At 40.3% G+C, this 64,889-nt stretch overlaps 5 protein-coding genes across 11 annotated transcripts; 2 read left to right on the forward strand and 3 right to left on the reverse strand.

The window, feature by feature from the left end:
• Window positions 1-1,709: 1,709 nt before the first annotated feature.
• On the forward strand, window positions 1,710-7,171 carry LOC144713127 (uncharacterized). Of its 4 annotated transcripts, none has more exons than XM_078587621.1 (15): window positions 1,710-1,914; window positions 2,006-2,273; window positions 2,350-2,439; window positions 2,528-2,618; window positions 2,786-2,858; window positions 3,495-3,537; window positions 3,715-3,886; window positions 3,990-4,088; window positions 5,257-5,325; window positions 5,410-5,478; window positions 5,661-5,796; window positions 5,968-6,175; window positions 6,349-6,428; window positions 6,494-6,533; window positions 6,897-7,171. In XM_078587621.1, the coding sequence occupies exons 1-15, from the start codon at window positions 1,780-1,782 to the stop codon at window positions 7,046-7,048; spliced, it is 1,725 nt and encodes a 574-aa protein (XP_078443747.1). In that variant the 5' UTR covers window positions 1,710-1,779; the 3' UTR covers window positions 7,049-7,171. The 4 variants fall into 4 exon arrangements, with proteins under 4 accessions (XP_078443747.1, XP_078443748.1, XP_078443749.1 ...); XM_078587622.1 differs by having other exon boundaries at window positions 6,494-6,521; window positions 6,891-7,171; XM_078587623.1 differs by having other exon boundaries at window positions 3,787-3,886.
• Window positions 7,172-14,328: 7,157 nt separating this feature from the next.
• On the reverse strand, window positions 14,329-21,815 carry LOC144713074 (plasma membrane ATPase). Of its 2 annotated transcripts, XM_078587557.1 has the most exons (15): window positions 21,658-21,815; window positions 20,471-20,590; window positions 20,146-20,382; window positions 19,216-19,977; window positions 19,016-19,138; window positions 18,694-18,943; window positions 18,450-18,614; window positions 18,142-18,380; window positions 18,016-18,048; window positions 17,846-17,927; window positions 17,082-17,242; window positions 16,830-17,003; window positions 16,520-16,702; window positions 15,996-16,177; window positions 14,329-14,590 (listed from the first exon to the last, which is right to left on the reverse strand). In XM_078587557.1, the coding sequence occupies exons 1-15, from the start codon at window positions 21,712-21,714 to the stop codon at window positions 14,494-14,496; spliced, it is 2,865 nt and encodes a 954-aa protein (XP_078443683.1). In that variant the 5' UTR covers window positions 21,715-21,815; the 3' UTR covers window positions 14,329-14,493. The 2 variants fall into 2 exon arrangements, with proteins under 2 accessions (XP_078443683.1, XP_078443682.1); XM_078587556.1 differs by having other exon boundaries at window positions 16,830-17,242.
• An 8,454-nt stretch (window positions 21,816-30,269) lies between these two features.
• On the reverse strand, window positions 30,270-34,040 carry HPT1 (homogentisate phytyltransferase 1). The gene is made up of 12 exons (XM_078587738.1): window positions 33,809-34,040; window positions 33,045-33,325; window positions 32,890-32,973; window positions 32,736-32,810; window positions 32,394-32,477; window positions 32,197-32,286; window positions 31,854-31,955; window positions 31,684-31,779; window positions 31,524-31,595; window positions 30,758-30,853; window positions 30,551-30,655; window positions 30,270-30,442 (listed from the first exon to the last, which is right to left on the reverse strand). Exons 1-12 carry the CDS (start codon window positions 33,858-33,860, stop codon window positions 30,401-30,403), a joined length of 1,179 nt encoding a protein of 392 aa, XP_078443864.1. The 5' UTR covers window positions 33,861-34,040; the 3' UTR covers window positions 30,270-30,400.
• A 2,168-nt stretch (window positions 34,041-36,208) lies between these two features.
• On the forward strand, window positions 36,209-38,606 carry LOC144712975 (ethylene-responsive transcription factor ERF003-like). Its single transcript, XM_078587418.1, has 2 exons — window positions 36,209-36,412; window positions 38,156-38,606. The coding sequence occupies exons 1-2, from the start codon at window positions 36,333-36,335 to the stop codon at window positions 38,526-38,528; spliced, it is 453 nt and encodes a 150-aa protein (XP_078443544.1). The 5' UTR covers window positions 36,209-36,332; the 3' UTR covers window positions 38,529-38,606.
• A 1,808-nt stretch (window positions 38,607-40,414) lies between these two features.
• Window positions 40,415-46,230, reverse strand: LOC144713163 (uncharacterized). Of its 3 annotated transcripts, none has more exons than XM_078587668.1 (9): window positions 45,774-46,230; window positions 45,624-45,688; window positions 45,465-45,529; window positions 45,004-45,090; window positions 44,796-44,926; window positions 43,414-43,519; window positions 42,958-43,211; window positions 41,941-42,411; window positions 40,415-40,690 (listed from the first exon to the last, which is right to left on the reverse strand). In XM_078587668.1, the coding sequence occupies exons 1-8, from the start codon at window positions 46,206-46,208 to the stop codon at window positions 41,968-41,970; spliced, it is 1,587 nt and encodes a 528-aa protein (XP_078443794.1). In that variant the 5' UTR covers window positions 46,209-46,230; the 3' UTR covers window positions 40,415-40,690; window positions 41,941-41,967. The 3 variants fall into 3 exon arrangements, with proteins under 3 accessions (XP_078443794.1, XP_078443795.1, XP_078443793.1); XM_078587669.1 differs by having other exon boundaries at window positions 40,415-40,718; XM_078587667.1 differs by having other exon boundaries at window positions 40,415-40,755.
• Window positions 46,231-64,889: the final 18,659 nt, after the last annotated feature.

Below are 64,889 nucleotides of genomic sequence, written 5' to 3' on the forward strand. Positions count from 1 at the left end.
GAAATTTTGTAAATATCGTAAAGGCAGATGTAGTAGGCATGTTTTTATGATTGATATTCCATAAATTATGATATTAAAACCTAAACATAAATTGTACCTAAATTTTTTAATACTTTTATGTGATAGCCATGTTTGAATTTTCTGAATTTATAGCATATTTGAGGTTCAAGTATATTCTCTTGCTCCACTTGTTCCGCTATAGAACTAGTATTTGTGTTATATATTATTAATATAAAATTAATCGAAGATATAATTTTTTTGTCTTAAGATGATGAGTGTCTTGGGTGCCAAAAGGAGGCCAACCTTGATCAATGGGGTCACCTGGGTGCCCACACATTAGCTCTGAAGTTATCACCTTAAAATGCTTAAGATGAGTTATAAGAACTTATAAATGGGAAATTAAATGAGAAATCATTCAAATATTTGGATAATTAAAGCTCAAGACTTAGAAAATCATGGGCCTTGACCCCTAAAGCATGGAATATGAAGAGTCACTATTGGGTGGAATACGAAGATTAAAGGCCATAGGTAAGCTCATGGTATCAAGATGAGTAGTATTACTAGCATTTATCGTCCTAATGGACATTAAGTGGATGTCAATCCAATCACAGTTCGTATCATGTTTAAGTTTATTATTCTCTTGTGATATTTAGAGTGAAGTGTTTGCATATATAGAATGATTTATTAAATTATGAGGAAACCATAATCCATGATCAATGGTCTCCAATCCAAAATGCACAGTTGAAAGATAATTGAGATGAATATCGCACTATCTAAAAAGAATAGCACTCTACTATCCTAATTATATGATAAGTATGGTTGATCTCCTGTACAGACAAAAAGGATAAATGATGGGTGCTTAGGGAAAGAAATCACTAAATTGATCTGTATGAATCCCTGAATGGTATTTTAACTAAATGTCAATCATGTTGATTTATATTACACTTGTGCAAGTGGTCCTTAGGTATTAGACACCAAGTACATCTTGTGCATGGATGGCTATGTTATGAATATGGCTTACGAGTCTTAATCATAGGATTCAACTTAGTCTTATGTTGGATATAGCAAGAAGTACATGAATGTGATTGAGAGATCAGTAGGAGATTGTCCCACCTCTGTATAAAAGGAGACTGACTTGATGAAGAAGATGCATAAATGATGATACTACATGGCTGACTAGCCAATCACACTTCAATGTTATTTTAAGTTCATTAAAATAGATTTTTTTTCATTATTATTCTCTTGTAATGAATAATGATGATATTATAATATAGTGATCACTAGTGGTAAACATATACAAAACATTTATTTTCAATGGATAGTAGATACGGACATTAAACTATTTAGAAAGAATATCACTATCTGATCTGACTTATACAATTAGTACAATTGATCATGTGGTCATTAGTTTATTGACATGTGCTAATTGATTCGTATGAATCCCCGAAATGTATTATACCGACAATGTTGATCAGGTTGATTTCGTATAGAAGCGCATAGAAACATTGTTCAAATGATGGCATTCAGTTCGTGCTCTCCAAAAAGGGTGTTTTTGCCTAATACACAACTCAATTTCATCGCATGCCTGCAATTAACAGGGAAAGTTGAACTCTCAATATTGGGAATGAAAAACATTTTCACAAGATAATGCATCATATATTTTGGCTATAAAAGGCAACAAGTCATTCTTTTTGCAACAAGTTGACATAAACTGGGTTTAAAAGTAGCGTAAAAGAACAATTTTTCGCATTCAAGCATTCCATCTTCAGAGGGAAGGCGATGGCGTTGATCGAGAATGGGTCGGTTTCCGGCGTCGTGCCAGAGACAGAGTGCTTCGTTGTTCATTATCCGGGCTACCCATCTTCTATTTCTCGCGCCGTGGAGACTCTCGGCGGGCTCGAAGAGATCAACAAGGTAACATTTTTCCTCTGAATTTTGTTAGCAGTGATCTTGGGCAATCACCAGATTTGATAAAAACCGATAAATGTAACGTTTTTTTTCTCAGAAGCGTAGTTTTTCCGCCCGTCGCATTGAAATCAAGTCTGAAAATCGGAATGATGTAAGGCTTGAACTACGATTCAGGCCGGAGGACCCGTACTGTCACCCCGCCTTTGGTGATCTTAGACCTTGCAATGGTTTAATCCTCAAGATATCGAGAAAGAAGAGGAAGAAAGGTGGACAGAAGGAGGCAAAGGAATGCGAGTTATCTGTGGAACCGGCGGAATTAAGTTGTTGTATTGTTGCCCGGGTGAACAGTTCTTATCATTTCGACGGTACTGATTTAAAATTTGAAAACTATTGCATGATCTAGTTTTAATTGGAGTGTTGTTTTCATGGAGAGTGGTGTAGGCTTGGCGGATTATCAATTTGTAGTGCCAGTTCACGCAGCCAGATCAAGAGCTGAAAAAAGACGGAGGGAAGATGTGGAACCAACCGTCGGTATGCTAATTCTTCTTGAGTTATCATGATTAAAAAATTTCGGAGAAATTTTGAGCTTATTATTTGTTTTCAAAGTGAATTTACGCAGATAATGAGGACCCGATTGATATGGAGCACGACGAACTGTTCATGCTTGTGCCGAAGCTCTTTTCAACAAAGGACAAGCCTGATGAGATTTTGTGAGCTAATATTTCCTCGTCTTTTCTACAAAGTATTTTGCATCTTGAGATTTTGCATCTTTTAGCGAGAGATGTACAAAATTCAACGATGGTCCTGATTCTCTTAGAATTTTTTAATATTCTCTTCGGCTTCTTTTAAATTTTCTTCGACACTTTGTTTGGTGTAGGCTTAAAGCATCTGTGGGGTCAACAACAAAGCATAATCAGCAGCTACTGGCAGCCGAAGAATATAATTGGGAGGTGAGTGTCGAAAAGCTTACCTGGGAAATTCACCGATCACAGGCTCAATCTAATTCTTCTCGGTTGAATTAAAAACTGGGAGGTGAGGGACGAGGGATTCGATTTAAAATCAAGCTTTTTTTTTATTCAAATCTGTACCAAAACTTACTAGTATTGATTCCTTCCGGGTTCAATGTTCTACATATGTTGGAGATTGAATAAAAAACACAGTTCTTATTACTTTTGATGGTTTCCCTATCACTCCTGCTACAATGGTCCCTCTACTTCGGTAGCTCGGGTGATGTTGTTGGTTTACCCACGAGTTGGACTATCCACGAGTTACTATCTTTCATTGCAACTTTGATTATGGTCATTTTATCGTTTTTGATGTCCTTTTTTCCGTAAGTGGAATCAAAATGTGTCCATGTTGACAATTACGCATAGGATAGTTTTAAAACTCGTGGAGTGAAGGAACCTTTTCTGAATATTATTTTATATTTAAAAAAAAATCTCTCGGTCTTCTATTCTTGTGGTACTATTTCGAATCAGAATGTAAGATGATCAGATCTTTGGTTTGGCCTCTTCTTATTTTTTAAAATAAATATAAAATTATGAAACTAGTTGTCACTTAATTCAGAATTCATCTCCCATCTGCAGATGGGCATTGCTCCGTGTCTTAAACTTCCTTTCGGGATAAAAGGTACCCTTTCGTCTGTAATTTAGTTATGTGATTCTTTGCTTTTCGGACGAACTTTTTCCTTTTTCCTTTCTTTCTTCCAAAAAGTCTTGAAAACCCATCTCGATCTTTCTTTTCTTAGTAGGATTTGGGCACTTTCTTCAATGGCATCCTTGTGTCGTCCATGTTTTATTTTCTCAGAGGTCCCTGTGAGTGTTAATTGGGAAGACAATATTCCAAAAAATTCATCTGAATGGGCGTGGCAGCTGGCAGTGTCACAGCTTTTTAATGAGCGGCCAATATGGCCAAGATGGTCACTTCTTGAACGCTTGCTGGATGATGGTGTTTCAGTCAGCTACAATCAATTAAGAAGGTCTCGCATTTCTTTTTATGCTTTCTGATATTTACTCATTTTAGTCATTAAGAGATGGATGACATCCAATTTCTGTGAGGCCAATCATTTTCTGTTGTCCTAGGTTGCTGCCAAGGAGTGGCTATTACTTCTCAACTGGGCCGTTCGGCCAGTTCTGGATAAGAAAGGGTTATGACCCTCGAACTGATCCCGAGTCTCGCTTGTAGGTATACTTATCTTGATTTTTTTGTATGCAGAATTCGAATTTAGAATGTTTCAGCGGATTTGTATATTCCTATATTTATTTCATTTCTTCATCTTAGTTGTGCTGAATTTTATTACTCGGTTGCCAGCTGGATACTGAGATGATTCTCTTGCTCTAGATGCTTAGTCTGTACAGACTTTGTATTTCTTTTCATCCTGTGAGTCTATTCATGAGTCACCACTGAAGGGGCGCTGATCTTTGGCAGAGTGTGATGACAGAAAGCATAACTCTTCCGAAAAAAATTAGGTCACAGAATCGTTTTGGCCCAGTTCCCTTACTTCCGTTTTAGGACATCAAGAGATTATCATGTCGAATGCATTTTGAGAGTAATATCATGAGGTATGTATGAAGTGTTGGATCCTGACGCATCCTTTTCTATTGATTCCTACGGATTGGATCAAAAAAAAATTATTGAATAGTTAGATGTCAGTACGTGATATTTTTTGCTTTGTTCATGATGCATGGTTTGTCCCTTGAGAAGTCTCCTTTCTGGATATATTTATCTTCTATGTTACTTGTTTCTCTTTGTCTGACGGCAAGGGGAGAAAGGTCGTTAGTGTTTTAGTAAAAACTGTAATATCTTATCTGCCCATTTAAGGCAGATATAATAGAATAAAAGTGTACGCTTTTGGTGTAGATCGCGAAGGAAAGTAATATCGATCCATAGGAAATGATATAGAAATTGTCAAATGAATCCGGATACAAGGTACCGTCTGAGAGAACAATTGTGCTGATAGAGAGGGAGAGATGCTAGGAGACACTGCGGTGAAGATAGCAACTAGATAGAACGAGAAATCTGGAAGACGAGCTCCCTCCCTGGATCGCTGGCTGGCTCCTGCTTCCCCAACCTCTAGTTGCAGTCTGCAATTGATTCTTGAGAACTAAATCTTCCATGCCTTTTCTCTAGCCACCCCTCCTTAATTTATATCTTCCAAGACTCCTTATTGGACGAGTCTTCTATTCCTTCTTTGGTAATTCTTGGAGAAGAAGCGACTCGTATCAGATTTCAAGCCCTACGTTCTCACCTATCTCCATCCCATCTCTCAAAGTTGACACTCTTCTTTATTTTGAACATAATATTTACTGGAGGACGATTCTATTTCTACTGACATTATCTGACAAACAGTTATCAAAGAGTTGAATTTCGTCTCCGTGACCTCCTCCCAAGTTTTGGCGGTCTTAATGCCTCTGCCAAGTAAGTGTGGCACATAATTACCAAATCACGGTATTTCTTCCTCTTTGACGTGGGATTTTTTTACTTTAACTATTGTTGGAACAGAAGAGAAGGTGGCGAATTTGGTGGGCAAATTCTAGAAATGAAATATTCAGGGGCATATACTTCACAGGAGTGAGTTTTTATTCTCTGTTTGGGACTTCCCCCAACTTTCTTATCATCATTTCTGTGCGCTTCAGTTAATCAAAGATTCTTATTCACTAGTTTGTAATTTTGGCCATTCTTGTTAAACTCCCCGGCGTTTTCTCTCTCATCGAGCTGGCTCAGAATTAAATCTTTTGGTTTTCCTGACATAGGACAAAGCAAAGATGGAAGGATATCTGCCATTTTCAGATATTCCCTAAGAAGAGTTGCACTTTACAACTATTTGAACTCGATGATGACTACATTCAGGGCAAGATAAGGGAAGCTCCGTGGCAAACAGTCTGCACGGTGAGTTTCTCTATGACACTCTGTCGCAAGGTCATATGCGCAGTCTGCACTTGGATCAAGAAAAAAACTCATTTTGTTAAAACTGTTGTATGCGCTTAACTAATAATTAAAGTCGGTTTCAAAGCATGTCAAGAGTTTAGAATATGAATGGTCATTCATGTCGAATTGCAGCATTCAACTGGATGGTTCTCGAGGGCCACTTTAGAGCTACTCAGTTTGCATGTTAAGATGAAGTTTCTTCGTATTTTCCCAAGGAAGGGAGCTCAGAAGCTCCTGAAGACCTTGCGTGAACGTTTTGAGAAGTTGAAACGGCTTGAAATCCTCAGCAAGGATCATGGGCGTGATATCAATCAGGATGGAGAAACAATTCTTCCGCGTGGTACATTACTTCCACTGCTGCGGATTAGTAGACATCCTTTCTAAATCAAATTAAGCATTTTTTTTACATAAGGGAAGTGAAAAACTTATTGTGCTGCATTTAAAATGCCAATTTATTCTTTTAATGATCACTTCCCTCCACATGTCTGAGTGTTGGGGATTTGTGGCATGCAGAGCGTGGTGGTGGTGCTGCCACTGAAGTGGATGACTATTCAGAGGAAGAAGAAGAAGAAGAAGAGGTGGATGAATATAGGGTAAGATTCTGATCTTAATTTGCAGTTATTTTCAATGACTGATTGCGGTATGTTCTTCCTTGCAGGATGTTGATAATGGAAGTTTTCCTCTAGGTGCATCTTCTCGTATCCTCTGTTTTTTTGTTCCTAGAAGTTTCTTAGGAATTATTTCAGAAAAAAAGTTCCTTTGGAAGAACAGTATAGTGTTCGTTAATTGCTTTGATAAATGATTTTTCATTCCATGAATGATCATGAAAATATGATGGTTTTTATGGACACAGTCATTGGAGACATTTTTCTCTCCCATTAACTATCGTTGGATGATTGCAACTCGACAGTAGGGAAGTTTAAAATGAGATCCCATAGGTTTTTCAATTTGACAATCATTTGTATGTGTATTCCTACTTTTTTTGAAGAAATATACCACATTTTTTATGGCATATGGATTGGACTCTGTTGCTGCTGATTTTTTTTCCTTAACAGAAGAAGATACTGCTGGAGAAAATATCAACACCAATTATCTGCAGGAGCTTTTGTGCAATAAGATCATCGAAAGTGAAGAAAATCCCCCAGTTGACATGTCAAGCGGTGACGAATACCAAATATATGAACAGGATAGCAATGAGGATGAAGATTGGTGAATGTTTGGTAATGGAACATTTCAACTTGAAAGTCAATTATTCTCTATCTCATGAGATCTTGCATTTTCATCAGCTAAGTGCTAAGATCATTTTGGTTTTATCAATAATTCGCGTTTTCCTGAATGGCCTTGACATCTCTAAATTTCTCACCTCCCGAATATCTTACATTTTTTTATCTCTCTCCAACGCTTGCTGATTAAGGTTCTTGAGAAGGAAACAACCTGTCGTATATGCTGCAATCGCTGCACGATGTTTGGTTTGCATGGTATTTTTGTTTCATCAAAGCAAAACCCACCTGGGCACTCCTTTTGGTTTTTCTTTCAAACCCTGTGAATCATGAGCGGAGTAAGTGTATATTTCTTGAACAGTAACATCTGCAGAATTAATGGTTTTGACCAGGCCATTAGTTGCTGTCAAAATATTTCATTCTGGAATGGGGGACTTTTGTGACTCTCTCAACCCCAATTGAGACCAATGGCAACATTGCTGGAACACCAATGAATGACGTGTAAACTAAATCTGCACCCCCTGAGATAGTGAAGAACTTGTCATCCAGATTCACAGCTTTCTACGTTTTTCCAATACTTCCATTTATAAATTTGCACAATCATATTCAGTTTGAGGAATGGTTTTCGTCTGATCAATCCTGATCATTGATTGACCATTTATCAGTTCATCAGGAACATTGATTTTAATGATACAAAAATAAAAAGAAGATTGTTCAAAAAAAAAAAAAAACAAAAAAAGATAATCTGGGAAAAAAATCAGGCGAAAGAACCAAAAAATATGTGGCCCGATGCAAAAAGTCGTGGAAAAAGGACCAAAAGTCCCCTGCATTATATCCTATTCCCAACATATTTTGTTCTACACCCCAAAGACCAATCTCCTTGAAGAGGTCCAAGTTCAAAGCAGAGGAAAATCTCATTTCAAGGTAAAACAGTTTGTAGAAATTTGCCAACTAGGAGCTGGCAGAGGTTGTTTAGGTAGAGGTTATCCAAAACCTTCTCTCCTTACATCACTGAGGTATCTTAGAACCTTCCAAGTGTATGTAAGTTACACTTATAAATTTTTAGATATTTTTTAAAAAATTGATTTTTTGACTAGCACACAAATTAATTAATTTACCAAGACATCAAAAAATACACATGGCTAGAATTTATTTCTCAAGATCATGTGTGATGCGTTAAAAGAAGTTTTGGGAACTTTCCTACGTCAAAGGCAAGATACGGTAAACTTTTCTTTGCTTATGCTGTAATTCCTACCATTTTTCTTCTGCTCTCTAAAATTTCTTATCCGTGTCTTCTCAGACCTTTCTGATTTCTTGTTCCAATATCTGTCTTTTGGGCCATCTCTCCTTAAAACTCCCAAAATGACGACTACTCCAATACCAGTGTGATAGAGACATCAGTTCTATGCCTCCGTACTAAGAAAATTGATGAACAATATTACAATCCTTGATGAAAAAATGAAATCAGGCAAGCAATTATCAATCCAATCATTCCTTCTTGCCACGTCTTTGTTAAACTGTTTGACATTTTCTGATCACAATTTTTTCGTGTCTCTATTCCTCAAAGTTTTGTGTCTCACTTTTTCCAGCCTAGTGGACTGGAGCTCACTTTTTTCTTCAGTAAGGTCAGTAGCGATTAGTTGAAAAAACCCATCAGAGGAATGATGATTTCCTGGATTTATTTATATTCATAAGGAAATAAATAATAAAAATATTTTTAAAATAACATTTAAGACAAGAGGCACTGAATATATGCCTCTTCAAGTCAAAGAGAACATCGCGTCAAAACTATGAGGTCTTGAAAAATATTTTCTGACAAATAGATAAGCCTATTTGTCAAGACCTCAAGAGATCTTCTTGCTGAAACCAGTTATAATGAAAAACAGTAAGAATGGGAATTGAATTGGAGTTTTAAAATATTACCTCTTATACTTTTCTAAGTTGAATTTTTATATTTCTGGATTAGCACTTGCCACATTTTCTAAGGTCCGGGAGTTCTACTCTGTCCGAATAGGCAATGGCTCTCTCTTTAAATTCTGGACAGACCCCTGGTCGTCGCGCGGCCCTTTGCGAGAAGCATTCCCTCGGCTATTTGCACTCGCGCAATGCCCCGAGGCTACAGTAGGTGAATGCTAGGACAGTACCTGGAATCCGAGGGTTGAAGGTGCCTTGTCAGACCAACGACTAACTGATTTCTTGGGCTTGCAACAAGCTCTAAATCAGATTTGCCCTTACATGGGGGAATTAGATGGTTGGGATTGGACAGAGCTCATTTCTCAGTGGGGAAAGCCTATGCATGGATCCGACAGGCCAACGAGGAAAACAAAAATATGATCCAAGCGTGTCAAGCCATCTGGCATCTTAAGGTTCCGCTTAAGGCCAAGATTTTTGGGTGCTGTTTCTCCGAAAGAGATTGATGACCAGCATCTTTCTCAAGAGGATGTATCTAGATGCCCCGACGGTATGCGTGTTGTGCACGAGAGATGACGAAGATTGTAATCATTTATTTCTTGGATGCCCTTTTGCACGCACAGTTTGGGCCACCCAAGCACAGTTGGCAGTGAACACGTCATCAGAAGAGGCCTTTTGGGAGTCCATGCAGAGGACCGGTCCCGGACATAGAGAAGTGGGGGGCCGAGCGCTGACAGTGCTCTGGGGAATCTGGCTACACAGAAATGAGGTGATCTTACGAGGGGGGAAGGCCTCTACAGACGGGCTCGATCTTGAGATAGAAGGTCTCATAGCATCATGGTTTTCCTCTTGACGGAGATGAAGAGGGAAGAGGAAAATGTATACATGTAATAGAGTCCTAGGGCTCGAACCATGTACTTGTCAGGTGGTTACTGATTTGTTCGGGTGACCGCCTCATATGTTTTCAAAAAAAAAATCTCTATGCGACAAAGTTCTACCCTAACTCAGAACCAACCTATTTGGTTCCGTAACCCAGCCAAAAGGAGTTGATAATAAATAAAAGATTGTCTAAGTTACAGATTCGATCTGTATTCCTTGCCTCTCGGCTCACAACATTGTCTAAAGATCTCTAGAATGGAGACATATTCAATGCTTCCCTTTGAGTCTTCTTCACAAGCACCTTTATCAGATCCGTCCTTGGATGTTAACACATCTCCAATCCTCATTCGAAATTCTTCAAGATTAGTCTTCCTGACCTCAGTGCTTCAACTAGAAATATCAGTGCAAAATCCCTTGATATTGATCTCCTATTTTTCTTTTTGACGTCTCCAAAGTTTTATTTCAAAATCTGGTTGCTCCATTTCAGCAAAAGGCAAGTTGTCATCTATATTCGACACTTTATAGACAAAAAATTTCTGACAGTACGGATAGTTAAATGATAGCAATTTCAAAAATGATTCAAAGATTTCAGATTCCAATGTAGATCTGAATCAGTACTGTAGACAATTCTGTAGAGAAAAGTTTATTTGATACTATAGGTATTTTCAGAGAGAGCGAATAATCACAACAGAATAACGTTGTGGAGAAATTTCAGATTCAAAACTGAAGTCAGTTCTAGAGAACCTCAGATACAAGAATGAAGAGAGTTCAGAGAAATTTCCGATTATAGAATGAAGCGAATTGCAGAGAAAGACTCATTCTTAAATATTTTGAATAATTTAAGAATGAGAGTTGAAGCTTCTAATGCTTTGAAAATTACAGATAAAAATATAAATTGATACTGTTGGAAATTTTACAGAAAGAGAGTGAAAGATCTCGTACTGTAAAAATTCAGATAAAGATATAAATTGATGATGTTGGCAAATTTTCATAATGAGAATTGTAGCTTTTAATGCTGCAAAATTTACATTTAATAATCCAAATTGATGGTGTGAGAATTTGATGTGACCCAACCTCGGACCTACCAAAGGAGAAAATGCCGTCGGTCAACCAAGAGTTAGTTGGTCAACGGAGCTGGCTATAAATAAGCGCACAGGGTAAAGAAAGGCATTGGATATTTTCAGTCTTGAAGTGCGAGGCCTGGAGAGCGGGAGCTGCCTGATCCAGAGGGAGGGAATCGTAGTGTCTGATTCCCTAGTTCTTCCCCTTTTCCTTCTATCATTTCTTTTGTTCTTGGATTACTGCCACGCTCTCTTCTTGAATTCTGTTACTGTATGGGACTTCTTGGATTACCAATTCTTGAATTCCTGATCTCTAGTTCGCTCAACTGACTGATTCAGAAGTGAGGGGCGTAACAGAATTCCTCAGAAACAGAGTAGAAGCTTTTAACGCTTTGAAAATTCCAGGCTATATTCGAATATCTGTATGCAATTTTTAGAATAAAATATCAACTTCAAATTCCGCGATATTTGGGTAAGCAAAATTCAGTCTCTCTATGGATAATATAGCAGATATCTCTGTAGATGATATAGCAGGTATCTCTGTAGATGTACTGCATATATGTCTGTAGATGGAAAATTCAGAGGCAAAACCAGTATTCAATATACGACTAAGTAGCAGCATTGGGTAAATTGAACGATATTTTAGAATCATATCCTTTCAGGTTTTTGTATCAAAACATATCAATATATGTCAGATTCAATTTATAAATCGTTAAGTTCCTTGTAAAGATCAGCTACAGTTTACAATAAATGATTAACTCAATCAGATTCCAAATTAAAGAGATAATAAATGAGAATGATCTCCAGAAAATGATGCACCAGAAACATTAAATGAAAAATGATATCTAGAAATGCAGCAGGGAGGAAGCGCTGAGATCGTTTTCACCTAAATCTCTTTGCAGGAAATAAGAACTGTGACCCAGATGTCATCCAACACGTTACAAGAAGCACGAAACAAGATGGAGAAACACAGATGACCAACACCACCCTCAGAGAAAGGCCATATCATTCTGAAAGAATGCCACAGAGAGAGAGAGAGAGAGAGAATAGTTGAGAGAGAGAGAGAGAAATAAAATAGTTGACAAAGAGAATGTAAAAGGGGAGAACGCCATTAGCCAGAGAGAAATAAAAGTCATATATACTCAAGTTTTTTCATATTTTGTATTTCTAAAGGGGCCTTGTCTCATGTTAAAATATTCAGCTAAAAAATGGTTTCTCTCTTCATAAATAGCCATTTCAATTTTGAATACAAATGGGTTAACAACCCTTAAAAAACACGTAACAACTTTTCTCAAAATGTATCGTATTCTTCAGGATGTCTTCTCAACTTTTCTTGAAAAATCAACTAAGATACCTTCCACGTTCTGAAAAACAGAATTCTCAAAGCAATAACATTCGCAACACCTGATTTAAAAATCAAAATTCTTATTATCTGCATCCCAAAATTCTAGTTTCCTCCAGAAAATCCAACACATCATCACTCTAATTGGGGATCATCTGTCTATAATGATATGAAAATACATCTCTAAATTTTTTGTGTGTGATGAATGCATACACGTTTACATAAAGCAATTGAGTGGTCAATAAGCGATTTTCTTCCCATATTATAATAAGATAAATCTCAAGGAAATGATGAAAGAATTACCACGGGATTGGATATACCAAAGAATTAGTTGTGCGATGATTTTTCTATGCATTCTTACAAACTAAGATGAACGAGTAGGGTTTGACCAATTAAAGTCCTTCTAGAGCATGACATGTAGCTAGGGATCCCACAGGTTGGGGCCTTGACCTATTGATTATCTCAAACAATTATTACTCTACTGGATTTATCAATTGGACATGATCCGTGAGGGTCAATAGGTCACTAGGTCTTCATTTTCATGCATAATAGATTCATTTACTTATCTTAAAGTAGTGTAAAAATACGAGTCACTAGGTTTATACATGAATAATGAGTGAAGATATAAAGTAAATTATCAAAAAATGTAGTTCACAAAATTAGATGAATTGAATGACCACAATGACTTATAAATGCATGATGAATATGCATGTTATTAGAGCACATTTGTTGAAGTCTGAGCAAGAAGGTCGGTGGAAGATAAAAAAAACATTGTAAATGTAGATATATAATTAAAAAAGGGAACTTAATAATGGAATAAATAACTATTCCGATATTCAAATATCTTAAAATTTCCACCATACGATATGCAATTAAAGACCACTGCTTCCACTATTACTATATTAATTAGTAAGACACTGATTGAGATCATCATAGAAAACTATGGCATCTCACGAGGAGTAGCCGGCCCTAGACCTCTATAGGGAAGATTTTTCCAGCCGAAGAACACATGGATATTACGAAGAATTTTATTTTCTTGATGTCCTTGTAGTTCCATATTACCTAGTGGTTTTAGCTTGGTAGCTCTCCATACATTTGTGAGGGACAGAACATTACTTTGGGTAACATATATAAAGGCATATGTCATCATTCACATCTTGCATATCATTAGTTAGGTTGGACACTTTCTACTATCTAACTAATAATAATAATACTTAATCCTGTAAATTTATTCATAATTAACTCACCCCATCTTTGGTTACTCCTAATACATAAAAAGCAAGATATGAATGAGCTCCAATGTGTCACTATTCTGATTTAATTTGATCTCCTTCACTACATTATTTCACTCATCAAACTTTACCTAACATGATTGTTCCCCTAAAGAAATCAAAGAGATATGTACATCATTTTGCTTGATGGTAAGGACTCTTCATCATTGCTTGAAGCTCTATTAAGGCAAGATATGCAATCTGTTTGTTTCATAAACATTAAATTACCTTTAATTATTTATCACTAGCCACTTGATCTTCTTCTAATCCTTCATTTGTCATAGTCACCATAGCTAGAAGAAGATATATCTTACCTTCTTCTGGACCTCTTCCTCTATACACTTGTTCTAACCTTGCATATTTAACTTGCTCTTCATCAGATGATAAATCTAGATGAATCTTGAAGGCATCTTCCATTTACTCTGGATACCTGAATACTCTCTTAAATTCAATATTATATCATAATGGGATTATTTGATAACGATTACCTCAAATATCAAATTGCAAGGGCTGGCAACTCAAACGTTGCCCACTATTTTCCTTTCAGGAGGACTTTCACCATGTCTCATTTGTTCACTATTTTTAAAAAAAAAAATCTAATACGAAAAAAAGTAATTAGCATTTACATGATCTTGTCTGTCACCTCGCTTCCACATGCTATTACTAACCATGGTGATAGAACATTACAAGAAAAACAAGATAATATTAATGCGTCATCTCTGTTTGATAATATTTCCAATGAATCTTGACAGAGAACAAGAGAAGACAGTTTATAGACAGTACGGAAAAACAAGTTTGAGAAACAGAACTGACATCAAAGTATTAAATTGACGTTGATCTGCTTAGGCACTTGGTCAAGATGCAACTCAGTGAAAGTTGATCTAAGAGAGTTTTACAGAAAGGAAAGAGGAAACAACGCATGGATTAAGCACATTATAATAAAAACGAGGGTCAAAGTTGACCTTTTGTTTCACTTAGACGGTGTAGTGCTGCTGGATGGTGTCAATGTCCAGCCCCTTCAGCTTTACCACAGATTCCACATGCCCCTTAAGCGTGTTCAGCTCACGCAACCTTAAGAAGAAAGAAAATAAGGGTTAGTCCCAATTTCATCGTAATCTGTCCCTACTTCAAGAAAATATCAGTCATCGTTATCATCATCGTCATCATCATCGTCATCGTCATCGTCATTGTCATTGTCATTGTCATTGTCATCGTCATCGTCATCGTCATTATCTTCGGCATTGTCAACTAGGCCAGATGAAATCCGGCATAGACTGAATTCCTATCCGGAATTTTACTAAGCTGAGGGTTTGGCAGAAACAACGAAACAGAGAGAGGAGGGGTAAATCACCAGCACCCGATGACGGAATGGAATGGGAGGAATGAAGGCTTCCATTTTGTTATCCAGTTCTGAGGTTAGAACAGATACTTGATGATGGTAAGATACAGAATGGATGATTAAGCTTTAATCGTCACTGTCAACTAGGGCAGTTAACGTTGACGGGATTGAGAGCTAACATTGAAGGACAGTATCAACTGCCTGATGACCTTGTCTGCGCCAGCATCAACCATTCTAGTATAGTGCCGGGACGCGGACGGGGCGATTTTTTCGTCCCGGGATGAAAAAATCGTCCCGACCGAGGATACAGACGAATTTTGGGACGAAAACTCGTCCCAGGGACCACCGGACGGGGCGGTTGTCGTCCCGTGGGATGAAAAAACCGTCTGTCCAGAGATCTCGGAGGATGGACGGATGAATCTGGACAGAAAACCGTCGGATTCAAATCCAAGGGTTGAGATGTTGCCACGTGGCCTCGCAATGACAATTTGCATCAAAGTCCCTGTATTTTTAGGTGCGTGCAAATGGACGCCACTCAGAAATAATTGTACATATGTTCCCTATGTGTTCTATCTCCTCAGTAATTCCCTAAAAAACTTGAAAAAATCTATATCAATATGCTAAAAATATAAAATGGTTTTTTCCGTCTGGGACTAGGGCCGGGACGAAAATTCATCCCGGGAGGAGTGGATGGGACGAAAAACCATACCGGTTTTGATTGGACGGAACGTTTTTTACCGTTGGACGAAAAACCGTCCAGTCCTTCGTCCCAGATGTGGACGATGGATGGGACGGGACGAATTTCGTCTCATCCGACGTCCAGAGTAAGTTCTTATAATATATAATGTTGATGCGACTGTATGACAATGATGCATGGCACATCCACCGTCCATGACAATGAGGCTTGTTGAAGTCAACTGATACTTATAATAGAATTAAGCATGCATCAATGAACGACGTAATCGTCATCCAATGTTAACCCATCAACGTTGACCGACTATGGCGATCAAGTCAACGTCATTGTCATCCAATAACGCTGACAGTGATAATCTACTCGTGTAGAACCCTATTTTGACAGGTTGATGATGATGATGATGACGAATTGACAATCAGAATGAAGTGAGTGAAGGGGCAGACCTTGCGATCTCAGCACGCCGTTTAGCCTGTTCAGCAATCTCTGAGAGCTCCCTGTAGCTGCTCTTGTCGGAGAAGAGCGCTGCCGAATGCGGGTTCGGCAGGCCGTGGAGAGTTCTCTGGGCCATGGCCCACTGGGCCTCCCTTTCCTCTATGCCAAAATCCTTCTTTGTGGTGAAGGCAACCTGATAGTCACAATGAGATTAGAAATTGACATAAATAGAGTGGCGCAGGGAAATAGAGATAGAAAGACAGGGGGAGATAGGGACATAAGTAGAAATGGAGATAAAGAGATTCACATAGAGATAGAGATGGAGCCAGAAATACGTAATGTAGAGGAAGATATACAAACAGAAAGAACGTGAGTGTGTGAGAGAGATATAGAGACGGATGCGGCTAAAAATTAGTAAGAAACAGAAACGCAGATAGTGATAGTGATGGAAAAAAACGGCATGGAGATAAAGATGGGGTGAATTAAACTAATACCCACTCTCGAAGAGAGGAAAAGAAAAGAGGGAAGGGCGTACCCGTTTATCAAGGAGACTGTACCAAGCTTTCCCGCTCAAAATGTACCGAATCAAGAACTTGAGAAGGTCGAGAGGCAAGAAGGTGACGACACTGTAGAGCCAGATGACGCCAGACCAGCCCCATCCAGTCCCCTTAATCCTCGCAAAACCCCAGTTCGCATACACGGAGATAGCAGTAGCCACCTGCGCCGAAGAATCGTCCCCGTCATCCAAAATTTATCTCATGGAGTTTGAACGATGACGAAATAAATATTCATCATGGCTTTGCACAGCATGCAAAAACCAAGCCATATTATCAATATTTACTCACCAGCTGAGCCAGAACGAAGGCAGTGACGAGGAGAAGACCAGGGCGTTCGACGAAGAACCAGCTGCGAGATCGAGTCACAAAGATGAGAGCCTGGCTAACGATACTGACTTGCAGGTACAATGCAGCCATCATTTCATCCTCACTGTTCCTCAGCGATCTCACTCCGAACTTGTCCTGTACCAAGTTAACGTCATCACAGTTAGGAAAGAAGAGTATGAGCTTGGGAAATTGGCAAGTTTGGTGGCGGCCTACAGAGAAAAAGTCGGTGTCTTTCATCGCCCAGAAGAAAATAACGGTCATCAGCGCCAGGTAGCTGCCCAAGACTATCCCCGTGGCGAAGATTTCTTTGAGCTTCCAGCTGTCGGGGAGAGGGGACGGCTTCACTCTATCCTTGGATATCGTCATAATTGTACCTAGAACCAAGAGCGTCATCAGCATTGACAGGGAAGATCGTCTAAGCAACCCCAGAGATCCATAGCTAAATTGATAGACAGATATCTAGAGAGAGGGAGAAGGAGATGGTATTGACAGCGAAGATCGTCTAAGCAATCCCAGCGATCGATAGCTAGATAGATAGACAGATATCTAGAGAGAGGGAGAAGGAGATGGTATTGACAGCAAAGATCGTCTAAGCAACCCTAGAGATCCATAGCTAGATAAATAGACAGATAACTAGAGAGAGGGAGAAGGAGATGGTATTGAGAGCGAAGATCGTCTAAGCAACCCCAGAGATCCATAGCTAGATAGATAGACAGATATCTAGAGAGAGGGAGAAAGAGATGGATAGATAGAGAGAGAGATGTATATAATTACAGAGAGGCAGAAAGAGATGAATAGATAGAGGTATAGATCGATAGACAGGGAGAGATGGATATTTAGATAGAGGGAGAAAGAGATAGACGAAATATAGAGAGAAGGATTGATAGATAAATAGGGTGAAGGGGAGCGAGAACGAGATGGAGAGAGAATGCGATAAGGATAGAGCTGTATAGATAGAAAAAGAGAGAGATTCTCACCGTCGTTGAGAATGGCAATGATCAGAACCATGAACGGTGAAAAGTCAAACTTCCAAATCAGGGCGATGAGCATAAAACCAAGCTGTCATATTCGGAAAATAAAAGGAAAATCAGCATAATAACAATTATAAAAATCACGACAGACCTTGTTCATATGTTCACATGCTTACCACAATACGAATCGTGATGGAGACCGCGTAAATCTACAAGAGGAGAGAGAACAAAGCACAAACTTAGCCAATATGGCTAGGATTAAGGGATAAACGAAAAGATATAATACGGGAAAGAAGAGATACCGTGTAATTCTTCATCCGCTGGAAGATGGCTCGGCTGGTGAGTACAGCGCTGATGATCACGCTCAATCCGGGTTCAGTCAAGACAATGTCAGAAGCACCTCTGGCCGCATCAGTAGCGTCAGCAACAGCAATTCCAATATCAGCCTTCTTCAAAGCCGGCGCGTCATTCACACCGTCTCCCGTCATCCCACAGATATGCTTCCTCTCCTGCAACTTCTTCACGATCTCGTACTTGTGCTCTGGCAGAACACAATATTTTAAGATTTTCTGGGTCATTTTTCATTATAAAAAGAAACTGAAATACCCACCTGGGAAAACTCCGGCGAAACCGTCAGCCTTCTCGATCAGTTCATCAACAGGGAGAGACGCCATTGAAGCGTCCTTGTCTTGCCCGAGAAGCGCAGAGGAAGGGTACATGTTCGTCCCCATGCCAAGCCTTCGCCCTGTCTCTTTTGCAATAGCGAGCTGATCGCCTGAAGCAAAAGTCAATGAAGTCAATGAAGTTAAACTCAACGATAAGCTGTCATTTCAAAGGGAAATGAATGGTCAAACCGGTGATCATCTTCACGTTGACTCCTAGATTGAGAGCTCGGCGAATGGTTTCTGCGCTGTCATGGCGGGGTGGGTCGAAGAGAGGAAGAAGGCCCACAAACTGCCACGGCCCACCAGCGCTCTCCTTTGATCTCTCGGGGACCTCTTGTCGGGCCACGGCCAGCGACCGAAGCCCGCGCTCGGCGTACTTATCGATCACCGAGTGGGCCTTTCTCTTGACATCCTCCTTGCAGTTGCAGAGAGTCAAGATCTGTCCAATACATTCATTAAAAAAGATTCATTTTTTTGAGAATCAAAGTTCATCGAGAGAAATTCGCATGACCTGCTCTGGGGCGCCTTTGCTAGCTCGATGCCAGTTCCCATCGGAGTCAACGTAAGTCAACGCAGTCCGTTTGTCAACCGGGTTGAATGGGAAGAAGTGAACTTCTCTAATTCCAGCCCTGGCCTGAAAATTCCAAGACAGATGATGATGTTTAGCAGAAAATTCTAAATTTAGGGTTTAAATGACATGAAAAAACAAACCTCCTTGGGATCAGCCAGCATGCCAACCATGGCGGCATCGATGGCGTCCTGGTTCTCCGTCCTCGACGCTCTGGCGGCGAGCAGAATGACATGATCCTTCTCCACTCCCTTGGCAAAAACCTCGACGAGGTTCTGGTCAACGCTCAGCTTGTTCAAAGTCAACGTCCCGGTCTTGTCGCTGCAGAGCACATCCATGCCGGCCATCTCCTCAATTGCGGTCATCCGCTTCGTGATAGCTCCCTGCTGAGACAGCCGGTGCGATCCAATGGCCATGGTGACGGAGAGCACCGTCGGCATCGCGATCGGAATCCCTCCGATGAGCAGTACCAGAAGATTATCGATCCCATCTCTGTATTTCCGCCGTTGGATCGGGTACATGACGATGATCTCGATCACCATGCCGATGGCGATGGAGCAGATGCAGAAGTTTCCAATGGAGGTGAGGACCTTCTGGAAGTGGCCCACTTGATTGGTGCTGTCGACCAAGTGCGCCGCCTTTCCGAAGAAGGTGTGGACGCCGGTGGCGATGACGACGGCTTCGATCTCTCCTTGCTTGCACGTTGACCCAGAGAAGACTTCGGCGCCTGGATGCTTGGTCACCGGAAGAGATTCCCCGGTCAACGCTGACTGGTCAATTTTCAACGGGTCGCCTTCGAGGAGACGGGCGTCAGCCGGGACAATGTCTCCCAGCTTGATGCTGATGATGTCGCCGGGGACTAGTATCGCCGCGTCCTGCTCGCTCCATCGGCCGTCTCGGAGAACCTTGACATAATTCATGATGGTTAGGCAATCTTGATAAAATCTATAATTAACCTCACTTGTAAAATGTGCTTCTTCCAATCATAGTGAAAGGGTGTGATGCAGTTTCTTCCCAGTTTATAATGTGGGTTAATGGGAGTGTTGAGAATTGGAAAAAGAGATTAGAAGAACCTTTGTTTTCGGAGCAAGACCAGCCATGAGGGCGGCGGCGGCATTTCCGGCGTTGTTTTCTTCGATGAAACTGATCGTGGAGTTGATGACAAGGAGAACGATAATTCCAACAAAGTCTTGCCAGTCCGGAGGTCTGCCATCGCCGTTGGCGAGAACGATGGCCATCAGAGCAGCCATCTCCATGACCCATGAAAGCGGATTCCACATGAACCCCAGGAATTTGAGAATTTTGCTCTCCTGCATTCAACCCACATATTTCATGTATATGTTGATGATGTCCATGTTGGGACAATTTTAAAAATAAAAAAAAAGCAAAAAACTAAACCTTCTTCTCTTCTAGCTTGTTGGGGCCGAAGATCTGAAGCCGGCTCTCCCCCTCCGCTTGTGAAAGACCCTCCTTCGAGCATTTCAGCTGCTGGAAAACTTCCTCGATGGGGATTTCTTCCTGGGAATCGATGGAGGAGACAAGCGATCAGGAACAACAGAGAATCGACCCAGAAATAGTTTAGTTACGAATCGATTTTCACTGTAAAGTGGATTGCTGATTCCTACGAGGTAAAATATTTAGAAGTAAGAGAGGTAGAAAAAAGCTTGCTTGGGATGGTAATCGAGTATATAGCATCCAAACATGTGAAGAGGATCAGCATCATTGAACCAATTTTTTTTTAAGAAAAGGCATCTGGGAACTATGTTTTGACAAAAGATATATTTAAATATAAAAGAAAGTTAAAAATGATTGGCATATGGGGACTATCTTTTGACAGAAGATAAAATATAATATAGAGTTATTTAAAAAGAATAGGTATCTTGGGACTGTGCTTTGACAAAAGAATACATTATAATATAAACTAATATTATATATAATAAGTATGTAGTACAGTAAAGAGTGTACGGATATCGTCACATGAATGAATAAAAGAAGGGTAAAATTTTACGCTATCATCGACTTGCATCAGAAACGACAAGATGTCAACATCGGGGCGCGGGAGAGAGAGGAACAGACAGACAGAGAGAGAAAGGATGGTTCTCCGAAATTCTCCGTTTCACATTGGGACATGCGATAGAGGAGAGAGAAAGTCACATGCGCTGAACATGAAAGGATTCTCGCCAACTCTTAAGGTGCGTGAAGAACAATACTATGTCATGTCGGGTTAACAGATCAGTGTCACAGCGGCGTTGGCGTCAAGAAGCAGCAAAATAATAACAAGCATTTCAGGAAACTAGCACAATTCTCGCCGATGCCGACTCCGAGAAGAAATCCGTAAAAAAAGAGAAAAATTAGTCACAAGACTCCGAGAAGAAATCCGTAAAATTAAATCCGTAAACGCCGTAAAAAGTGCATGCTCATTGCGCCGTGGAGTAGACGAAAAAAAGAGAAAAATCGTCACAAAATCCCCGATCTCACCTACCTTGAAGCAACCAAAAATAAATAAATAAACACAAGTACGATCCAGAAAAACGAAAATCCACTAGAAAAACTCTCAGAAACGAAGAACAAATCGAAGATCTTACCAGATTGACGGTCTCATTTTTGATATCTTCCAAACTCATCGATTCGTTCCCTTTCATCGCTAATCTGCCTCTGCTTTCCTCAGACGAGAGACGGAGGCGGATTTGAAATGAATAGCGAGGAAAACTCCGCCGCTTTATAGTCAAACCTTGTACGGGCCCCACCAATCATACACCCCCCCCCTTGCGGACTACGTTAAACCGGTATGTTCCCGAGGAACATCACACCTTATCTTAATTTCCATGACGTCGTCGTCCCTTTTCTCACATATGTCCAATAAAGCGGACTGTTTTTACACGTGTTTTTACATTTCTAACAGACCCTAGAAATTGGCTCTGACCAATCAGAGGCGAGAAAATTCAAAATTCATATTTTATGGGTTGAATTGTAAAAACACCTCTGGCTGCCCAGTCACATCTTTTTCTCTCTCTTCACTTCGATTTGTACAAAAATATCTCTTTCTCTCTCTTTATCTTTTTCTCTCCTACTTTCTATATTAAGAGAGAGAGATGGGTTTGATGATAGAGTGGTCCATCCCCCATTCACATGCTTCCCATAAATGGCCAAACAAGTTCGAATTATATCTTATCAAACCTAGATCATTCCAACATCAATTTGGTATAAGATAGATGTATGCAGACATCAGGAGAGGTTAGAGAGAGAGATAGAGATAAGGTGAAATATAGATATGGAAATCGAGTGGTAAATTTATGAATCGAGTTGCAGAGAGAGAGAGATAGAGGTGAAGACGGAGGGAGGTTAGAGATAGAGCTAGTGATAAAGGTTGAAATAAAGTCAACTATAGGGCTGAAGATGGAGGTAGAGAGAGATAGAGGGGAAGATGGAGGTTAGAGATATATGGATCTAGGTGGAGAGAGAGATATAAATAAAGATAGTGATAAAGGTAGGGATGAAGTGGAGGTAAAGATATATATATGGAGGTGAGATGGAGAGAGAGAGAGATAAAGATGAAGGTTAAATTGTATGGTTAAGATGAAGTAGAGATAGAGAGAGATGTAAGTGGAGGTTAGAAATAGAGATAGTGGTGAAGATGGAGGGATGAAGGAGAGGTAGAGATATACACATGGAGATGAGGTGGAGAGAGAGAGAGATGAAGATGAAGGTTTGAGATAGTGACTGAGGTAAAGATGAAGTGGAGGTAGAGAGAGAGAGAGAGAGAGAGATAGAGATAGAGATGAAATGGAGGTTAGAGATAGTGATGAAGATGGAGGGATGAAGTAGAGGCAGAGATAGATATTTGGATCTATGTGGAAAGAGAGGTAGAGATAATGACAAAGGTAGGGATAAAGTAGAGAGAGATATACACATGGAGGTGAGATGGAGAGATAGAGAGATGAAGATGAAGGTATGAGATAGTGGCCAAGGTAAAGATGAAGTGGAGGTAGAGAGAGAGAGATAGATGAAAGTGGAGGTTAGAGATAGAGATAGAGATGAAGACGGAGGGATGAAGTAGAGGTAGAGATAGATATATGGATCCATGAGGAAAGAGAGATGGAGATGGTAACAAAAGTAGAGGTGAAGATAAAGACAGGGAAGAAGTCGAAGCAGAGAGATAAATAGACAGATGCTGCCCATGTGGAGTGGGAAAGGGAGAAAGAAAGAGAAAGCAAACTTACACTTTCTAGAAGAACGATAAGAAGTAAATTCCAGACTTTGAAATTGGGTGGCGGACAAACCCATCAAGAGGGAATATAGATAGAGAAAGATAAGGATAGAGATAGAGAGAGAAAGGGGGAGAGTTAGAGAGAGAGATGGCATGTTGCATGTCTGCCAAGCATGAAAAGACAGCAGGAAGGTTGCCAGAAGGAAAGACAAAGGGGCCGTCTTCTTCATTCCAGACCCAGACAAGGCCAGTCTTTTTTTGAGTCAGCTTTGCACTGGTTCTCCGTTCAAAGGCGGATGCACCAATCGCCATCTCTCTCTCTAAAACTCTCTCTTTCTCTCTCTTTATCTCTCTTTGTCTATATGTATCTATGTGGACGAATAGTTCTAACTAACATGAGGAGATAGGGTCTCTGTGGCCACCATTCTGCCTGACGTTAAAGAGGTAGTAACATGGGGTTCGATGGTTATTTTCAATGTGTTTTATGAACTGTTTGGCCGGCAGGCGTAGTGGGTTCCTACTCATCCAGCACTGGGGAAGGAACGTCGCTTTCTTGATGACGACGTAGTGACATCTGCCTCTCTCTATCCCTTCCTATCTATCTTTCTCTCTACTTCTATCAATCTATCTATCTCTATCTCTCTATCTGTATATCTATCTATCTCTATCTCTCTATCAATCCATCCATCTATCTATCGCTATCTCTGTATCAATCTATATATCTATCCATCTATCTATCTCTATCTCTATTTATCTATCCATCTATCTCTATCTCTATTTATCTATCCATCTATCTCTATCTCTATTTATATATCCATCTATCTCTATTTATCTATCCATCTATCTCTATCTCTATTTATATATTCATCTATCTCTATTTATCTATCCATCTATCTCTATCTCTATTTATCTATCCATCTATCTATCTCTATTTCTATTTATCTATCCATCTATCTCTATCTCTATTTATATATCCATCTATCTCTATTTATCTATCCATCTATCTCTATCTCTATTTATATATTCATCTATCTCTATTTATCTATCCATCTATCTCTATCTCTATTTATCTATCCATCTATCTATCTCTATATCTACTTATCTATGTATCTATCTCTATATCGATCTCTATTTATCTATCCATCTATCTATCTCTATATCTACTTATCTATCTATCTATCTCTACTTATCTATCCATCTATCTATCTCTATCTCTATTTATCTATCCAGTTATCTATCTCTATCTCTCAGTCAATCTATCCATCTATCTATCTCTATCTCTATCTATCATTCTCTCTTTCTATCAATCTACCTCAATCTCTTTCTCTCTCTCTCCATCTATATATCTCTCTCTCTTTATCAATCCATCTATCGACATATCTATCTCTATCTCTGTCTCTATCTATCTCTCTATGAATCTATCTCTCTCTATCTAATTCTGCCCCTATCGATCTATCTTTATTTCTCTTCACCTATTTGTATCTCTACCTATATCCCTTTCTCTCTCTACATTTACCCATCTATCTCAATCTGTCTATCTATATCTCCATGAATCTATCACTCTCTTTCTACATATCTATCAGTCTCGCAAAATTGCTGTGCAGGATGGAATCGAGAGAAGCTTCTCGCGGAGTGGCTTATCAAGAGGGACAGACTTGAATATCTAACTTATCTATCATCACTCCCCATATAAGTAGCCCTGAAATCCGGGAAATTCGACAAAAAACTTTCGTCTCGGTTCAACATATCTATCATCTGTGGTGGTACAGTCGTACCATTAATGTACGGCTAGGCCCCCCTTCCCCATTAGAGATTACTGTTTTCTGGCCTTATCTTTTTCATCTCCCGAGGGAAGAAGAAAATATCTGCCATCTCTAGAGAGAGAAAGACAGAGGGTCAGAGCTCAGTAAAGAGCTGTCTTGTCTTTGGTAATTCACCTCACATTCAGATTTCAGATTTCAGAATGACAAGAGTGATAAACATGAGAGGATAAGTATATTTGCCATGATTTCCAGGTTTATTATTTTTATTAATCTTGGTATCTGGACAGATTATTTTTACTAAAATTAAGCCGACCCTTTTCTTTTTGTTTAGAAACTCTTGGGACTAGAGACTAGAGAGATAGAATGTTTTTTTCTAGCTCTAGAATTCTCTCATCTCTTTCCAAATGGAGTTCAAAATAGGATGTTGTTTTCGAGGGGAAGAGTTCTAAAAGTTCTACTTCTCTTCCCCAGACCATTAAAAACATCTTACATTCAGGTTTACCATTTCGGGCAGGTAAGAGAGATAAAACATGAGAGGATAAGTATTTGTCGTGATTTCCAGGTTTACTATTTTTACTAAGCTTAGTATCAGGACAGATTTTTTTTCCCTAAAATTAAACCGACCCTTTTTTTGTTTAGAAACTTTTTTGTTATGATTTACAGGTTTACTATTTGTATTAATCTTGGTATCAGAACAGACTGTTTTTTCCTAAAACAAAACCAACAGTTTTCTCTTTATTTAGAAACTCTTTGAACTAGAGAAAGATAGTGTATTTTTCCGGCCCTAGAATTCTCTTAGCTTTCTAAATGGAGTGAAAAATAGGAGGTTGTTTCCGAAAGGGGAGTTCTACAGTTCCACTTCTCAGAGTTAAGATTTCAGAGAGGCAAGAGAGATAAACACGAGAGTATAACTATAACAGCTCTCATTTCCCGTTTTACTATTTCTATTATTATTGGTACCAGTACAGATTTTCTTTCCCAGAACAAAACCGAGCCTTTTCTCTTTATTTAGAAACTCTTCGAACAAAAGAAAGAGAATGTTTCTTCCAGCTCTAGAAGACCAGAATTCTCCATAGGATATCGTTTTCGAGGGGCAGTTCAACAGTTCTCTTCCCCACACCGTTAAAAAACAATTATAAATGCACAGATACATGCATCATACAAAGATAAAAGATAAAGAGAGATGGGTATCCCAGGAAAGAGGAGAATAAAGCAGTAATAGCCATGGAAATGAAGACACGCCGCCTCTACGAAAGGAAAGATAGCAAAGGCCGGCCCCTACAACCGAGCTACGCCGCCCAATGCCTTAGCCTCAAAATCAACAGGGGCCGTTGGATTCAACGAGTTGAGAAGAACCGCTGTTTAATAATGGGGAAAGACGGTTTCTCTCTCCAGAATTGTCTCTATCTCTCTCTACAAATTGGAAGTCTGGGTTAGGAGAGACGGGGGGAGATGGCGAGAGGGTGCGTGGTTAGCGTTGTGGTGGTGGCGGTGTTGTTGGTGGTGGGTCTGGTCGCGGCTCATGAAGAGCTGCCGCCGATCATGCGCCGGTCCGGTTGGTCTGGTCCGAGCGGGCGGTTCGGTGTGGACGAGCCGATATACAGGTACAGGCACAAGCCGGGGGTTCCGGTGCCTGCGTCCAGGCTCATGGAGCTGGACAGTTATGAAGGGAAGCCAGAATACGACCCTTGAATCCTTGACTGAGACGTGAAAACTCTTAACCGCGGTTATGAATAACGGGTGTATCTTTTGATTCTTTATTGTGTTGAATTTGAGGAACCCGTGTGAAAAGAAGTCGTCTTTCTTCGGCTCTAGATTTCTCTCTCTCTCTCTCTCTCTAAAAAACCCTTGACAATAATGGGTATTATGTTTGTTGTGGGCTTCGTGGAACCCACAAGAAAAATCCCGTTTTTCTCTCCCTCTCTCTAGAAATCCCTTTCACAATATTGGGTATTATATATATTGTGGACTTCGTGGAACCCACAAGAAAAATTCCATTTTTCTCTCCCTCTCTATAGGAATCCCTTCACAATAATGGGTATTTTTATTGTGGACTTCGTGGAACCCACAAGAAAAATCCCGTTTTTCTCTCCCTCTCTCTCTCTAGAAATCCCTTCACAATATTGGCTATTATGGTTATTGTGGACTTCGTAGAACCCACAAGTAAAATCCCATTTCTCTCTGTCTCTCTCTAGAAATCCCTTCGAAATATTGGGTATTATGGTTGTTGTGGACTTCGTGGAACCCACAAGAAAAATCCCATTTTTCTCTCCCTCTCTCTAGGAATCCCTTCACAATAATGGGTATTTTTATTGTGGACTTCGTGGAACCCACAGGAAAAATCCCACTTTTCTCTCCCTCTCTCTCTCCCTAGAAATCCCTTCACAATATTGGGTATCATGTTTACTGTGGATTTCGTGGAACCCACAAGAATAATCCCATCTCTCTCTCTCTCTCCCTCTCCGTCTCTCTCTCTCTCTCTCTCTCCCTCTCTCTCTCTCACTCTCCGTCTCTCTCTCTCTCTCTCTCTCTCTCCGTCTCTCTCTCTCTCTCTCTCACTCTCCGTCTCTCTCTCTCTCTCAATCTCCGTCTCTCTGTCTCTCCCTCTCCGTCTCTCTCTCTCTCCCTCTCCGTCTCTCTCTCTCTCTCTCCCTCTCCCTCTCCCTCTCCCTCTCCCTCTCTCTCTCTCTCTCCCTCTCCGTCTCTCTCTCTATCTCTCTTTCTCTCTCTCTCTATCTCTTTCTAAATCCCTTCACAATAATGGGTAATATCTTCATTTTGTCGACTTTATATAACCACAAAAAAATCCCATTCTCTCTCTAGAAATCCCGTTGCAAAATTGGGTATTATCTTCATTTTGTCGACTTCTTAGAACCCACACGAAAAAGGCCCTCTCTCTCTAAAAATGGGTACACCTTTACTGTGTCGGATTTGAGGAACCCCCACAAGAAAAAACTCATTTATTTACTTCGGCTCTCTCTCTCTCGCTCTAAAAATGGCTGTACCTTCACTAAAATGGGTCTATCTTTACTGTGTCGGATTTGTGGAGCCCATGGGAAATCTTATCTTACCTCTCTCTCTCTCTCTCTCTCTCTCTCTCTCTCTCTCTCTCTCTCTCTCTCTCTAAAAACCCTTCGCTGAAATGAGTGCATGAATTTGAGGAGCTCGCAAGAAAAATCTCCGTCCCTAAAATGGGTATATCTTTATTGTGTTGAATTTGAGGAAACCCACAAGAAAAAACTCATTACTCATATTTCTTCGACAGGACATCTCTCTGTAAAATCCGCCTGTTTTTATTGTGATGAATATATGGAACCCTCAAGAAAAATCATTTTTTCTTGTTCAGCACATCTCTCTCTCTCTCTTCGCCCCTCTCTCCCTCTCTTCCCTCCTCTCTCTCTCCCGTTCTCTCCCTCTCCCTCTCCCTCTCTTCCCTCCTCTCTCTCTCCCGTTCTCTCCCTCTCCCTCTCTCTGTCTATCTCTCCCTCTTTCTGTCAATCTCTCTTTCTCTCTAAAAACCCCTTCACTAAAAAGGGTGAAACCCACGAGAAAAATCTAATCTTTCTTCGCCAACACATTTTTCTCTATATAATCCCCTTCACCAGAATGGATCAGTCTTCAATGTGTTGAATCTGAGGCATCCACAAGAAAGATCTCATATTTATTATACATCACATTTCTCTCTCCCTAAAAAATTATTCAGTGAAATAGGAATATCTTTATGGGTTAATAGCACGGTATGTCCCAACTTTTTTCGAAAATCTGAGATATAACCCAAACTTTTTTTTGGCATGGTATACCCCAAACTCTCTAAGTGGATTTCGACATATCCCGGTTATGACGTGGAATCCACCGTGGCTGCCAGGTGGATTTTCGCCACGGTGGATTCCACGTCATAAACGGGATAGAGAGAGAGAGACGTTCTATTAACCCGTCCGAATCAAATCGCCCGGGAGAGAGAGGAGGCACAGAACCGAAACATAGACAGAGAGAGAGGGGAAGGTGGCCCAGATCGCTGCAGGCTCGAACTACACCCTGGCCGTGGCCCGCGACGGATCCCTCTTCTCCTTCGGCTCCAGCACCAACTTCTGCGTCGCCCACGGCGACCCCCGCGACCAGCTCTCCCCCCGTGCCGTCCACTCCCTCCGCCAGACCGGCGTTCACGTCACCGCCGTCTCCGCCGCCGAAGAGCACGCCGTCGCCGTCGACTCCACCAGCGGCGTGAGCCCTCCAGCCAGCCCCTGCCGTCGGTCGTCCCGTCACGGGCTCATTTGACCTTCATCGTTGCTCTGTGCAGGTCCACACGTCCCGTCCCGGGGGCCGCAGGTACAGCGGCACGCTCGGGCACGGGGACGAGGCCGACAACGTCGGCCCCACCGCCGTGGCGGGCCTCGGATCCGCCCTGTCCGTGCAGGTCTGCGCGAGGAAGAGGAAGACGTTTGTGGTGACGGACACCGGTCGCGGGCCACCTTCCCCTCTCTCTCTGTCTATGTCTCGGTTCTGCGCCTCCTCTCTATCCCGGGCGATTTGATTCGGACGGGGAATCCACCTGGCAGCCACGGTGGATTCCACGTCACAAACAGGATATGTCGAAATCCACTTAGAGAGTTTGGGGTATACCGTGCCAAAAAAAAAGTTTGGGTTATATCTCAGATTTTCGAAAAAGTTAAGGACATACCGTGCTATTAACCCTATCTTTATTTACTTAATTTAGAGCCATCAAGAAACTGATCTCAACTTTCTTCTACAGCACATTTCTCTCCCTAAAAAACTCTGCACTAAAACGGGTAATATCTTTATTGCGTTGAATTTAAGAAACCCGCAAGAAAAATCTCATCTTTCTTCTACAGCACATTTCTCCCCCTAAAAAACTCTGCACTAAAACGGGTAATATCTTTATTGCGTTGAATTTAAGAAACCCGCAAGAAAAATCTCATCTTTCTTCTACAGCACATTTCTCCCCCTAAAAAACTCTGCACTAAAACGGGTAATATCTTTATTGCGTTGAATTTAAGAAACCCGCAAGAAAAATCTCATCTTTCTTCTACAGCACATTTTCTCTCCCTCCCAAAAATGCCCTTCACCGAAATGGGTATATCTTTCTTTACTAAATTCGGAGCCATCCACAATAAAATTTTCATCTTTCTTCTACACCACATTCTTCAAACTGTGAAGCCCCTCTATAAAATGGCTATATCTTTATTACGTTGAATTTGAGGCATCCACAAGAAAAACCCTATCTTCCTTCTATAGCACATTTATTTCTCTCTCTAAAAAGCTCATCCCTAAAATTAAATATTGAGAGTGATAGAGAGAGAGAAAGAGAGGCATTTTAACTAGCCACAGTTAATCGTTTCCTTATCTTACCAGCGGGATGAGCAAGTACTCCGCATAGAATAGCTGCAGAAATGAAAACAAACAATAAAACAAATAAACATATGATGGACATTCAGTGAGTTAGACTTAAGAGGGTAAAATTGAAGTTTAAGTGGGTGGATTTTTACGTACCTTCCAAATGAACATGTAAAAGGATGTGATCGCAGCTTTGCTCTTTAGATCAAGAGACTTGGCCCGCACCCAGAGAATTGAACCCAGAACAACGTGGCCAAAAATCTGAAGAAAAAATAAATAAATCATATAAATTTCACTTGAAAAACATATGAGGTATAATAAATAAATACGCTTCTCTGATTTGTAGAAATAAAACTGCCTTACAGTGACGAGTCTGCTCCACGAATATGATGAGAAGAGCCCGGTAAGAATTGCAGCGCCATAAGCCATCTGAAGAAGATACACACAAATCCAGAACACCTGCTCCACAGAAAAGGACTTGGACAATGGTTAGATGTTTAGCCATTACCATAGATAGATAATGGCAATTTCTTATATGTCATCCTTACGTTGATGATGATGAATCATCTTCGTCTGGCTTCGAAGAGCCATAATTGTCATATTCATTGACATCCATTGGTTTCTAAGCTAAGATAGAGCATTTAATCAAGTCATTTTCATTGTCATTGTCCTCCAGTTTCCTATGGCCATCATCCTTGTCAATGTCTGGCATGGATGAATGATGACGACGATGCCAATCCATCTTGCTCAGATGGATGACAATGAAGAATTTGTTTTCCACCCATGGACGATATTAACGATGACAATGTCTGATTCATCTTCCATTCAAAGATAGCATTTACGATGATGACATCGAATTCATCTTCCACAGACGGATGACAATGCCGATGATGGTGTTCCTGGGAAGCTGGATGACAATGACAACAGAATGCAATCTTAGATTTGAAACCGATGGATGGAAATGTGTATGATGCTTATGGCTCTTGCAAGCCGGATGATGCTTCATCGTCAACCGATGGAGGATGGTGATGATGAAGGAAATTTAAAACATATGAAGACAATGATGAATTCATCGTAATTGATGCAAAACCCTAGTGCCCATGACTTGTGAGAGAAGATTCCAACAGACCTTTTCTTGGCCGAGGCGGACCGTGAAGGATCTGATGCCAAATACTCTATCTCCTTCTAAGTCAGGTATATCCTGCATTGAAATTTTATATGTTTCTCCTCATTTTTCTTCTTATTAACTCTTCAGAATGTGAATATCTGCATTATTTGGGTATTATTACCTTAAAGAGGGCTATGACCACCGAGAAGAAGCTCATGAAGGAGGTGGCAAATATCAGAGGCCTCGAGAATAAGACAGGCCTTGAGAACACAAATGTCTGAAATAAAAGTATACTTGTTAGATTTCTCAGCTGTTAATTAGCAACCGTTGATGGCAGGTAAAGAAGGGAACCTGCATATGAAGAAAGAATGCCAGCTGAACAATCACAGCACGGACAGCCAGGATGCACATTGCAGCAACCACTGCAAATCTCTTCCATCTAAAGAATGGCAACTGAAAAAACCATAAATAATTATCGTTCATTAATAGGCCTTCTAACAAAAGATGAAACAAGAACTTGTATAACATCGTGTTAGTTCGTTCTAAAAGGAGGAAAAGTAGACAGATGAACCATATTCCTACCAAAGATTAGTAACGAGAGAAAGAAAATTGAAACGAAGAAGTAGGCCATAGAGGTCATGGCAATCTCACGACCAAAATCATATAAATAAGACAAACACCAACTTGTACTTACATCAATGGAATACGCGGTCCCAAGAATAAAACTGATGAAGAGCGCCCAAAACAATGGCCAAGAACCAACAAGCCATCCGGTTAAGAAACTCTGCAATGATTATCATACGACTAATCTTCAACTCTCAACAGATTAAAGACTGGGTTGGAATCTAAAATTTCCAAAATCAACAAAATTTTCTGATAAAAATCAAATACCATGAAAGCAAAAACGGAAATAATTGTCGTTGCGACCCCAACAGAATATTCTCCAGACGCAAGAGGAAGGTTTGGCTTGTTAATCTAGAAAAATAAAAACAAAAAATTATAATTAAAATCCATATATACGCATGGCCTAATCAATAGTTCAAGTCACACACTCCCATAATCCATCTTCTCTTCGCAGAATCTACTTCAACTATTCATCTCAAAGTATGAAATTATACAATACTTGAAAGTTGAAGAGAAATATATATATTCGAACCCAAACAGTAGAAATAACAAAAATGCCTGATGACAGAGTAGAGGAAATAACAATTTCGAAAAAAGTAGAATTTATACCTTGTCAATTTGAATGTCGGATATCTGGTTGAGGCCAACGATGTATATATTCATGAAAAGAGCAGGGATGACGGCCTATTTGGTATCCAGAAACAAGTAAGATTGCGGTATAAGAAATAAGAGAAACAGTAAAAAGCATTTTTTCCGATATTACCTCCAGCAATCCAAAGAAAAACAAAGGAGAGATGTCGGAGATACTTTCAATAGCCAACAATGAAACCGAAATAATGCTCAGCACCTGACCAAATAACATTCGGCCGCCAAGTTAAGAGATGATGGGATAAAAATAAACAAATATTAATTACTTACTGTTCCAATAACTGTATGAGGCCGGGAAAACCGGTAGAAAGCGTCCAAGTTCAGGCAAGAAGGGATGTTATTTGAGCTATAAGATCCATGATCATGTTCTGAAGCATAACCCGACGTGGCACATGCATGAAATAGCCTCTTATTCCCTGAACTCAGTCCCCCTTTTATGCCTAAAAACTTGAGATGAGGGCTGGTCAATCTTTTCTGAAATCTCGCATTACAAAATTGTTGAACTTCCCGAGGATATTTGAGAATATTGCCACAACTCCTAGAATATCGATCTGAAAAGAACGAATTTGAGCAGTTTGGTAAAAGAAACGGCTGATTAGATTAATCATTTTCCCCAAATACAGCCAACACGCATCAATGGAATGACAAAGATGAATTCGATAAGCTTATACTCTTGCCAACTTCTAAAAGGAAGATGCTTGAGACGGATCGAAAAATTGAATGCTAGGAATTCGAAAAATTACGGAATTTCAACAATTTCAACAACCCACGTTTTCTACAGATCTGGACAAGCTCATGCAGAAGAAAAAAAAAGCAATTTCACCGAGATACGACCAAACCTTACATGCAGGACAAGTTATCAATAGCATCCCCCCAAATCAGACCAGACCAAGCACATTTTCGGATACCCATGTTCCCAAAAACATGCAAAAGACGAATGAACCAAAAATCCTGCTTTAAACGCGAAATAAATCGTAAAATTAGAAAGAAAAACAACCCAGTTCCTTCAAATCACAACGGAATCAAAAACGCACTTTGGTTGGAAATGAGAGGAGCCGCGGAAGAACAAAGGATCAGAGAATCCATCAAGGGTCTTCAACAACGAATCAGATTATCAGACGCGATTCTGCTTCCAAGACTGCTCAATAACGTCACCCCGTTGCCACACTCTCACCTCAAACAACTGCCATTTCTTAGCACTGTTTTTCTATAAGAACGGCTCAATTATAAGTGGGCTATAATTCCAAAGTTGGGTTCAATTAATCTCCAGTGAACTTCAGAGATGTTTGGTAATTGGTAGCAGTTGGCCCAATTTAAAGCATCCGTTAGCAGGAAATATCTGATGTAAAGTCAACCGGAACATTATAAAAACGTGACTATTGATCTATATTTTATCAGCACCGACAGAAGTTTATTATTGGGAACTTTAATTCTTTGGCCAACATTGAGGGCGTATTTCCATCGTGGCAAGGAAAAAACAGTGAAAATGACAAATTTGGATAAAACCCGTGAGGAAATTTGTTAATAAGGATAAATAGAATGATGGGTTGATTGAGAACGACGTGTGGGACACTCCCCAAATTGGGGGCATTGTCTCCATCATGATGAGAAAAAAACAGAGGATTTAATATCTTTGGATAAAACCCATTTATGAAATTCATTCAGACAGATGAATAAATTTGATGTATTGGTTGAGAAAGGCAGCAAGCACATCCCCCTTGGATGAGTATTCTGACTTTATCTGTACCTAAATCCTTTGCGTTGTTGCAGATTGATACTGTGGCAACCACTCATAGGCAAAATTTCCTATAATTAACATGATAATTTAAATCTAATTTCACTATTCAACCACCTCCAAATTCAGTTCAAGGGGATCAGAGCTTTCCATGTGAAACCTCCAGTGAGATCTTCTTGATGCAGACAAAATCAGCCCAAAAGACGTGAAGAGTTACCTAGATGACGATGACATGATGGATGCCGGGGGCTATGATGGGCGATGCGAAAGGACAGAGAATCAGAAATGAATTTGAAAAAAAAAATTAGGAACTTAGGTCCAAGATACCTAAATTAAATAGTTTCATATTTTAATGTGGGTGATTTCTTTCTTATTCTTCTGTTCGGTACCTCGTTATGGGGGGCTCCATATAATTATCACTGCTTAACTTTCAATTCGCCAAAAAATAAAAAGTTTTTTTACTTGTTAATACGTCATTTAGTGATGTTCGATGATGCTATGGCATGTTTAGTGTGACGGATTTTTCCAAAAATCTGTAACGGATGATAGACCAGGAGATGTAATGAACTACCCGTCACACTCTGTCCCGTCACCACCCATTAGTGGGAAGGGCCCTCTCATACTTATAGTTCCAGATCGTCCGGGACGTGGAAGATGGATGGGCTGGGATGAAAATATCCTTTCCGACGTCCAGAATCAGTTCAGGGACGCGAACGGGATTCTCTTTTTGTCCGAGACTTCCGGACGGGATGGTTTTTTCGTCCGATTGGACGAAAACCATCCTGTCCAGAGGTCTCGGGACAAATTCCGTCCCGATTTTCTGACAACCTCGGAGACAGGACGATTTTTTCGTCCTGGGAAAAAAAACCGTCCCATCCGCGTCCCTGCACTCTCTAGTTCTGGATAGTCTGTGACGTGGACGATGGACAGGACGGGATGAAGATCGTCCCGTCCGACGTTCTGAATCAGCGCAGGGACGCGGACGGGAAGGTTTTTCCGTCTGAGACCTCTGGACAGGACATTTTTTTCATTTGAGTGGACGAAAACCATCCCGTCCGGAGATCTCAGGATGAATTTCCGTCCCGATTTTCTTTCCACGTCCCTGCACTACACACTTACTTCTCCTTGACAACCCAATGAATCAATAGATTATATCTCGTGGCTTAAATCGGGCTCATCTTCATTGAGATTGATGAAGAATCAGACTTCTAACATATCATAACGCTTAAAATCAATAACGCTGAAAGAAATGCCACCTTGATCAAGACCCAATGAAATGACAACACTATTGGACGACATTAAACACCAGATCTTATACCATCAGTTTTGCCAAACCGGCATTAAATGGGCTTATTTCAATAAATCAAACCTATTCAGATGATTGTTTAAAGTGATGACTATCATTCAATGTTTCTTAGTAAGAAGAGAAAGGGAGTCACGTGGTGGCAAATGGCCTGCACGTGAGCTGCTTGGGCTCTATTGATGGGTGACATAACGTTGGAGATGGTGATGTTTGGCCACTACCTTCTCTTTTCGCCTGCTCTCCACGTTGGGACTTTGGACGTGGGTCAAGAACAGGGAGAGGACTGATCTGACAGCTTCAATGAGGGTTCCCAAGGTAACTAGAAATAGCCCAAAGCTGATGTTTTTTTCTCCCCTTCTCAGCGCTCCAGACACGACCCATCTGATGTCACACTTCCACTGACCCACCACAGCCCATGCTGAGACACATGTCTTTTCTCCAAGATAAAACGGAGTGCCCAAGCCTTACTCCATCTTCCTCACCATGCTCAGGAGCTCATCTTCTCTGCTGAATTCTGGCCATGCCCAGGATGCAGAGGTATAGGGGAGTGAGGCAGCGGCACTGGGGCTCGTGGGTCTCGGAGATTCGGCATCCGCTCCTGTAATCTTCTCCCTTCTCGTCGTTTCTTTGTTGCCAGGTCGTTGTTTACTGCTGTAAAAAGCTATAGCTGATAGCTAGGGCGCTACTTTTATTCTTAAACTTATCTCGGCTGGGCGCTGGTATAGTTCCTGATCTTCCGGGACGTGGACGCTGGATGTGACGGGACGAAGATCATCCAGTCCGACATCGGAATCAGTGCTGGGACGCGGACGAGACGGTTTTTTCGTCCGAGGCCTCTGGATGGGATGGTTTTTTTGTCCGAGTGGACAAAAACCGTCCCGTCCGTTAGTCGCTGGATGAATTTCCATCCCGGATTTTGTCCAACGATTTTTTCATCTTGGGACAAAAGTACCATCTAATCTGCATCCCTTCACTATATGTGTTGATCCCGGGGGATGGGGGGAGAAGGGTCCGTTAGAGTTGAAAGTTATAGCTGATAGCTAGGGCGCTACTTTTCCTCTAAAACTTCTCTAGGCAGGGTGTTGATTGGGTAGTGTACCACTGTGTTAAAAGCTTCTAGCTTATAGCAAGGGCACTACTTTTCCTATAAAACTTCTCTCTTCAGGGTGTTTCTTGGGTCGCGTACAACTGCACTAGAAGTTATAGCTAATGGCAAGGGCGCAACTTTTCCTAGTAAACTTCTCTCAGGAGGGTGTTATCCGGGTCTCTTAATGATGTGTTAAAAAATATGTGGCATATAGCTTAACAATGTATTAAAGCTATAGCTTGTAGCAAGGGTGCTACTTTTTCTATAAAACCTTTTTAGACAGCGCCTAGCTGGGTGGTGTATCACCGTCTTAAAAGCTAAAGCTTATACCAAGTGCTCTACTTTTCCTCTTAAACTCTCCTTAGAAGAGGTGTAGTGTACCACTGTAACTTTAATCGGCAAGGTGTTAACTGGTTCTCTCAACGCTATCTTATGAGCTATTTCTTTCAGCAAGAAGGCTACTACTTTGCCTCTTAAAAACTCTATTAAAAGCTATATAACTTGTATCAAGAGTGCTACTCTGCCTCTTAAAGCTCCATTAAAAGCTATATAACTTCTATCAAGAGTGCTACTTAGCCTCTTAAAACTCTCTGTCTCCCTCTCTTAAAGCTCACATCTCTCCACCTATCTCTCCATCTCCATCTCCGTGTCTCTGTCTATCTCTCTCTCTCCCCCTCTCCCTCTCCCTGTCTCTGTTTATCTCTCTCTCCCTCTCTCTGTCTATCTCTCCCTCTCCCTCTCCCTCTCCGTGTCTCTATCTATCTCTCTCTCTCCCTCTCTCTGTCTATCTCTCCCTCTCCCTCTCCGTGTCTCTATCTATCTCTCTCTCCCTCTCTCTGTCTATCACTCCTTCTCCCTCTCCGTGTCTCTGTCTATCTCTCTCTCCCTCTCTCTGTCTATCTCTCTCCCTCTCTAAAATCTATATAACTTATGTCAAGAGTGCTACTGCTCATATCTCTCTATCTATCTCTCCCCCTCTCCCTCTCCCTCTCTCTATCTCTCCCTCTCTGTCTATCTCTCTCACTCTCTCTGTCTATCTCTCTCTCTAGAATCTATGTAACTTACATCAAGAGTGCTATTTTTCCCCTTAAAACTCTATTAAAAGCTATATAACTTGTATCAAGAGTGCTACTTTGCCGCTTAAAACTCCGTTAAAAGCAATATAACTTGTATCAAGAGTGCAATTTTGCCTCTTAAAACTGCATGAAAAGCTGTAAAACTTAATGGCGAGAGTGCTACTTCGCCTTGCGGTTCAGGAAGACGAGGATTTGGCTGGGGACGTTCGAGACGGCAGAGGACGCGGCGCGAGCCTACGACGAAGCGGCTCGGGCGATGTGCGGACCGGCGGCGCGCACCAACTTCCCCCCCGGCTCGCCGGCCGCGCCATCGCCCGAGCTCATGGCTAAGCTGGAGAAGTGTGGCGCGGCGACCCAGACCCAGCCTGGGTCCGCCAAGCTCGACACCGCGGCTCAGCCTGAGCGAGCCGTCTCGGTTGGAAGCGGAGAAGTTAACTCCTGCCCAGACGACGGCGACGAAGAGTGCATTCAGCAGATGATAGAGGAGCTTCTTTACTGTGGCTCCGTTGAGATCGGTCCTTCTTTTCACTTTGAGGTTTCTCCCTCAACCTAGTAGAGGTCAGAGGAGACCCTTCTCTCTGTAGTTTGAGAGAGATAGAGAGGAAGATAGAGGGAGAGAGCGCTTGGTTTCTGCGTGGGGGCTCGTTATGGTTGCATGCTTACGAAGTTGGCTAACTGTTGAAAAGATTTTAGAGCTTTTCATGAGATTGTGTTGCGTAAATTCGCAGGGAGATAGAGAGATGGGAGAGAGTTAGAAAGAAGTAGAGAGAGAGAGGCGAGAGAGAGGGGGGTGGGAGAGTTGGAGAGAAGTAGAGAGAGGGAGGGAGGTGAGAGAGTTGGAGAGAAGTAGAGAGAGGGAGGGAGGTGAGAGAGATGGAGAGAAGGAGAGAGAGGGAGATCGGAGAGTTAGAGAGAAGCAGAGAGAGAGGGAGATCAGAGAGTTAGAGAGAAGTAGAGAGAGAGGGAGATCAGAGAGTTAGAGAGAAGTAGAGAGAGAGTTAGAGAGAAGTAGAGAGAGAGAGATCAGAGAGTTAGAGAGAAGTAGAGAGGGAGTTAGAGAGAAGTAGAGAGAGAGTTAGAGAGAAGTAGAGAGAGAGGGAGATCAGAGAGTTAGAGAGAAGTAGAGAGAGAGAGATCAGAGAGTTAGAGAGAAGTAGAGAGAGAGGGAGATCAGAGAGTTAGAGAGAAGTAGAGAGAGAGGGAGATCAGAGAGTTAGAGAGAAGTAGAGAGAGAGGGAGATCAGAGAGTTAGAGAGAAGTAGAGAGAGAGTTAGAGAGAAGTAGAGAGAGAGTTAGAGAGAAGTAGCGAGAGAGTTAGAGAGAAGTAGAGAGAGAGAGATCAGAGAGTTAGAGAGAAGTAGAGAGAGAGGGAGATCAGAGAGTTAGAGAGAAGAAGAAAGAGAGGGAAGTGAGAGAGTTGGAGAGAAGTAGAGAGAGAGAGAGAGGGAGGTGAAAGAGTCAGAGAGAAGTAGAGAGAGAGAAAGATAGAGGGGTAGGTAGGTGTCACATATCCATTTGCGGATTTTCATGCCATCTTCCAGAACGGAAGAAATAGATAGATGCATGGTTGGAGCTCTTTCTTAAGTCAGGTTATCATAAAAGTCTTCATACATTAATATTGTAACTTAGTTTTAAGTGTCTACTTCCATCAGATTTCCAGTGCATAACATGTAAAAAATTTCGAGCACAGAATATGATATCATTCCTATCTTCGGTTTTTCGAGTTTAATTAAGTCCAGGCATGCACTCTAATATGGTTACATCTTCCTTAAACTGCCATAATTATAGAGAAAGTTGGATCTCCGACGTAGCCTCTTCGTCCATTGCAATCTTTTACTCTATTTGTTTGTCACTAACTCCTTAATTTCCTTTTTCTCTTGAAAAGTATACTAAAATTTTCTACTAATATAATTATTTTTTTCATCAATGGCATCCCTTCCATCGTAGTTCTTCTTTTGGAGAGATGAGTTAGTCTTCATTAATATTGGTGTAATATTTTAACTCAACTAAATGATGATATGCCATTGTTCATGTTAAATTCTTGTCTTGCTGAATAGTGCACAATGAAATAAGAGAAAAATATGCATTAACCAGTGTGCTAATAAATATTTAAAAATTAATAGCTAAAATATTTCTAAATCATGTGATTCGTAAATTAATTAACTTTCACTAAATAAATACTTTGAAAGTATGACAAATGTCTAGAATGAAAATCGCCTTCATGTTTTGGTTCAGGACCGCCACCTTTGAGCTATTAAGGTTGCATTTTAAGATGTTGTGTACAGCTGTTTTCCCAAGGAAAGGCTACATAATTTCTTAATGTCTTTGTGTGAACGTTTGTAGATGATTAAACGACTCAAAATTTACAGTAAAGATCAGAATCATGATGGAGAAATGATCATAGCCCTTCACCCTGATAACTACGAAAAAGCACTCAGCTTAATGAACAAATATCCCCAAGCACGGCGTGCAGATTGTGGAGATTGAAATAAACGTAATGCTAGTTAAGTAGATGAATTTTCAAAAGAAACAAAGCAGGAAGAAGAAGAAAAAAAAGAGATGGATGAATAAGGGACAAAACCCAGGTTAAGAAATCATCATCTGTTTCAGTCCACCTGTTGTTTTCTTCAATGACTCGTGTGACTTGTTATTCCTTGCATGATGATCACAATTGAAGTCTTTCCCAAGGTGCTGCTTCTTGTCTCCTTTGCCCTTCTGTTATATTTACAAATTCCTCAATACTCTATGGTATTTTGCACCATAAAAACAGATGGAAGGTTCTGTTAGAGAAAACAGGGGCAATAAGAATCTGAATGAAATGGCTATTCTATGTTTCTTACCTATGTAAAAGGTGTCGAAATCTATTAAATTTTAGAAAGATAATAAAAGTGAGGACTGTTGAAGACTAAGGAGCTTTACTCCTCAAAATACAGAAGGTTGCATCAAAAATACAGAAGGTCGCAGGAAACCGTTCAGAATACAATGGCTAGAAACCCAATGAAGGAAATAAAACTGGCAAACGAGGAAACCGTAACGGTTGTCCTCCGACTCATCCTTCCCCATAAATCTCTTCTTTGTAATTGTTTCAGTGGAAATTTCGAAATACAATTCATTCTTTCAGTCTCTTTCTTCTTCCTTCTTTATGCTTCAGTTCTTTTCAGTGACATCGTCGCATTCCCCCCTTTAGACTAGAGGTCACCCAGCCACTGTTTAGAAATTATTCCACTTATCACTTGAATCTCTCTTAAATATGGGTCACTATTAGACGCTTATTGGATTGGGTTGACTACCCAGGTCAGCATCCCTTGTCATTAACTGGATCTCATAGAGTAATTGCTAAAACATTGGGAAAATATAATTCCACTATTAAAGAAATATAACTAGATTAGAGGCGCAGCATGACTATCGCCTTTTATCTGCAGACTGAAACATTGGAAACGGCTCCCCAGATGAGCAAGGTTGTGAATGATTGCACTTGACATAACAAAATATAGCAAAAGACACCATTATTCGTTAAATTTTCACGCATTTGTTGGTATCTTCCAGTAATTCGTTTAAATTGTGCTTGACTAGGAGTCAAAATCTCTTCTAACTTTATTTTTCTTCACAGAAGAAGTTACTGCAAGAGAAAACTTAAGCATCAACTGTCTGAAGAAACTTTTATGCAATAAGACCACAAAGAAAAAGCCCAATATTCCATATCTTGTGACAACGAATGCAAAAATTATGAACATGACATCAATAAGGAAGCATTATTTTTGATAATGATGGTAGATTAATGTTTTGAAATGGAAACATGATAATGCGCAGACTAGATTTCCTCCCATCTTCTCTGATTTTGTTCTCATTGTGAAGATTCTTTTTTTTTTGAATAACTCATAGTGAAGGATTATATCCCAATAAACTAGTACTGAGATCGACTTGATCCTAGTATTGCATTCTCAAGGTTTCGGAAAAGATCTAACCTGGCATGGTAGATATCTGACATTCATCTACAATCTCTGCATTAAGTTTGGTTTTCCGGGTGTTGCTGTGCCTTTGAACTGAACCCACTTGAGCTCGCCTTCCAGTGTTTCTATAAAACCCAATGAATCATGAGATCCAGAGGTTTCTGACTCTTGAACATTAACGTCAACAGATTCCACTCCCTGCGCCAGACCATCAGCTGCAGTCAAAGTGCCCTCATAGGAAAGGAATTGTAAAACTTTCGGCTGACTTGTGTCCATAAATGAGACCAGTGCGATGCCATCACTGGGTCCGTTCTGGAGCACTACATAGGCAGTGTAAATCAAAAACCTTGACCCAGAATCTGTGATAGTGAAGGCCTTGGTATCATCCAGACTCAAAGTCTTGTATGTCTTTCCAGTGCTACCATTGTACAATAAAAGCATTAGCATGCTCCCGACAGTTGATTTATCCACCACGATTTCCACAAACTGCCAAGATCAGATTTCTGGATTAAAATGAGTGTATGAGTGGTTTCTTCTAGGGTTTGATAGACATCAAAGTCCAGTCAACTGTCATCGTCAACCTCCGTCATCAACTTTGACGATATTTGGAAGTGGTTGACCATGGCATTGACTATAACTGGGAATGGTTGAGAGGGAGAGAGAAAGTGAGCAAGAGACAGCAAGAGAGGGAGAAATAGAGGAAGAGAGGGGGAGAGAAGAGAGATAAATACAAATCAACCCAAAGCGAAACATTCTATGCTGAAAAATATTTTTTTTATCTAAAAAATACACCTAGTTGATAGTGGAGGAGAACATCAACGACCTGCCACATTGGTGATGAAGAGATAATGACGTTGACAGAAATTTTAGAAATCCAAAGACAGTTTGACAGTTTTCTGTCAACGTCCCCTCAATGTCAACGTCAGTGTCACTGTCAACAGAAATTTTAGAAATCCAAAGATGGTCGTCGAGTTTCTTCCACTGAATATCAAGACATCTGTACTCCTGATTCATGTGTTCAAGGGTGCGTACCTCGTTCTCATCCTTGCCTTTGTTGTCATAATGGAATTCGTTTATCCATGCCTTTGAGGACTCGTATTCGGGCAAGTTCCTGATCTGGGTCCGCTTCCATATGAGGTTTGCATACTCAGGGTGGTCAATGAAAGGGTTTCGGTTGTGTTGGTACAGCCTGCACACCCTGTCGTTCCTCAGTTTTTCAGCTTTTGATGGGGGGTCCAGTTCATTCCACTTCAACAACGTGGAGAGTACACCCATTTCTCTGTTCTCTACAAGAAATTACGATGTACGTCGGTCAGTATTGTCCAAAAGGGTTCCTGCTAGTAATTAATATTGATTTTGCCGCAATATTGACTCCCATGGGAATTATTTTCAAAATTTTGATAATTTCTTTTGAAAATCATCCCCTTGGAGATCATATAATATTTCACCAAAGAGGGCCACAGAAGTTTCCAGTATAGGATGACTCACTGATATTTGGCGAATCCAAAAGTTCCAAATGTGGGCCCCCTCCCGGTTGGTACATTCCATAGGAGACAGCCATATACATCAGTGATCTCGCAACATCACCCCTCACCTTAATACAACAGTATAATTAATGTACATTCCAGATCCAATTGACCTATAATTAATGCAATTCGCCGATTCAGTCTGAAGACATTCAGCTAGCAAAAGTTAATGACAGAAGCGAAGAAAAAGACCAGAAAAGATCATGGAAACAGAATAGCAAGGCAAAATGTATTCATCCAGGCACTCATCTAATCAAAATGTATTTCCAGGTACACTGGACGCAACCACATGTTGGTTTCACTTTCCCTGGACAAACTTGTCATCGTATTTCAAAAATTGTAACCACCATCGCCATCATTTTAGTCGTGGATGAATATATTCCGATACCGAGGTTGAATTTGGTACCAAGGAGAAAACAAAAAAGAAAGACTATCGCATGAGAAATAGGACACTGGAAGGGGAAGTTGGTCAAAATATACAGTAACACGTGCTGACAACGGGGAATAACAGAAAGTTTTTTGGTGGGAAAGGAAGAGTTTGAAACAAAGAACTTTAAATAAGGATGGAGAGGGAGGATCAGGGAAGAGAGTTGATCAGCTGCATTCGGCCAGCTGGCAAGCGGGAGTGATATTTTCAGATGGAGAGTCATACCAGCAGAGTATATTCTCTTCCTCCAAGTTGAAAGCAATACATTGAGTCAATTCAAGAACACAGTGCATGAATTTTCTAGTTTTTTTATTGTCTTCGCATGATGGAGTTGATAGAGTTAGATCAGAATGCATATGACGAAACACTAGGATGATGATGATGGTTTCATCATCGTCATCGTAGATGTGGATTAACGTCAATAACAGTGGCTACTTTGTCATTGTCATCCTGACCCAAATGTTTGACAAGGACGATGACAACTCAGCATCATCCTCTCAACATCATCATCACAGACAGCGAACACTAAGTACATAGGATACATAATCTGCAGAGCACATTTGTTTCCACGTAAAGGGCTCAAACTTTTCATGGCAACAAGTATTTCTCTAGACTGTGATTGAAAATGATCAGTTGTTCCAAAAGACGGGACTTAAACTGCAAGGGAAAAGGTTCCAGAAGTGCGACAGCAAAGGCTTCTATCATTATGATGAAAAAAATTATTTTCAAGTACTTGTAGCCCTCCCTTGAGGATGAAAGAATCAAGAAAAAAAGATAAAAACACTGCTGACAGGGTTTTGGGGGCTATTATTAATTCCAGTTTACATCATACGCTACATTTCTTTCATATGATGATGGATTTAGGAAAACGTAACATTCTGAGAAACCCAAAATTATTTTGCATGACAGGAATGCACCTGAAATGGTGGAGCCCATCTTCTGCTGTCTGTTTCAGTATCAGGAGCAGCTTCGCTGTTTGCTGGTCTCAAACAATTGTTTGCTCCAGAAAGACACTCTCCATAGAATTTATTTCCCCTCGAAGAATTCACTGCCACACGTTTTGATGAAACCAGCTTATTGAAACAATATAAAAAGCAGTGGAAAGGAAAGAAATTAATAGCATACCATTCACATCAGCTGGGCGAAGATTATGTAGATCGGTCAGGGACGGTTTGTCCACCAGACCGTATGATCTGGGCCACAAGTGTTCTCCTAAAAAAAAAGAAAGATGGTGTCATGGAATTTTCTCGAAGAACAAAATGAAAATTCAAACTATCCAAAACAAGTGAATTATGCCACTCATTTTCAGATTCAAATTTCAAGAGCTTTAATGAAAGCTTTGAACCTCTGAGATTTCTCTGCAATGTCCTCGGAAAACTTTCATCATATTTTGGTCAATACTGTCTCTCTCTATCCTAACCTCTCCCTCCTTCTCGCTTATCAATAATCTATTAAGGTAAACATGAAGCAATCTGACATCTGGTGTCAGCAAACTGTCTGAGAGAAGAGACCAAATCAAATACTTGAATCGAAAACAACTAGGAAGCGAAATCACCGTTTCAAATACAGACACAGAGTAAACTTACTATTCCATCCTTCAGGTTTCCCTGCTAGAGCTTTCGGTACAGATCTCAAGGAGTAAATCTCAATTCTGCAATTCACGAAAGTAGAAGCCACTCAAAACACGATCACCGAGAATTAAACACATCTTCAAACGCCAATAATCATTCAAAATCATCACACACACGTCTGAAGAGCTCTCCGGCGCTTCCGGATCGGCTGCATCTAGAATTTTGAGAGCATCCCAGACCTAATCATCCAAGTCTCAGCAAAAAACTTTGCAAGAAATCTCAAATTCAACAATGGGTATAATCAAAATCTAGCTTTCGTAGCACCTCTTTATAAGCCAAGGCACGATGTGGAGAAACGACGGCGCTCAGCCGTTCCTCAAGCGCAGCGCCGTTCAGCCCTTCAATTCCAGCGTAATACCCATCAACATCTTCGCATGGATAGACTGGGAAGAAGGCGAAAGCTGTGCCCGCTCCAGAGAAGATCAAAGCAGCGGCAATAACAGCAGAAATCGATCCTGCAAACTGAAGAACAGGGCTCAAAGGCAAGATTTTGGCATCTGGGTCCTCGTTTTCTCCATTGTTCCTTCGAACCCATGTCACAATTGTGGGTGGTAGGCACCTTGGCTGTTGAATTTGGCGAGCTTGGTGAGAAAGAATAGAGCTTTCGGAGAAGTGGAGCTTCCTTGGTTTGAAGCTGTGGGGAAGGGAGAAGGCGCTGCTTTTGAGATTAAAGAGTACTGCCGTTGGGAAGCAGGCCATGATAGGATTGGTTGGTTTCTTCTTGGTCATCATCTGCGTGTTCATATACATATAAATGCACATGTAATTATAAAGATTGTGTTTTAGACATATCTTATTCTTCCAGCTTTCAGTAATTCCTGAATAGAAATGGATAAGCACACTATAATTCTAAATAGGGATGGTCTCATCGGGGGTGTTGGGTGGTTGCGTGGTTGCTGCATTGTGAAGTTTGAATTTTTGAACTGGATATGTCTAGCACTGTGAAGTTTGCATTGTGAAGCTTCTACCTATGTTCATTAAGTGGGTACCCCCGCATGTTTTAAAAGTTTTATTTGGCTCCAGCATGACATTGCTAGTTTAAATACAAAGGTAAAACCTAATTAGACTGGGTAGTGTTGTGAAAGATTTAGTTATAACCGTAGCATCAAAATGAATGGTGATATGAGAATTATGTATCGTCTTGCCATCCCCTTTTATCTTGGTACATCTATTATACTTTGGGAAGTGGAAATAGAATTGTGTTATTAAATAATTAAAAACATATATTTTGTGAAGTAAGGTTTCTATCTTCTTTCCTTCAACTAATTATTATCAATCAGTTGTGAGGTTATATTTTATGCTTCTTGAATGGTGATTTAACTTTTCAATTATAGGCCACGCCATCTTCATCATCTCCCCTCTTTCCTTGACTCTGACCACATTCAAATCCCAAATATCATAATCCCAATTTGGTCCTTAATTCGTATTCTTAATTAACAGAAAGTCTAATTCCTTAGAAGTTTAATATTTCCATTAACAGTTTATCTATTTCTGTTTTCTGATTAACCCACGACTTAACCAATTATATCAGACCAAATTTTCATATTATGAGAGATACAAAAGTATGAAACAAATAATCACAAAACACATTTGTGTATCTTACAAAATTTTATAGCTGTACTCTTTTTCCCATCCTCTTTGCATATTTTACTTCTCTCCCTTCTTATTTCCTTGGGTTTTTTTATCAGAATGGTATTTTGTGTTCTCCATGTCCACCACACTCTTGCAACTATGTGATGTGGAACGATGGGTTGAGGTCAAGCGATCATTCCAACTTAAATTAGGCGTGAGAGATGAGATGGGTTGTGGATGCAAAGGCGATGATAAAATTCAATGAGAAGCACAATCAGGTCATCAAAGGACACCGATGACTACTAAGTCATGGCACGAGAGGTATGGGAATGCCATTAGGCTCCCAGTTGTTAGGTTCTAGAGGCCTAGATCTGGATGAAGATTTCACTAAGATCCACGGTGGAAGATTTTAGCAAAATTGTAACATCATCAATAAAACATTGAAATCAAGTATCCCGACACGGATCGTATCTGTTCCTTTGATCCTCGAATGAGTCACGTGGAGCGGCTCATGTGTACAGCCTCTAGAACTATCCACATGGTCCTCAGCACGTCGGATCTCCTCCTTCTCGTTGACGACCCCGGTTCAATCTCCGTTGATGTTGTTACGCTGTTGTTATGCCGTCCCGATCGCATCAAGAGTGGAGAGGAGTCACGGGGAGAAGGGAGAAGAAGGGAAAGGCCCTTGAACAATTCTGGAGTGGTAAATTTCATTTAGCGCATTCTCCTTTTATGCTAAGTGGGTATTTTTCACAAAAAACCCCAAAGTTTGAGTATATATTCAGACGTCCAAAAGACCATTTGTGTGTCACCCTCCCAAAAAGCCCACGTATCAGTCTAGTTAATGATTGAGCAGCCCAATGACCTTTATTGGACTCCCAAATTAATTAAAAATATTATCATATTGATTAATTAATGTCATATCGATTTAACCCAATCGAATACGTTGAATCTCCAACACATGTGGTGCCAAGTTACACCTCGTGCTCTAGAAAATACAAAGGAGTGTGTATCTACTCACTCATGGAATATATTCATCATTGCTTACCTTATATGTATAGTCCCTCACCCACTTGATGCTCCTATGATGGCGTAGGGTATGGTCAATTGTCAAACCTTAATCGGTCATTCGACTTAGTATTGATGTGTTTGTAAATCATTGGAGAACTCTTTTATGATATTTCACTACCTTGGCCAAAGACTTCATCACATCGTCTTCCTTGAGATGTCACCTCTTATATCGAGGGTTGACAATCCCATCTTGCCCATTCAATCATCTTCGTAAACTTTTTTATGCACGTGAACTAAGACTATTTAGAATCTCAAGATTAGAGACACGTAGGTCATAGTCAAAGTACAAGTGTCCATCCACAAGATGTCTTCGGTGTCTCAGGTTTAAGGACCAAGACCACTTACACAACTTTGATGTGAATGCCCAGATTTGACGATGGCTTTGTGGTGCCGTGGGCGGTGGCTCGGCATCGTCACTCACCACGCAAATGACGATGGAGGCAGCAGCAGATCTTTGGCAGTAGCGGCTTGACGAGCGCAGTGGCTCGGCGAGGGTGTGGGTGACGGCTCGGTATCGACATGACAATGCGAGTAATGACTATGGCAGCTTGAGCTGCGCTGATGTGTCGATGTGGCCATTGATGCAGGCGAATGCGGCAGTGTTCGACGATGGTGGTAGTGGTAGTGAAGTCAACAATGGTGGTGGGTTCAGCGGTGGCGGCTGCATTAGGGATTTTCACTGGAGGGCCAAACACAAAAAGGGTAAAATTGACAAAAAAACAAAACATATACTATTTTCTTTTGTTATTTTCTCCTTTTTTTCTTACGAGAGGGTACACCCCCCCCCCCTTACATAGGGGTTAATTATGGCCCTCAGAAAAGTAGGGAGATAGGCCCACATTAAGGGTTCTATGGGCCTCTAAAGGAGAGGCCCACCCACTGGACCATACATTGGCCCAAACACATGCGAATGAACACAAACACGCAAACAGATTGGCCCAAATACAAGGCCCATAGACAAAAAAAATCCATAAAAGCACGAAAGAAGATAGTGTCAACCTTTGGGGACCTGTTGAGTAGGCCGAATACCTGAAGGCCGGGTCTTTCACCTCCACCCTAGCTCCTTGAGTTGGTTCAGACCGGGTCTTCGGAGCTAGATGGTTCCCGTCACTATGTAACTTAAATATAGTGTATAACTTCTTTATCCTTCGTTTCCACTATATGTTGGTATCATACCACATTATTTCACATTCATGTTAACGTTACGATGCAACTATTTGATTAAGCTTATCAGGAAAGCAAACATAAACGATTAGATATATTAAAACAAGATCAAATAGTTATGAACACAAACTTACCACCATCATAAGTCTCATGGGTTTATGAAAGTGTCTTGAGATGCCTTCATCCAAACCCAGTAATAACTGATTGATTCATCAAGGAAAATTAGGCGTAGTCATGCAAAGTCCATTGTTGGAGAATTGGTTGGACTATTGATCAACCCACTATCTGATTGTGGGGCACAACCTGTCTTTTTATCTGAAACATGGGAGAATTGGGGGAGCATATTCCCATGATGTCAGCGCCCCTCCATAAACACCTCAGCAAAAGGGCCATTCAAGCCTCAAATTCAGCCTCATATTCTGTTCATTACTTAGCCACCCTTATTTTCTCAACTTTTTTCCCTTATATTATTATATATAATATTTTCTCAAAGAGCTTGTACAAAAAAAGCTTTTTGATGTACAAAACGCATAATCAATTTAATTACTATAACTGTATTCTAACAATCGCTCCTTATTTTTTCCTATATTTTTGCTACATCCATTGCCACTGTAATGCATATGAATTTACTCATCAGACATTGTTCCATTGCAGATGCCACAAAGTCATGCACACCCTTATCTAGGGAACGACACGTCCAGGACGTGACGCCCCATACGTGACGAGAAGGGTGACGATGCGTGACGAATGGTGACGTGACAAAATGTTCATCACACCATCTCGTCACACGTCTGAGGATTCTGAAAAATTCCATCACACACCCGTCACGCGTCCCTTGCTCCTCGTTCCATCACGTCACCGTCACCATCACCGTGATGCCATCACCATCACCGGTGACAGAAATAATGTTATTTATTTTACTATGTTAATAAACATAATAATCTAACTTCTACTTCTCTGTGTTGAAGTCCCCTTATGTCGAACTTCGATTGTCGAAGTCGAAGTAGAAGTCAGAACTCGAAGTCAGAAGCCCGTTGAAGTCCAACTCGAAGTCAGAACTTCGAATGTCGAAGATCATGTTGATCTTCTCTGGCAAGTTGCAATTCATGAAGGAGAAGTACTATGGAATTTTTCCTTTCATGTGGATCTTCTTCTTCGCTCTCTCACTGTGAGTTGTGCAATTTTTTTTGCTTTTCTATGCTATATCCGATCTTCTTCCTTCATGTTGATCTTATTCCATGACTAGTGTTCACCCGTCCCGATACCGGTACCAGATGCCTGTATCGGGATGGATGCTGTACCGGATACCGGAAAGGCAATTTCCGGTATCCGGTTTTTTTGATATCTCGATACCGAATATCGGTATCGGATATCGGCTGCAACAATGTCGATATCCGATACCGATATCCGTCCCGATTCGGCATCCGTCTCCGTCTCAAGGGGACAGATGCTGGTATTGGATATCGGATGTGGATATCGAAAACCAATATCCACATCGGATCTAACCTATTTCGTAATTTTCGTTAGGTTGACTGTGTAATTTTGATTCAAAATTTTTGAATCGAAAATACACGATCATTCGTTCAGAGGCTCAGAGCTTGGATGAAGGTGGACGGCGGAAGACTGTGGAGGCGGGCGATGGCGACTGACGGCAGCGGATACATAGGTATGTCTTCTTATCTCTCTGATTTTTAATTCTATCTTGTGATTTTCTTGCTTTTCTTGTCTCTCAGATGTCGCTTTTATTGCTTTTGATTTTTCTGTCTCCGCTCTTGCTATTGAATGTATACCATGGCAAATGTATACCAATCTCTCTGATTCTTCTTCATTGTTGAGTGTTGAGCGTTGATCTTCTAAGTCTCCCTCTCTCTTCTGATTCTCTCGTACTCTCCACTCTCCTTTCTTCACTCTCCGGTCTCTAGTTTCCAATTCTCCCTTGCCCCTCTCTTCTCTCTCGATCATTCTCATTTCTCACTTACCAGATAATTCTCCCTTTCCTTCCCTCAGTCGATGTTACAATCTAATTATCCCTCTATCCCTCATTCTTTATTTTTCTCAGTGTTATCTCGTTCACCCTCTCTCTTTATTTTTCTCAGTGTTTCTCTAAATCTCCCTCTCTCCAGCAATTATCTCACTCTCCGGTTCCTTTTATCTTTTTATCTCTAATTCTGAGTCTCTCTTAGTCTCTCCTACTCTCTGATTTTTTCTCTAAATCCTTTTCTTTTTTATCTTGTTCACCCTCTCTCTCACTCCGTCACTTTCCTAGTCTCCCTTTCTCTCATTTCATTTCAGTGGATATCCTTTTTTAGTTCTCCCCTTCTCCTTTAATTCTAACTCACTCTATGATTCTTTTTATGTTTTTAGTTCAAACTCTTCCTTTTCTTTCCTTATTCTCTCTTACTCTCTCCTTTCTCTCCTTTTTTCTCTCGTTCACCCTCTCACTCACTCTGTCACCCTCCCCTCTCATATTCCATTTCACTTGAATTCTTTCTCTAACTCTCATTCTCTCATTCCATCTCAATCTCTGTTTCTTTTTACCTTCTAATCTCTAACTCTTCCTTTCTTCTCTCATTCTCTCCTACTCTCTGATTCATTCTTTAATTCTTTCTCTCAATTTTCTTTCTTTCGCCCTTCCTCTCACTCTGTGACTCTCCATTTCTCTCATCCAATTCCAGTGTAATTCTTTCTCTAATTCTCCCTTTATTCTCTCATTCTATCTCATTCTCTGTTCCTCTTTATATTTCTATCTCTATAAGTCTCCCTCCCTTCTCTCATTCTCTCTTACTCCCTAATTATTTCTCTCAATTTTCTCTCTTCCACCCTCTCTCTCACTCTGTCACTCACCTTGTCTCTCATTCTGTTCAAGTGGAATTCTTTCTCTATTTCTTCCTCTCTCCCCTGATTCTATCTCACTCTCTGATTCTTTCCATATTTTTATCTCTAACTGTCCATGTCTTCTCTCATTCTCTCTTACTCCCTAATTCTGTCTCTCATTTTTTACTCGTTCACCCTCTCTCTCTCACTCTGTCACTCTCTCTTTCTCTCATTCCATTCCAATGGAATTCTTTCTCTCCAGCAATTATCTCACTCTCCGGTTCCTTTTATATTTTTATCTCTAATTCTGAGTCTCTCTCAGTCTCTCCTACTCTCTGATTGTTTCTCTAATTCCTTTTCTTTTTTACCTCGTTCACCCTCTCTCTCACTCCGTCACTTTCCTAGTCTCCCTTTCTCTCATTTCATTCCAGTGGATGTCTTTTTTTAGTTCTCCCATTCTCCTTTAATTCTAACTCACTCTATGATTCTTTTTATGTTTTTAGTTCAAAATCTTCCTTTTCTTTCCTTATTCTCTTACTCTCTCCTTCTTTCTCTCCTTTTTTCTCTCGTTCACCCTCTCACTCACTCTGTCACCCTCCCCTCTCATATTCCATTTCACTTGAATTCTTTCTCTAACTCTCCTCCTCTTCTCTCATTCCATCTCAATCTCTGTTTCTTTTTATCTTCTAATCTCTAACTCTTCCTTTCTTCTCTCATTCTCACCTCCTCTCCGATTTATTCTATAATTCTTTCTCTCAATTTTCTGTCTTGCTCTTTTTTCTCATCTTCGTCTTCATCTTTATTTTGTTCCTCTACCCTTTTTTTCTTCTTTTTTCTCTTCCTCGTTATTCTTTTCTTCTTTAATTTCTGCCTCTACCCTTTTCTTCTCTTCTTTTTTCTCCTCTTCTTCTTCTCTCTATTCATCTACTTCTTGTTTCTTCTCTTATGCCTATTGATTTTATCCTTCTTGTCTACTTTATCTTCTTCCTTTTTTTTTCTTTTTTTCTTCTCTCATTCATTCCTTCTTTTTTGTCCCTATCATTTTTGCTTGTACGGCTATACATTATTCGGTTCTTCGTTCATTTTTCTTCTTTTTTTGTTTCATTTATCATCATCTTTTCTTTTTCTTCTTCTGCCATTTTATTTTCTTCTCTTCTTCTATTTTCCTTCTTCTTTTCATTTGATTTTTCTTCTTCTTCTTCATTTCTTCTTCGCCATTTTATTTTCTTCCTCTTCCTCTAGTTCTTCTCTCTATTCCTTGTTTTCTTGCTTTTTTTCTCTTCTTCTTCTTTATTTTCTTATTCACCCTTTTTATTCTCTTCTTTTTTCTCTTCCTCGTTTTTCTCTTCTTCTTCTTCTTTAATTTCTTCCTCTACCCTTTTCTTCTCTTCTTCTCTGTATTCTTCTTCTTCTTGTTTCATCTCTTATGCCTGTTAATTCTATCCTTCATGTCACTTTATTTTCTTCCTCTTCTTTTTTCTTACATTTTTCTTCCTTCTTTTCTTCTTATTTATTTTCTTCTCACATCCATTCCTTTTTTCTGTCCCTATCATTTTATCTTGTACGGCTATAAATTCTTCAGTTCTTTGTTCATTTTTCTTCTTCTTTGTTTCATTTATCTTCTTCTTATTTTTTTCTTCTGCCATTTAATTTCTTCTCCTCTTCTTTTAATTTCCTTATTCTTTCCATTTTAGTTTTCTTCTTTTCTTCTTCAGCCATTTTTTTTCCTCCTATTTCTTCTCTTCCTTTTTCTCATTCATCCCTTTTTACTGTCCCTATCAGTTTTTATTTTACGACTATAAATTCTCCAGTTCTTTGTTCATTTTTATTCTTTCTCATTTCATTTGTCTTCTTCTTCCGCCATTTAATTTAACTCCCGGCACAGTAAGCATGCATAGTATCCATCTTCCATCTGTTTGAAGTAGTCAATGATGACTGAACGATTCGAACGAGGTTGAATCTGTACGGCACGAGAAGTTCCCGCGTTCGTATGTTAAGGGCCTACAAGTCTTGACCCAGATCTTTCTTGGGTTGGGTCATTGCCTCCGGGTGGGTTCATGTTTCTGAAGTCATAATTTGGTAAGCTAAAAGTCAATACAACGGCATCACTGACTAAAATGTATTAGCCTAGCCGACGGGGGCCAACTAGAGGGCGCCCTCCAGATGAGACAAAGAATTTCATTGCACGATTCGTATGCCTGATTGATTCACCCTAGAGCATTCTTGACAATGTTGCCTTCAAGGATATGTGGCGTTACACGACGCTTATTTACTTGGATCCTCCAAGTGCGAAGGTCATAAAGAAGTGGACCATCCAAATGCACGGCCGAATGAAACATGATGTGAGGAAGCTCTGGGAGAATGTGGCCCAAGTGTCACTCACCGTAGATGTATGGACTGCGGGGAACGGAACTGGATTGCTAGGCATCACTGTCCATTGGGTGGACGACACATGGGCGTACAGAGAGCGGGTACTTGCCATCCGAGAAATCGTCGGCAAGCACGATGGGGAGAACATGGCGTCCATTGTTCTTCAAGCACTAGAAGAATTCTGTCTGCGGACGAAGGTCAGCACTCAGCGTCTATCTCATTTTATTAGTTGAACTTGTGCCTTTAAATGTGGAACGTAATTATGCAGGTCTACGCCGTGAATACTGACAATGCCACGGTGAATAAGAGGATGTTGGCATTGATGGCGAGAAAGATGAAGAGCCTTAACCGGCGTTTAGTGCTAGGAGGCACGTCCCATGTGTGGCACACATTCTGAACATTGTTGTGCAAGTGGCAATAAAAAGCTTCGGTACTCCTTCAGCCCAAGCTGTGGAACCCGAAGAAGTCGACGTGACAAGGACAGTAGAGCACTACGATGGCGACCAGGACAACGAACACGGTGATATATTCTCGGCATCTGATGACAACGAGGGACCACGCAAGCCGTTATGTTTGGGTGATGTAGTTGTAAAGGTGTGCACACTAGTGCAGAGTATTCGGAGCTCTACGCAACAGAGAGAACTTTATACAAAGGCATGTGAAGATGACCCCGAAGTCAAGGACTCCAACATGGTCGTATTAGACTGTCCAACCCGATGGAACAACACGTATACTATGTTGGCGGCCGCCGTGAAGAAGCGTGATGTAATTGACGAAGTGTCGAAGGCTTATGGCCAGAAGGCGACGTCGCCGAAGTTGTCGAAGGACGAGTGGGAGTTGGTAAAAGAGTTCTGCTGCATCCTTGGCCATTTCGCCGTATCAACTGATCATGTTTGCAAGACAGTGACGCCGGCGATTTGCGATGTCCTGTATCTCATAGACGGCCTTAAGGTTCACATGGAGGAAATGGTCCAGCAGATCGAAGATGGCACATTTATCACATCCATACGACGGTTGCACGAAGGAGATCGTTCGAACATGGCGCAAGCATGTAATGCGATGCATTACAAGCTTGCATAGTATGCTGAGATATTGTGGGTGAATGAGGCGATCACTACCGCGGCATTGATGGATCCATTCCACAAAGGGTCAATGCTCTGCCCAGGCATCCGAGAAGCAACCATCGCATACATACGGTCGTTGTTACCAGGTGACTCGTCGAGCCGTGGACCGAGAGGGGCTGCTGAGGAGGGGCAGCCAAGAGGTAAAGAGTTGGATGCTTGGCTTAAGAGCACTATGCAGCACTTGCAACCGGCACCTGCGATAACGAGGTTGGCGTGGGACGAATTCAACCAATCTCGTGCGGAGATTGTGCCTAATGAGGGTGTGTTCACTCCACTATCTTGGTGGGCCAGCACGAGGGTGAAGTTTTTCCCCTTACTTGCAGCCGTTGCGAGGGACCTATTATCTGTATGTGCGACGAGCGCCCCTGTCGAGCGCATGTTCTCGGTTGGCAATGCTATTGTCACGCACAAGCGATTACATCTGCCGCCAATAAGCATCGAAACAGTAATCACTATGAAGTGTTGGCTCCGCGCGGACAACAAACGGTGGTACAATGACGTTGACCTAGATCTGGATGCTGACGACAAAGAAGATGGTGTGGTCGCAAGTGCTCGTGGAACACATCACATAAATGAACTACATTTTATTATTTTTACGTAATGATCGTTACTTATTTCTTATCTTCTGCAACGCAGGTGATGATCAAGTAAGCACAAATCTCTGACAGAGCCGTTGGGAGATTTCTACGGAATTACGTGTTTTTGACAGAGCCACAGTCATATGTAGTTAGTGAATTTTGCTACAAATGTCGAGTTAATGCCGTGTATATATTCTTTTGAATATCCCTTAATTTGGATACATTTTAAAAAATTTCCTTTGAATATCCCTAAATTAATACGAAGAATCAAATGAAAGTAAGATATAAAAATTTATATCAAATTAAATAGACCCTTTCAATTCGCGTTATTTATTTATATCCGTCATTACTATATTCCTCCAACTATCCAATAAATAATCTTAGTATCAATCCAAAAAATTAATCCCTATAATTAAATATCATGCCAAGAAGTTTACTTACTCCTCTATTACTTCTATTACTAACTATTTCGAGTACATATAGCAAATATAAATTATATCATGCACCTTTATTCTCCTATACATTTGCCATGGTATGCATTTCATCCTCTCATATATTTTTAATTCTATTCAAACCTTACATTACTATAAAGACTCAGATTAAAAATTCCACTAGTATCTTACACTCTACCCTTATTATTAAACAAGCAGTTTTACTATTCCTCTTACTAACTGTTTCACTTATCTATTAAAGATGTTCAATATATTATGTAAATTTATTTTCTTAAAATTATGTTATATTAACTTCGGTCAAAAATGATTTGTAAGTCTAAAATACCATTCTACCAATATCTTATACTCTACCCTTATTATTAATTCGTCAGTTTTATTATTCCTCTTACCAACTGTTTCATTTATCTATTAAAGTTGTTCAATATATTATGTAATTTTATTTTCTTAAAATTACATTATATTAAATTCGTCCAAAAATTATTTGTAAGTCTAAAATCACCATTCCACTAATATCTTACAAATTGTTATTTTACGTCTGGTCAGTGATCACTATGGTTTCACTATAATTACCATTCCATTAATATTATTAAATCGTCAGTTTTCTTATTCCTCTTACTAACTGTTTCACTTATCTATTTAAGGTGTTCAATATATTATGTAAATTTATTTTCTTAAAAATAAGTTATATTAACTTCGTTAAAAAATTATTTGTAATTCTAAAATAACCATTCCACTAATATCTTACTCTCTACCCTTATTATTAAATCGTCAGTTTTGCTATTCCTCTTTCTAGCTATTTCACTTACCTATTAAAGGTGTTCAATATATTAAGTAACTTTATTTTCTTCAAATTACATTATATTATATTCGTACAAAAAATTGTTGTAAGTCTGAAATAACCATCCCACTAATATCTTATGCTCTACCCTTATTATTAAACCCTCATATTTATTATTCCTCTTACTAACTGATGGGGGACCATCGTGCCGACACCGACACTAGACGAGCCCCACCACTTCGAGCCACTCGTGCCGACGTACGCGACCCAGGATTCAAGTACTAGTCACGATCTTTCGTAAGTTTTCTTTGTTATTTTACTTGTAATTTTCAGGACAATTGGATTGGGCCGTCATTTTGGGCCTCGTCCATATTTCCATTTCCGCTTTTGAAATACTTGTAAAGAGGAGGACCACGTCTCGCGACGGTTTCCTCCTCTAAGGTCGGTCTCTTGGCACCCTTCCTCCCTATATAAGGGGAAGGTATGCCGAAGGGAGAGATAGAGTTTTTGAAGAAAGAAACCACTATCATGTTTTGTTTTCGCTGGTTTTTCCTTTGAGAGAATTAGTGCATTTTTCCTTTCGAGAGGTCTCGTTACACCAAGCGCCCGTCAATCTCCCGTCACCAGATCTAGATCTGGTGTGGATCGCCGCCGAAAATGGTCGTCACCGCTCTCCCGTTTGCTCCCCGATCGCTCATCCGCGGGAGTCCTCCACCCGCCGCCCGGTTGCGCCTCTCTCTCACCGACGCCGACGCCCGATCGTCTTGTCCGGCTGCGCCGGCACGGAGTCCGTCGTGTGCAGCACCTTGGTTGTTGATTGTACGTCCTCGATCGGCCTGCCCTCTTGTGCATCAAGTTCGTCCCTGCCAACCACACACCGCAGGAACTTCTTCGTCCTCGACGCGCCCGGCGCCGCATGATCTTGGCTTCCCTCGGGGAGCTTGTTGCTGTCGACGTGCTCATCCTGTGGCGCGTCGCGTGAGATCTGCCGCCCACAGCACGCCTGTGTCCGCATGGCCGTGATCTCTACCGGGTGGTCTCGTGCCGCCGATCTCGATCGATCCACGGTGCCGTCGTGCGCTATCTACCGCCCTCAGCGCGCGCGACGTCCCGCGTCCCTGCCGGTCCGCCTCCTGGATCGTTATACCGAAGCACCTCTCCCCTCGTACGTATCCGTCGGAGATATCAGAGTTACTAACGAGCACAACTCGAAGACCAACTCCTGCCAGTCGGTCTCAGTTCTGCCTGCCGTCGTGCCTCTGGTGTTGCTTCTCGGACACACCTCATCGCGCGATCACTGATCTTTGGTTTGGGAATTCTTTCGATCAATACTTGTGGGAGGATCATTTCCAGGTTCTATCTCGATTTCCCTTCACTTTACCAGTATTATTGCTTCCTCTAGTGCCGTCACTCCCTATCGTCTTCCTCTGCCGGTTTTATTTTATTAAGATTGGATAGGATAACCACCCTTGTCGAGAGGTAGGACTCTCTTTGTGATTGATGACTATATTGTTGACTTGGGGTTTGACTCCGACGGGCCGTAAAACGACTCTCCGTCGTAGTATTGGTCGCAGATTCTTACGGGTCATCTAGAGTCTATCATCCTGTTCGTCTATCGAGGATTTGTTGAATTGTTCTCCCTAGTCGACCCCTCCTTATGCTCCATCGAGTTCTTTTATCTATTGCGCATAGCTCATCAAACTTAAATTGCATAATTCATCAAACTTAAATACTCATCTATAGCGCATAGCTGTGACGTAATACGTGCCGTCGATCCCGGCTGACGACGTATTACATCACTTACTATTTCACTTATCTATTAAAGGTGTTAAATATATTATGTAATTTTATTTTCTTAAAATTACATTATATTAAATTCGTTCAAAAATTTGTTGTGAGTCTAAAATAACCACCCCACTAATATCTTACGCTCTACCCTTATTATTAAACCATCATATTCATTATTCCTCTTACTAACTACTACTACTATCTAGTAAAGGTATTACATATTTTCTGCAATTTTATTCTCATAAAAATACAGTGTACTAATTTCGTTAAAATATTAGTTGTCACTTATCAGTCATTCTCATAACCATTCCACTAATATATTACACTCTACCCTAGTACACTTATTACCCTCATATTTATTATTAAATTTATTAACTATATTGCGCAATTTTATTTTCTTAAAATAAAATTATATTAATTTCGTAAGAACATTAGTTGTAAGTTAAAAAAAACAATTCTACAATATGCAATTTTACCCTCGTTATTATGAAGTTTTAGATTTTTTAGATTACATTAAATTAATTTCGGTCCAACAAATTGTTCAGGGCTTCAAGCCCACATAACTGTTGCATTTTTCACATATGAAATTCGACATAGGACAACATTATGAGAAAAGGCCAAACTTATTTTTTTATTTCGTAGCATCTGTGGGCGGCGAGCCGGCGATGATGAGATTCAACTGTAAGATGGCTGCGGCAAATATAAAGTCCCAAAAAAATTAGAATTTTTCCATATGGGATTGTAGACGACTAAAAAAATATCCGGATACCGGGTTTCGATATCCGGATATCGAAAACCGGTATCTGGATATCGAAAACCGATATCCGGATATCGAAAACCGATATCTGGATATCGAAAAATGGTATTCGGCATCCGATATCCGCCTCGTCCCTCCCCCTTCGATATCCGGTACCGATATCCGTCTAACCCCTGATAGACGGATATCGCCTGATATCCGATATCCGGAACCGTCCCATTTTTTTTCGGATATCAGATATTGGTTGTCCGATACCGGATATCGAACGGATATCAGGACGGGCGAACCCTATCCATGACATATCCGATCGTACACTTCAGTCTTCAGTAAAGAAACGATTATTGCTCTCTGACATCCCTATTTCTCTTTCTCCCTATCTCAAATTCTCATTCTCCCTATTTCTCGATCCCTCTCTGATCTCCCTCTTTCTCTATCCCCCATTCCCCTTATCTCCAATTCTCTATCTTTCTGTTTCTCATCCCCTCTGTTATCTCCCTATTTGTCTATCCCCCTATCTCCAATTCTCTATCTTTCTATTTCTCGATTCCTTTCTTATCTCCCTATCTCCAATTCTCTATCATTCTATTTCTCGATTCCCCCTGTGATCTCCCTATTTCTCTTTCTCCCTATCTCCAATTCTCATTCTCCTTATTTCTCAATCCCTCTCTGATCTCCCTATTTTTTTATCCCCAATTCCCCATATCTCCAATCCTCTATCTTTCTATCACCCTATCTCCAATTCTCTACATTTCTATCTCCCTATCTCAAATTCTCATTCTCCCTATTTCTCGATCCCTCTCTGATCTCCCTATTTCTCTATCCCCCATTCCTCTTATCTCCAATTCTCTATCTTTCTATTTCTCCATCCCTCTCTGATATCCCTATTTCTCTTCCTATTTCTCGATCCCTTTATGATCTTCCTATTTCTATTTCTCCCTATCTCCAATTCTCTATTTTTCTATTTCTCGATTCCCCCTCTGATCTCACTATTTCCCTATCTCCCTATCTCAAATTCTCATTCTCCTTCTTTCTCCATCCCTCTCTGATATCCCTATTTCTCTATCTTTCTATTTCCAGATCCCTTTCTGATCTACCTATTTTTATTTCTCCCTATCTCCAATTCTCTATCTTTCTATCTCCCTATCTCCAATTCTTTATCTTTGTATTGTATTGTTGTGCTTGGATTTTACCAAGGTCCAACCAAGGTCTAACCTGTGACTGCATTGGGATTTAACCGTGGTCCAACCTGCCCAGTTATAGTCCAATACTCAGATGCAGGACAGGATATGGGTCATGGAGGACTTGCCAAATATTAAAAGATACCTGCAATTTTTATTGGGCAGTAGGGGCATCTATCTACTCGCATTCTTTGCCGATTTCAAATTATGATATTGTTTTCTGTCGGCTGATTGCATTTTTATGAAGAACTACTTCAAATAGTATAATGGCTCTCATTATTTTATTAAGTGCAATTAATTAGAAATTTTTCTGGATACGACAAAATAACTCCATTCAATATAATTTTTTTGAAGAAAAATCTATTCAATATAATGAGTACCTTCTTTCAAAATTGAAAGATAATCTGGTTTTTACAAAGGATCAAACCGACCATTGCCATTGCTAACGTTTCTTAATTTTCAAATAAATTGCAACTGTCATTGTATTGTTGTTATGGTGGCGTGTCATCTTTTAAAGTCGATACTACCAAAGTACTCATGTTGTTGAATTTCTTATTTCTGTGTATTTTTAGAGTGCATAAAAGTTATGTCCGATCTATTGATAGCCGTTTCAAAAGCTGAGAGGCAGGAAGCCAGGATCAAGACACAACAAGAATCTACTCGTCTTGGCAACATAGGTGTTGTTAGGTAACTGTCTATACACAAGTTATTTGGCTTCTTATTTTTATGTACAATTTTATATTTCAGTCTCAAATAGGGAAAATTATGCTCACTAAAACTGTATTAAGTATCGAAAGAAATGAGTTCAAAATCTGATTACTTATCTTATATGGCTTGAGAGTGCCTACATCCAATAGTCAAATGCATTCATCCAATAATACGTCTGACTATTTGGTTCCTAGTTGCTTATTGGACGGTGGATCTTCTCTTGTAGGATGGCAAGCATTCAGCCGTACCTTCTACCCCACAAACCCGCTGTCAAGACTTTCCCTCGTTGAATGTGGCCTTCAAATTCTCGTGCTTTCTCTCAATCTCTCTGTTGTTTGGGAGAGACGGAGAGCATTGAAAGAGAAAACTAGTGCCCAATTCTCCAAAAGTCCCCAGGAATCTATGTGGATGAAAGTGCATTTACTGGCTCTTGAATTTTTAATGGCCAAGCTCATGGAAATATATGTGGCCGGCAAGCCAATCACACATTCCACATCTCGTTCCATGTTCATTAATAGAACATATTCATTATATTGCACCTGTGATGCGTATAATGAAGTCCATGAATACATGATCAGACTTAGTGAATTATGATGAGATCGTAATACGGAGATCACTAGTCTTTAAGCATGTGTCTAAACATTCCTATTCAAAGGATACCCGAGAAGGACATCAAAGTATCCAGATAGAATAACACTATTTAGCCTCACTCATATGATGAGTATGGCCGGTCCCGTAGCCATTAGTGTGGCGACACTAAGGATAGATAGTGGGTGCTCTTTAGTGGAAAGAGTTCATTGAATTGATCCGTACGAATCCTTGAATGGTATTATACCGGACTATCAATCAGTTTGATTCACGTCACGGTTGTGTAAGTGGTCCGTAGACGTGAGACACCAAAGACGTCTTGTGGACGGACGGTTGTACTTTGGCTATGGCCAACGAGTCTCTAATCATGGGATTCTAAACGGTCTTAGTTCGGGTGCATCAAGAAGTACACAAAGACGATTGAGTGGTCAAGATGGGATCGTCCACCCTCGGTATAAGAGGTGACAGCTCAAGGAAGATGATGCGATGAAGTCCTTGGCCAAGGCAGTGAAATATCGGAGAAGAGTTCTCTAATGATTTCTGAATGCATTAGTACTAACTCGGATGACCGATTAGGGTTTGACAGTTGACCATACCCTAAGTCGTCCAAGGAGCATCAAGTGGATTAGGGATTATACATACGCGGTAACCAATGACGAATAGGTTCCATGAGTGAGTTGATACACACTCCTTTGTATCTTCTAGGACACGAGGTGTAGCTTGGCACCCCACGTGTCGGAGTCTCGACCTATCGATTGGGTTAAATCGATCCGACATTAATTAATCTATATGATGACATAGTTAATTAATTTGGAAGGCCAATAAAGGTTATTGGGCCGCTGGAGTCGTTAACTAGACAGATACATGGGCCTAGAGGGTCACACGCAAATGGTATTTTGGACGTTGGAAGATATACTTAAGTTTTGGGGTTTTATAAAAAATACCCACTTAGTATAAATAGGGGAAGGCCCTGAATGAAATTCACCTAGGCAAGAATTGTTCAAGGCCCTTTCCCTTCTTCTCCCTTCTCCCCACAACCCCTCTCCATGACAAATGTGATCGGGACGACGTAATGATGACGATGGAGGAGATTCTACGTGCCGATGATCGTGTGGATACGTCTAGAGGCTGCACACTTGAACAGCTCGACTCGTCTCACTCCAGGATCCAAGAAATCACAGATCTGATTGGTGCAAAGGTTCTTTGTTCTTTGTTTCAATATTTTTTTTGATGTCGTTCAAGTCTTCCACTGTGAATCGTTTTGATTTGTTCATCCAAATCTAGGCCTCTAGAACCCATTACAAGCTGCACACATTCAAACGTTGCAACGGTTTGCAAACTTGGAGAACATTTCTTTTTGTTAGAGAGCAAATCTTCATTTTGCTTTGTCAACGTGAGCGTTTATTGTTTTTATCCCACAATATTCTTGATTGAGAAAATTTTGGAATTTTCTCCAACAAATTATTAATTTATTTTATTATTATATTTGATGAAAGTCATTTTTAGTGAACGAAATGAAAGTCTTTTGATGAGTCACTAATCCTTAATTTATTCATCAAAATACTAATTTATTATATTATTATATTAATAATTTTCATTATTAAAATTTAATTATGAATTATTTATCCGTAAACTAATTAATCAATTGAATTTAAAAATGCGTTGCTAAATCCTTACTTTCTCCGTCAAGAATTTAATTCGTAAATTAATTTCTTGCATCTCCCGGCAATAAATTAGTTAGTGAAATCTTTTTAAAAAAATAAATAAATTTCTTACCTTTTCTGTCAACAAATTAATTATTATATTCATAATTTCACATTCATCATAATTATTAAATTTTTTTCAAGAAAAACCTCACCAAATATTTGATTTTTCAATCGAGAACTTAATTATTAAATTATTTATATTCCCAATTTTACGTCAATAATTTGATCATCACAACATATTAAACAACAAGTCACTTGATCCATCATTTTTCATTCAATATATTAATTTATTAAATTAATATATTCTTATTTTTTACTATTAAAATGTAGTAATGATATTTTAATCCTTAAAAAAAATATTCAATTCTGTTAAAGAATGCATCACTAAATCCTTGATTTCCTCGCCATGAAATTAATTAATAAATTTTTATACACATTTCCCGGCAACAATATAGTTATTGAAATGTATTTATTAAAGACAATAAAATTCTTACCTTGTCTTTCAATAAATTCATTATTAAAATGCATTAAAAATCTGTCACGGCCATTATCCGTGACAGACATTTTGTCACGTCACGCATCCGGGGTATTCCATCACCGTCACGTCACCATCATGTACATCCCATCACGTATCACCATCACCGTCACGACCTTTCCATTCCGTCACCGTCACCATCACGTCAGCCGTAAGGTTTTCGTCACGGTGACATGTGACGTGAGATGAGATCCTTG

This window comes from Wolffia australiana, chromosome 15, assembly GCF_029677425.1.
Source record: "Wolffia australiana isolate 7733 chromosome 15, ASM2967742v1".
NCBI classification, from domain to species: domain Eukaryota; kingdom Viridiplantae; phylum Streptophyta; class Magnoliopsida; order Alismatales; family Araceae; genus Wolffia; species Wolffia australiana.

Excerpts from the sequence above, each read along its gene's own strand:
- HPT1 (XM_078587738.1), bottom strand. The coding sequence starts at position 33,860 with ATGGATTCTCTGATCCTTTGTTCTTCCGCGGCTCCTCTCATTTCCAAC. Across the intron at positions 32,974-33,044 it reads CTCATACAGTTATTGGAACA|GTGCTGAGCATTATTTCGGT; the intron begins GTAAGTAATTAA and ends TTATTTGGTCAG. Across the intron at positions 32,478-32,735 it reads CCGACATTCAAATTGACAAG|ATTAACAAGCCAAACCTTCC; the intron begins GTATAAATTCTA and ends TTATTTTTCTAG.
- LOC144713074 (XM_078587556.1), bottom strand. The coding sequence starts at position 21,714 with ATGAAAGGGAACGAATCGATGAGTTTGGAAGATATCAAAAATGAGACC. Across the intron at positions 17,928-18,015 it reads CCATCACGATTCGTATTGTG|CTTGGTTTTATGCTCATCGC; the intron begins GTAAGCATGTGA and ends CGAATATGACAG. Across the intron at positions 16,178-16,519 it reads ACAGTCTCCTTGATAAACGG|GTTGCCTTCACCACAAAGAA; the intron begins GTACGCCCTTCC and ends TGTGACTATCAG.
- LOC144713163 (XM_078587668.1), bottom strand. The coding sequence starts at position 46,208 with ATGGCCTGCTTCCCAACGGCAGTACTCTTTAATCTCAAAAGCAGCGCC. Across the intron at positions 45,689-45,773 it reads GTGCCTTGGCTTATAAAGAG|GTCTGGGATGCTCTCAAAAT; the intron begins GTGCTACGAAAG and ends TTGGATGATTAG. Across the intron at positions 45,091-45,464 it reads GAAACCTGAAGGATGGAATA|GAGAACACTTGTGGCCCAGA; the intron begins GTAAGTTTACTC and ends CTTTTTTTTTAG.
- LOC144713127 (XM_078587621.1), top strand. The coding sequence starts at position 1,780 with ATGGCGTTGATCGAGAATGGGTCGGTTTCCGGCGTCGTGCCAGAGACA. Across the intron at positions 2,619-2,785 it reads GACAAGCCTGATGAGATTTT|GCTTAAAGCATCTGTGGGGT; the intron begins GTGAGCTAATAT and ends TGTTTGGTGTAG. Across the intron at positions 5,479-5,660 it reads GGGGCATATACTTCACAGGA|GACAAAGCAAAGATGGAAGG; the intron begins GTGAGTTTTTAT and ends TTCCTGACATAG.
- LOC144712975 (XM_078587418.1), top strand. The coding sequence starts at position 36,333 with ATGCCCAGGATGCAGAGGTATAGGGGAGTGAGGCAGCGGCACTGGGGC. Across the intron at positions 36,413-38,155 it reads GAGATTCGGCATCCGCTCCT|GAAGACGAGGATTTGGCTGG; the intron begins GTAATCTTCTCC and ends CTTGCGGTTCAG.